We start from the raw sequence: 56,530 nt of genomic DNA on the forward strand, positions 1-56,530 counted from the left end.
CCGGATGGCCACCTCGATCTCGGGAAGATAGGCGTCCCAATCCCGATGGTCGTTCTCCAGGAACCCTCGGATAGCCGCCAGTACGCTCCGGTTCACCCGTTCCGCTGCGTTGCTCTGTGGAGAGTATATCGGAGTCTTCACGTGTCGGATCCCGAAGCTCTCCATGGACTCCTCGAAAATCCTCGACGTAAACTGTCGTCCATTGTCCGAGTGTACGATTTCTGGCACCCCGAACTTGTAGAAGACCTCATTGATGAGGAAATCCACGACGTTCGAGGCTGTCGCTTCCCTCATGGCCTTCAGGAATGTGTACTTTGAAAAATGGTCCACCACGATAAAGACCCAGGCGTGTCCTTTCCTCGACCTCGGGTACTTGCCCAGGAAGTCGATGTACAACTTCTGGAATGGCCGCTCTGTCTGCACTCGCTCGCCGATCCCGACCATCATCCGGTGATTCGGTGCCTTCGATTCCTTACAGACCTGGCATCTTCGGACAAATTCCCGCACCTGCAGTACCATCCCAGGCCAGTAGAACTGCCGCCGAAGGATCTCCAGGGTCTTCCCCATTCCGCCGTGAGCAGCCTTTGGGTCTGAATGGGCTCGCTCAACCAGGCTGTGGGTCAGACTCTGCGGTATCCAGAGCTTCCATGTCGAGCCGTCCACCTCGTCGTCCACAGTTGCTAGGGAGGTTCGCTTGAATATGAGTCCGTCTTCAATCCTAAGATCCGGTAAGTTGTCCTTGTTTTCCAGAATCTCTCGGACTAACTCCTTATATTCGTCTCCAGCAAACTCGGTGGTCTCAAAACCCAGCAACTTGGTCGGGTCCACTGCGATCTCGTCCACGCATCGCGAAAGCGTGTCTGCCACCACGTTCTCGCTGCCTTTCCGGTGTTCGATCTTAAAGTTGAAGCCCTGGAGCTGCAGAGACCACCTGGCCAGGCGTCCCGACAGATCCTTCATGGACATCAACCATTTCAGGCTGGCGTGATCGGTGATGCAGGTAAACGGCATGCCTTCTACATAGGGCCGGAACTTGCGGATCGCCAGGAGAGCAGCAAGACACTCTTTCTCGGTGACGGTGTAATTCACCTGGTGCCTGTTCATTTTCGCCGAGAAGAAGGCAATCGGCTGCTCTTGGTCCTCCTCGTTCTTTTGGAACAGAACGGCCCCAACTCCGACGTGCGATGCGTCACACTGGATGTAGAAGTGCCGCTGGAAGTCCGCGTGCACCAGCACTGGTGCCGTGGTTAATGCCACCTTTAACGCTTCTACAGCCTGCCGCGCTTCCGGACTCAAAGAAAACTTGTTCCCAGTCTTCTTGAGGGATTCGGTTAGCGGCGCTGCCAGCGTCGCGAAGTTCCTGACGAAACGTCGATACCAGCCCGCGGTACCCAGGAACGCGCGCACCTCCTTCATCGACCTCGGCTCCGGCATCCTCCTGATTGCTGCCACTCGACCGGGATCCATGCTCAGACGACCTCCACCTACGACAAAACCTAAGTACGTCAAGGACTTGAAGCAGAATTTTGATTTTTTTAGGCCGATGGTTAATCCTGCTTCTTTTAGGCATTCAGCGACCCGTCGTAGGTACCGGAAGTGCGTCTTTATGTCCGGGGCCAGTACGAGCAGATCGTCCAGGTATACGAACACATTGGATCGGATCTCGGCTGGGATTACTCTGTCCATGAGTCTCACCAACCTCTGTGCCGCATTACAGAGACCGAACGGCATCACCCTGAACTGGTAGAGGGGCCGACCAGGCACCGTGAACGCCGTCAACTCCTTGCTTTTCTCGTCCAGTTCGATCTGCCAGAACGCGAATTTCAAATCCACACTGGAGATGAAGTGGGTTTGATCGATTCTGGACAGGATTCCATCGATACTAGGCAAGGGGTAAGCGTCCTTGACGGTCACGTCGTTCAGTTTCCTGGCGTCTAGGCAGAACCTATCCTTTCCAGGCTTCGACACGACTGTCGTCCGGTTGCTCCAAGGCTTCAGATAGTGTCCAGGATTCCGGGTCCGCCTTCTCCTCGTCGTCTTCCTCCTGGTCGGCGTAATGTTCCATTTCCCTAGCGTGAATTTCCTCGGCCTTCACGCCCCGCACCGAGCAATTTCCCACTACAGCCGGGGCCAGTTCAAATGTTCGCCAAAAATCGACGCCGAGGTATGCTGCCTGCTCCAGGTACGGGCACAAATAGAAGAGGATATACTCTACCCTTCCTTTGTATTTTACAGGTACCTTGATCCGACCGATGATCGACCGATCTTCGCCAGCAGCTGTTCGTACCACCGAGAAATACCTCTGCACGGGGACACCCAACGCGTCCACCAGCTGCCTGCTGCCTTTTCCGAGCAGACTGACACTCGCTCCGGTGTCTAACAGCCCAGTCAGCTGCTGGCCTAAAATCGTTATTTGGGCGAAAGGCCTGGGATCGTGGGTGTCACCCCGCTTGACGGCCGCAACGACTTCTCTCCGCTTCTCCTGGCGTTTCTTAAAGCGATTTCGGGCCTTCAAGACAGTTCTGGATACCTTGCGCATACCGCTTATCTGGTGCTGCTCGAAAATCCGGTTTCTTACTTCTAAATACCGTCGCATGCGCTCTTCAGGGGGTAAATATCTTAACCTATCCATATTATGACTCTTATTTAATATTTGTTTTATTTCGGGCTCTTTTATTTGGCGGTGTTCCTCGCTGGGCGTGATCCTCCCGCCTTTGGATCGCGCAGCCATCCGTTTCCCGCACAATTCGGGCATTTCGGCGCAACAACGTCCGCTTTTCCACAGCGGAAACAAAAAACCTTGGTCAGCTCCTTCTCGCAATCCCGGAAACCATGGTCCATGGCTCCACAATTCCAGCAGCCAGCCCGGAAAGGATTTCGAGGCCGCTCCCGGACTTCCTGCACTTGCAATGGTTGCTCGTCTTCATCCTCCTCCTCCGGCTCTGGAGCAAACGCCTCACTGACTCGGTTCCGTTCCGCTCCTTGGTAGCGCGTTGGTGGCAGGAATTGGGTCCGGCTTTTGCGTCCGAAACTACGCTCCACCTCAAGGCTCTCTTGCCGCAGCTCATTGACGGTGAGTAGCTCCATGGCATATACAAAGCGAGCAATTCCCTCTCTTAAACCCCTTTTCATCACCTTTACCAGGTGGCGCTCCGGCATTGGCTTCCACAGGCGGGAAGCAAGGGTTTGCATCGCGTGCAGATAATCATCGACACTCTCCCCGGACTGCTGCTCCCGCTGCAAAAGTTGATGCATCCGTTGATGCTCCGTCTCATGGCTCTGGAACCTATCGATCAGCGCTCGGCGCAGCTGATGCCAACTGTCCAGTCGGTGCTGCTGCACGTGGATCCAAAACCACTCCAACGCCCTGCCCGTCAGCAACGTGTGGAAGTTACGCATCACTTCGGCCCACGAGCAACGAGATTGCCTCTGGAGATACTCCAAGCGGAACAGGAAGCCTTCGATGTGGTTCCGCTCATCCTCACCGCTAAATAAGATGTTCCACCTATCGACCCTGGTGCCATGGGAACTGTCTCCCGCGTTCCAGTTGACATACATCCGTTCGTCACGGAAATCGCCCGCTCGGCGGTCCTCGACACGCCAGTTCCGACCAACGCAGTCATCTCTACGCATTTCCTCAGTCTCGGTGGAACCGTCTGGACTGTTGAAAAAGCTCTCGGCTGGATCGGGTGCTCTCCGGGGTGGCTTCGGTGGGACTCGTGGAGTCGGCCGCGTCTCTTGCCAGGCAGCCGTCTGCCCTTGCTTGGGTATAGCTCCGCGAGCGTCGTATACAGCTTCCCTCGATCGTCCAAATGCCGGTGGCTGCTGCTGTTTACGGTGCTGTGGTCCTGCCGTCATCGGCTGCTGCTGTTGACGGTGTTGTGGTCCTGCCGTCATCGGTTGCTGCTCCGCGCTCCCTCCTGGAACGTGTTGCGGCTTTGTGGAGGGTCTCAGCACCTCGTTCATTAATTGCATCATTTCCAGGAAACCGGCCCGCATCTCGTCCCGCAAGCTCTGGCTAATCCCAGCTTCTTGGGACTTGCGATACGTTTCTGCAGCCTGAGCCAGGGCAAGGTTCACCGCCGACTTGGCTGTGGAATCTACGGGCGGCTCCTGGGAATGTACCGAACGCTGAGCGGGATCCATCTCTACCAGGTGTTTAGCTGCTGCCCCGATCGCATCGAAGTCTAGCTGTTTTGGATGGACATGCTCCTCCGGTGGCCGCTCCTGTCGCCGAGATGGGGGTGTCCTCTGCAATCCCATTGAGGCCCGCGGCGGCGCGAACCCAACAGCACCCTCCCCATCCGTGGACCACAACTCCTCTTCCTGGGCTGAAGGACCCTTCGACCTGAGCTGATAATTGTTTCCCTTGTTCCCTTCCATAATCCAATTTCATTAATTCCTAACAGCTAACGGTTTGATTCTTACTAAATAAATATCTCAACGTAAATAAATCCACAGGCAACAAATAAATAATTCAGTAGGAAATTAATTTAATAAATAAATAGGCAATTAAATAAATAAATAAATAGACAATTAAATAAATAAATAAATAGACAATTAAATAAATAAATAAATAGACAATTAAATAAATAAATAAATAATAGAAATAAATAACCAGTCGGTCAGAAAATTATTTCTACAATATCCACAATTAATTATTAATATTTTCTTTAATTTCAGGGGAGATGGCCGATCAACCGCCGGTGGACTCCGCACCAGATACTTGCGTCTTCAATTGTCCCGTGTCGTCCCTAATCCGGCCATTCGTCAACTGGGCTAACTTTCAGCTGGGCTGAAAGTCGCCAGTTAAGGACGTGGTCCTTCAGCAGTATCCCGTAGGATTTTCCTTGATGGCTGGGACTCCGAAGCTCTGATTGTGGTGGTCGTGCAGCGCGCAGTGAGACCTGCGGGTCACGACTTCACCAACAGGATGATACCAGGAAGCCCCTTCCACCAGGAAAACCCAAGGATCTGCACAAATTTACATTACATGGAAAACAAACATCTTTACGTTAAATTAAATAAACAACATTTATTACTTTCGCCTAAATTATCTCACAATTGTTCTAATCTCGTGCTTCATGCACGGATCTGTGGGCGAGGAATGCAAATCCGTCGTTTCCACGCCCGGATGTCATCCCCTTGCCACAGCAGAACCCTTGCGTCTACAGGAGCAATTGCCCGTCCTTCTGGCGGAGCAAGCCTCCCGTCTTTCGGTGAAAGAAAACAAAAAACAACACGTACGCCTGGGCCGCCAGTCCCCGGTCCTCGGTGCAATTGCAGGCCGTCAATATAGGCCATGCAAGCCACCGATTGCAGGGGCTGGATGCCCTGGGACGCGACCTTACGAGACATCGTCATTCCGCTAAACTCTTATTTGTTTTTTTGAAAATTTGGGCGCCATATTGGTACGGAACTGCTTTCTTGGGCAACGCCGGGCTAGCTCAGGAGGCCCAGGGCTGGGTTCGACCCAATGCCCGCAGTCCGCACAATAAAATATCGGACAATTCGGACTCTCATCACTGACAAAAACTACCATCCCTAAACACAAAACAAAGGTAAACAAACGACAAATATACACTGACGACACTGCCGGAACAAATTGGTGGCATTGGTGTTATTGCCACAACGCACCCACCCATCCTGTGATGCCTCCTGAGTGTCTCGGGGCATCACCCATCTCCGGCGGACCGGAGCCTATTCCAGGCGGTCTGGCGACCGGCCCATCTCCCCCCAGATATTTACTCTACTCCATTTTCATTCTTATTATTTATTTTATATAAACATTCCTGATAATATTACTATTTCCCTTTCTATTTGGTATACTCCACTCCCGGCGAGAGCGTGGCCCTAGCCAGGGATGCGCTTGCGCCAAGGCTGCGATGTTGGGGGACTTAAAAAGCTAGCGGAGGAGAAGCACCTTAAAACATTTGGCCTCAAACGGCCCCACGACAATTACTCCCTCTTTAGGGTCCCTAATCCCTGCTGGAGCTCCAAAAGAAATCTAGGGACAGGGGTTCACGACCAAAAGAAAACAAAACAAAAGGTCAAGGAAACACAATTACCGGGCTTCTTCCCCGTTCCCCCTTTGGTCACAGCTCCTGTGTTGCACCAATCCCGGACCCGGGATACGGCCAAGCGGAAAACAGAGACAACCTTACAAATACAGAGACACAAAATACGAACTAAACTATCCTAACCTAATTGAAATTTAAATTCAAATTTAACTCCGGTAGGGCCCTCCACCCGGAACGGACTCACCGGACTAGCCCTTGGCGGCTTCGGCGTCGGAGCGGGCGGCACGCTGTCCTGGCGACTCTGTCCTGGCGCCTCTGGGTTCTCAACTCGGACGGCGCTGAAGCGGCGGCACGGGCGGTGCTAAGGCGGGGCACTGGCGGCGGCACTGGGCAGCGCGGAGGCGGTGTCCACGGATCGGCACTGAAGCGGCGGCACTGGGCAGCGCGGAGGCGGTGTCCAAGGATCGGCACTGAAGCGGCGGCACTGGGCCGCGCGGAGGCGGTGTCCACGGAACGGCACTGAAGCGGCGGCACTGGGCAGCGCGGAGGCGGTGTCCACGGATCGGCACTGAAGCGGCGGCACTGGCGGTGCTAAGGTGGCGTGGGCGGCGGCGCTGCGGCTCCCAACTCGGACGGCGCTGAAGTGGCGGCACGGGCGGTACTAAGGCGGCACGCTGCGGCTCTGGGCTCTCAGCTCGGGCGGCGGCACTGGGCACCGCGGAGGCGGCGTCCACGGATCGGCACTGAAGCGGCGGCACTGGGCAGCGCGGAGGCGGTGTCCACGGATCGGCACGCGCGCACTCTCAGGCAGTCAACGGTTAAGATTTTTTTCCTTTTCGAAAAATAACCTCGCGCCACGTTTCTTTCCAAAAATTGACTCGCCGTTTTTTTTCTCCTGCACCTCCCTTTATTGCCTCCGTTCCCAAAGCTCCACGCCGTTACCTTTTTTTCTTTCCTCCTTGCCCTTCCGAGGGAAAGGGTAAAAAACCTTTCTCTTAAGCCTGCTTTGAAAGTTCCCGGTTCGCTCAGCTTCCTTCTCCCCCCTGGGACCACCGATCCTGCCTCTCTCTATCGATACATCGATAGCCTCTTCCCCTCCGAACTCCGAAATGCAACACCACCCAAGGATTTGAAGAGGCGCTACCAGGAGCCGGCTCGACAAGATCATTGGGGGCATTTGAATGGCATCTCCAGCGCAGTTCCGAACGGTGCCCAACGCGGGGCCCACGTCTTACGGGAAGTACCTCTACCTTTTTGGTCTTGCCCATGTGTACTTTTTGCTCCCTCTTCCAGGTCATACGCGGATATCCTTGGCGTGATACACTCCCAAACTCCTGCCGTCCAGGTCCTCCAGTTCGTACGCGTTTCCGCCTATTGCCTTCACCACCCTGGCCTTCAGGAACTTCTTGGCGAACTTGGCATTAAACTGTTTCCCAAAGTCGCTGAGGACGAAGTTTCGGCGATATACCTCCTGACCTGGCCTTGCTGCAAACACTCTGACTCTCTGATCGTAACGTCGACGACTGCGATCGTATGCGGATTCCAGACACTTTCGCACCTTCTCCTGTACCACTCGGAGGTTGTCGGCAGCCGGCATGCCTGCCAACTCGTGGTCACACAGCGACTGCAGCTTCCTGGCCAGTCGGTAGCTGGAACCATGCAGGAACATGTGGTGTCCGAAAAGTGTGAAAAACGGCGCTTCGCCCGTAGCCGAATGGACTGCGTTCCGGATGGCCACCTCGATCTCGGGAAGATAGGCGTCCCAATCCCGATGGTCGTTCTCCAGGAACCCTCGGATAGCCGCCAGTACGCTCCGGTTCACCCGTTCCGCTGCGTTGCTCTGTGGAGAGTATATCGGAGTCTTCACGTGTCGGATCCCGAAGCTCTCCATGGACTCCTCGAAAATCCTCGACGTAAACTGTCGTCCATTGTCCGAGTGTACGATTTCTGGCACCCCGAACTTGTAGAAGACCTCATTGATGAGGAAATCCACGACGTTCGAGGCTGTCGCTTCCCTCATGGCCTTCAGGAATGTGTACTTTGAAAAATGGTCCACCACGATAAAGACCCAGGCGTGTCCTTTCCTCGACCTCGGGTACTTGCCCAGGAAGTCGATGTACAACTTCTGGAATGGCCGCTCTGTCTGCACTCGCTCGCCGATCCCGACCATCATCCGGTGATTCGGTGCCTTCGATTCCTTACAGACCTGGCATCTTCGGACAAATTCCCGCACCTGCAGTACCATCCCAGGCCAGTAGAACTGCCGCCGAAGGATCTCCAGGGTCTTCCCCATTCCGCCGTGAGCAGCCTTTGGGTCTGAATGGGCTCGCTCAACCAGGCTGTGGGTCAGACTCTGCGGTATCCAGAGCTTCCATGTCGAGCCGTCCACCTCGTCGTCCACAGTTGCTAGGGAGGTTCGCTTGAATATGAGTCCGTCTTCAATCCTAAGATCCGGTAAGTTGTCCTTGTTTTCCAGAATCTCTCGGACTAACTCCTTATATTCGTCTCCAGCAAACTCGGTGGTCTCAAAACCCAGCAACTTGGTCGGGTCCACTGCGATCTCGTCCACGCATCGCGAAAGCGTGTCTGCCACCACGTTCTCGCTGCCTTTCCGGTGTTCGATCTTAAAGTTGAAGCCCTGGAGCTGCAGAGACCACCTGGCCAGGCGTCCCGACAGATCCTTCATGGACATCAACCATTTCAGGCTGGCGTGATCGGTGATGCAGGTAAACGGCATGCCTTCTACATAGGGCCGGAACTTGCGGATCGCCAGGAGAGCAGCAAGACACTCTTTCTCGGTGACGGTGTAATTCACCTGGTGCCTGTTCATTTTCGCCGAGAAGAAGGCAATCGGCTGCTCTTGGTCCTCCTCGTTCTTTTGGAACAGAACGGCCCCAACTCCGACGTGCGATGCGTCACACTGGATGTAGAAGTGCCGCTGGAAGTCCGCGTGCACCAGCACTGGTGCCGTGGTTAATGCCACCTTTAACGCTTCTACAGCCTGCCGCGCTTCCGGACTCAAAGAAAACTTGTTCCCAGTCTTCTTGAGGGATTCGGTTAGCGGCGCTGCCAGCGTCGCGAAGTTCCTGACGAAACGTCGATACCAGCCCGCGGTACCCAGGAACGCGCGCACCTCCTTCATCGACCTCGGCTCCGGCATCCTCCTGATTGCTGCCACTCGACCGGGATCCATGCTCAGACGACCTCCACCTACGACAAAACCTAAGTACGTCAAGGACTTGAAGCAGAATTTTGATTTTTTTAGGCCGATGGTTAATCCTGCTTCTTTTAGGCATTCAGCGACCCGTCGTAGGTACCGGAAGTGCGTCTTTATGTCCGGGGCCAGTACGAGCAGATCGTCCAGGTATACGAACACATTGGATCGGATCTCGGCTGGGATTACTCTGTCCATGAGTCTCACCAACCTCTGTGCCGCATTACAGAGACCGAACGGCATCACCCTGAACTGGTAGAGGGGCCGACCAGGCACCGTGAACGCCGTCAACTCCTTGCTTTTCTCGTCCAGTTCGATCTGCCAGAACGCGAATTTCAAATCCACACTGGAGATGAAGTGGGTTTGATCGATTCTGGACAGGATTCCATCGATACTAGGCAAGGGGTAAGCGTCCTTGACGGTCACGTCGTTCAGTTTCCTGGCGTCTAGGCAGAACCTATCCTTTCCAGGCTTCGACACGACTGTCGTCCGGTTGCTCCAAGGCTTCAGATAGTGTCCAGGATTCCGGGTCCGCCTTCTCCTCGTCGTCTTCCTCCTGGTCGGCGTAATGTTCCATTTCCCTAGCGTGAATTTCCTCGGCCTTCACGCCCCGCACCGAGCAATTTCCCACTACAGCCGGGGCCAGTTCAAATGTTCGCCAAAAATCGACGCCGAGGTATGCTGCCTGCTCCAGGTACGGGCACAAATAGAAGAGGATATACTCTACCCTTCCTTTGTATTTTACAGGTACCTTGATCCGACCGATGATCGACCGATCTTCGCCAGCAGCTGTTCGTACCACCGAGAAATACCTCTGCACGGGGACACCCAACGCGTCCACCAGCTGCCTGCTGCCTTTTCCGAGCAGACTGACACTCGCTCCGGTGTCTAACAGCCCAGTCAGCTGCTGGCCTAAAATCGTTATTTGGGCGAAAGGCCTGGGATCGTGGGTGTCACCCCGCTTGACGGCCGCAACGACTTCTCTCCGCTTCTCCTGGCGTTTCTTAAAGCGATTTCGGGCCTTCAAGACAGTTCTGGATACCTTGCGCATACCGCTTATCTGGTGCTGCTCGAAAATCCGGTTTCTTACTTCTAAATACCGTCGCATGCGCTCTTCAGGGGGTAAATATCTTAACCTATCCATATTATGACTCTTATTTAATATTTGTTTTATTTCGGGCTCTTTTATTTGGCGGTGTTCCTCGCTGGGCGTGATCCTCCCGCCTTTGGATCGCGCAGCCATCCGTTTCCCGCACAATTCGGGCATTTCGGCGCAACAACGTCCGCTTTTCCACAGCGGAAACAAAAAACCTTGGTCAGCTCCTTCTCGCAATCCCGGAAACCATGGTCCATGGCTCCACAATTCCAGCAGCCAGCCCGGAAAGGATTTCGAGGCCGCTCCCGGACTTCCTGCACTTGCAATGGTTGCTCGTCTTCATCCTCCTCCTCCGGCTCTGGAGCAAACGCCTCACTGACTCGGTTCCGTTCCGCTCCTTGGTAGCGCGTTGGTGGCAGGAATTGGGTCCGGCTTTTGCGTCCGAAACTACGCTCCACCTCAAGGCTCTCTTGCCGCAGCTCATCGACGGTGAGTAGCTCCATGGCATATACAAAGCGAGCAATTCCCTCTCTTAAACCCCTTTTCATCACCTTTACCAGGTGGCGCTCCGGCATTGGCTTCCACAGGCGGGAAGCAAGGGTTTGCATCGCGTGCAGATAATCATCGACACTCTCCCCGGACTGCTGCTCCCGCTGCAAAAGTTGATGCATCCGTTGATGCTCCGTCTCATGGCTCTGGAACCTATCGATCAGCGCTCGGCGCAGCTGATGCCAACTGTCCAGTCGGTGCTGCTGCACGTGGATCCAAAACCACTCCAACGCCCTGCCCGTCAGCAACGTGTGGAAGTTACGCATCACTTCGGCCCACGAGCAACGAGATTGCCTCTGGAGATACTCCAAGCGGAACAGGAAGCCTTCGATGTGGTTCCGCTCATCCTCACCGCTAAATGAGATGTTCCACCTATCGACCCTGGTGCCATGGGAACTGTCTCCCGCGTTCCAGTTGACATACATCCGTTCGTCACGGAAATCGCCCGCTCGGCGGTCCTCGACACGCCAGTTCCGACCAACGCAGTCATCTCTACGCATTTCCTCAGTCTCGGTGGAACCGTCTGGACTGTTGAAAAAGCTCTCGGCTGGATCGGGTGCTCTCCGGGGTGGCTTCGGTGGGACTCGTGGAGTCGGCCGCGTCTCTTGCCAGGCAGCCGTCTGCCCTTGCTTGGGTATAGCTCCGCGAGCGTCGTATACAGCTTCCCTCGATCGTCCAAATGCCGGTGGCTGCTGCTGTTTACGGTGCTGTGGTCCTGCCGTCATCGGCTGCTGCTGTTGACGGTGTTGTGGTCCTGCCGTCATCGGTTGCTGCTCCGCGCTCCCTCCTGGAACGTGTTGCGGCTTTGTGGAGGGTCTCAGCACCTCGTTCATTAATTGCATCATTTCCAGGAAACCGGCCCGCATCTCGTCCCGCAAGCTCTGGCTAATCCCAGCTTCTTGGGACTTGCGATACGTTTCTGCAGCCTGAGCCAGGGCAAGGTTCACCGCCGACTTGGCTGTGGAATCTACGGGCGGCTCCTGGGAATGTACCGAACGCTGAGCGGGATCCATCTCTACCAGGTGTTTAGCTGCTGCCCCGATCGCATCGAAGTCTAGCTGTTTTGGATGGACATGCTCCTCCGGTGGCCGCTCCTGTCGCCGAGATGGGGGTGTCCTCTGCAATCCCATTGAGGCCCGCGGCGGCGCGAACCCAACAGCACCCTCCCCATCCGTGGACCACAACTCCTCTTCCTGGGCTGAAGGACCCTTCGACCTGAGCTGATAATTGTTTCCCTTGTTCCCTTCCATAATCCAATTTCATTAATTCCTAACAGCTAACGGTTTGATTCTTACTAAATAAATATCTCAACGTAAATAAATCCACAGGCAACAAATAAATAATTCAGTAGGAAATTAATTTAATAAATAAATAGGCAATTAAATAAATAAATAAATAGACAATTAAATAAATAAATAAATAGACAATTAAATAAATAAATAAATAGACAATTAAATAAATAAATAAATAATAGAAATAAATAACCAGTCGGTCAGAAAATTATTTCTACAATATCCACAATTAATTATTAATATTTTCTTTAATTTCAGGGGAGATGGCCGATCAACCGCCGGTGGACTCCGCACCAGATACTTGCGTCTTCAATTGTCCCGTGTCGTCCCTAATCCGGCCATTCGTCAACTGGGCTAACTTTCAGCTGGGCTGAAAGTCGCCAGTTAAGGACGTGGTCCTTCAGCAGTATCCCGTAGGATTTTCCTTGATGGCTGGGACTCCGAAGCTCTGATTGTGGTGGTCGTGCAGCGCGCAGTGAGACCTGCGGGTCACGACTTCACCAACAGGATGATACCAGGAAGCCCCTTCCACCAGGAAAACCCAAGGATCTGCACAAATTTACATTACATGGAAAACAAACATCTTTACGTTAAATTAAATAAACAACATTTATTACTTTCGCCTAAATTATCTCACAATTGTTCTAATCTCGTGCTTCATGCACGGATCTGTGGGCGAGGAATGCAAATCCGTCGTTTCCACGCCCGGATGTCATCCCCTTGCCACAGCAGAACCCTTGCGTCTACAGGAGCAATTGCCCGTCCTTCTGGCGGAGCAAGCCTCCCGTCTTTCGGTGAAAGAAAACAAAAAACAACACGTACGCCTGGGCCGCCAGTCCCCGGTCCTCGGTGCAATTGCAGGCCGTCAATATAGGCCATGCAAGCCACCGATTGCAGGGGCTGGATGCCCTGGGACGCGACCTTACGAGACATCGTCATTCCGCTAAACTCTTATTTGTTTTTTTGAAAATTTGGGCGCCATATTGGTACGGAACTGCTTTCTTGGGCAACGCCGGGCTAGCTCAGGAGGCCCAGGGCTGGGTTCGACCCAATGCCCGCAGTCCGCACAATAAAATATCGGACAATTCGGACTCTCATCACTGACAAAAACTACCATCCCTAAACACAAAACAAAGGTAAACAAACGACAAATATACACTGACGACACTGCCGGAACAAATTGGTGGCATTGGTGTTATTGCCACAACGCACCCACCCATCCTGTGATGCCTCCTGAGTGTCTCGGGGCATCACCCATCTCCGGCGGACCGGAGCCTATTCCAGGCGGTCTGGCGACCGGCCCATCTCCCCCCAGATATTTACTCTACTCCATTTTCATTCTTATTATTTATTTTATATAAACATTCCTGATAATATTACTATTTCCCTTTCTATTTGGTATACTCCACTCCCGGCGAGAGCGTGGCCCTAGCCAGGGATGCGCTTGCGCCAAGGCTGCGATGTTGGGGGACTTAAAAAGCTAGCGGAGGAGAAGCACCTTAAAACATTTGGCCTCAAACGGCCCCACGACAATTACTCCCTCTTTAGGGTCCCTAATCCCTGCTGGAGCTCCAAAAGAAATCTAGGGACAGGGGTTCACGACCAAAAGAAAACAAAACAAAAGGTCAAGGAAACACAATTACCGGGCTTCTTCCCCGTTCCCCCTTTGGTCACAGCTCCTGTGTTGCACCAATCCCGGACCCGGGATACGGCCAAGCGGAAAACAGAGACAACCTTACAAATACAGAGACACAAAATACGAACTAAACTATCCTAACCTAATTGAAATTTAAATTCAAATTTAACTCCGGTAGGGCCCTCCACCCGGAACGGACTCACCGGACTAGCCCTTGGCGGCTTCGGCGTCGGAGCGGGCGGCACGCTGTCCTGGCGACTCTGTCCTGGCGCCTCTGGGTTCTCAACTCGGACGGCGCTGAAGCGGCGGCACGGGCGGTGCTAAGGCGGGGCACTGGCGGCGGCACTGGGCAGCGCGGAGGCGGTGTCCACGGATCGGCACTGAAGCGGCGGCACTGGGCAGCGCGGAGGCGGTGTCCACGGATCGGCACTGAAGCGGCGGCACTGGGCCGCGCGGAGGCGGTGTCCACGGAACGGCACTGAAGCGGCGGCACTGGGCAGCGCGGAGGCGGTGTCCACGGATCGGCACTGAAGCGGCGGCACTGGCGGTGCTAAGGTGGCGTGGGCGGCGGCGCTGCGGCTCCCAACTCGGACGGCGCTGAAGTGGCGGCACGGGCGGTACTAAGGCGGCACGCTGCGGCTCTGGGCTCTCAGCTCGGGCGGCGGCACTGGGCACCGCGGAGGCGGCGTCCACGGATCGGCACTGAAGCGGCGGCACTGGGCAGCGCGGAGGCGGTGTCCACGGATCGGCACGCGCGCACTCTCAGGCAGTCAACGGTTAAGATTTTTTTCCTTTTCGAAAAATAACCTCGCGCCACGTTTCTTTCCAAAAATTGACTCGCCGTTTCTTTTCTCCTGCACCTCCCTTTATTGCCTCCGTTCCCAAAGCTCCACGCCGTTACCTTTTTTTCTTTCCTCCTTGCCCTTCCGAGGGAAAGGGTAAAAAACCTTTCTCTTAAGCCTGCTTTGAAAGTTCCCGGTTCGCTCAGCTTCCTCCTCCCCCCCTGGGACCACCGATCCTGCCTCTCTCTATCGATACATCGATAGCCTCTTCCCCTCCGAACTCCGAAATGCAACACAGCACGAAAAAAATTGTGGTCAAAAAAGTCGTATATGAAAATCGGACGACTGTCATAAAGCTGTCATACTATCATGAGATATAACCTATTAACAACAAGAAAGGAAGCTAACTTCGTCACGCCGAAGTTTATATACCCTTGCAGAAAGAACTTCGATGACTTGGAATCCATACAATATACATTTTATATATTTAACTTAAAAAACAATAAGGTAAAACCTCCTTTCATTTCATTCACCTATATATATTATGTTTACAGTTTTACATTCACAGATTTGCATTTTCCTCTACATCTACCGGTTGTTTGTATGGCACCTATATGATATAGTCGTCTGATTTTCATAAACTTTGACACGAAATTGTAGAGTAATATAAATTGGCTAAATCTCAATTTAATCAAATTCTGTTGAAAACTGAAAGAGTTATAATTTTTAATTGTATTAATTTCTCGATCGTTCCTATGGGAGCTGCAGGATATAGTAGTCCGATTTTTATAAAATTGAACACAAAATTGTAGAGTAGTATAAAATGGCTATATCTCAATTTAATCAAATTCTGTTGAAAAAGTTATAATTTTTAAATGTATTAATTTCTCGAGCGTTCCTATTGGAGCTACAGGATATACTACTTCGATTTTCATTAATTTACATTTACAATTTAATTTCATTCATTTACACATAATTGTAAAGTAACATATAATTGCAATACCTCAAATTTGATTAAATTCTGTTGAAAACTGAAAATTTTATAATTTTTTTTTTATTCTCCGATCATTCCTAGGGCAGCTATATGATATAGTCGTCCGATTCGGCCCGTTCCGACTTATATACGAGTAAGAGTATATAGAAGACTAACTACAATACAAAGTTTCATTCAGATAGTTTCAAAACTGACAGACTAGTTTGCGTAGAAACGGATAGACGGACAGAAGGACAGACGGACAAGACTAAATCGACACGGCTCCTGATCCTGATCAAGAATATACCTGCCTCCCTTAAAATTATGATACCCTGCAAGGATATAAAAATCAGGTCTTATGTATATATATAAAAATGCTTTGTTCGTGTCTACTTCCTTCATAGACTTGAAAAGTTCTGAACCGTTTAAGCCCAAATTTTTACACAGCATGCGTTGAGGTTCCAGCTCGGTTATTGTCTACTTTTGATGTTGATAGCTTATCTGCGGTTGCGAATATATCAAATTTTTTAGCGTTTCCCCGGTCCGAGGAATATATCCATTTGCGGGATGCTGTGATGAATGACCGTAATACAACCAACGTTGGAAAGCTCACGATTTTGCCATCCTCATACATAGGTAGTCCACGCCACATGCATGAATATGCTCAAGATGCCCAGGCATATGTTCGTTGCTACGGCCGTCCAGACTTATTTATCACCTTCACATGCAATCCAGCTTGGGACGAGATAGTGCAGCTGTTATTTCCTGGACAATCGTATATTGATAGGCATGACATCACAGCCCGTGTTTTCAGACAAAAGCTCAAGTCACTGATGGATTTCATTGTGAAACATGGAGTTTTTGGATCTGTGCAGTGCTGGATGTATTCAGTAGAATGGCAGAAGAGAGGATTGCCGCATGCGCACATACTGATTTGGCTGTATGATAATATTACTCCAGACGCTGAGATTCCACGGGCCGAGGTTGAAACGAATTTGCATGAAGTTGTCATCAAGAACATGATCCATGGCCCATGTGGTACCCTCAACCCATGTTCACCATGCATGGTAGACGGGAAGTGTTCCCAGCGATATCCTCGAGCATTTTCAGCCAACACCGTAACAGGGGACGATGGATATCCTCTGTATAGGAGACGGTCAACTGAAGATGGAGGGACTTCGGCAACTTTAAACATGAGAATTGGTGATATTGAGGTAGACAATCGTTGGGTGGTTCCATACTCACCACTATTGTCAAAATCATACAAAGCGCACATCAACGTAGAATATTGCAATTCCGTGAAATCGATTAAATATATCTGCAAGTACGTGAATAAAGGCAGCGATATGGCAGTTTTTGGTGTTCAGGCAGAAAATGGTGACAGCAATGCAGTACGAGTTGTCGATGAAATATCTCAATACCAGGCTGGAAGATACATAAGCAGCAACGAGGCTGCATGGCGAATTTTTTCGTTCCCAATTCATGAAAGCTATCCAGCTGTAGTTCACTTGGCATTCAATTTGGAGAATGGTCAACGTGTCTATTTCACAGAACTAAATGTGCAAGAAAGAGTCCTGAATCCGCCTACTACAACTCTGACTGCCTTCTTCACCTTATGCCAGGAAGATGCTTTTGCCATAACCTTGATGTATTCAGAAGTGTCCTCTTAACCACAATATGCCACAGAGGAACGTGGCAGGGTACAGCTTAAAGCTGAATTAATTTCAAAGCTTGTCCACTTGTGTATGTTTTGATATGCACTTGCACTTGTACCCTCAGCGTTTGAGTATAATTTGGTTATTTTTTAATTGGTTTCTAGTTGAAGTTGAGGCGGAAAAATACACTTCAGATCTCTATGCGAGTGAGACCGTGACTGTACATGAATTTTTATTTTCGTAAATAACTAATAACAATGTCGAATAACAAAAAATAACATTTCATTTATTTTGAACTCTTATTTGACTAACTTAGGTGTTGGAATACTATAATTTTAAATACCAGTCAAACTGTTATAACAAAAGCAAGCGAAGAAAAATTATGAGAAACAATATTTATACACGGTTTAATAATATTTAACCGGATCTCGATCTGACTTCAAACTGATCCCTTATATGTTAAAATAAATTAGTTTGAAGACAGGCCGAAATTCGTCAAATTTACAAACAAATTTTTATTTGTTTCGATTCAAGTGTAAGCGACTGTCAGACACCCGGTACTTAAAGCGTTGTAGAAAAATTAAAACGAGCATATTGCGAAATACAAAATAAAAATAAATGTTGCTAGGAATATGTTAAGCAATACCAATAGGTAATGCTAATAAAAAATTAGATGGTCCATGATGTTTATTACACACAGGAACATTATTGTCAAATAGCTGCAATGCTTAATCAATTTTAAAAAAGTAAGACCCATTAAAATTATTCTATAACAACTTTTTAACTTTTATAGCTAACCGTTTTTTTTTTATTTAATAATTTTAGAGCAGAAATGGCTCGGTCAAACTATACATTTCTGTGTCTCTTAAAACGTTTGTGTCACACGTACGGAGAAAAAAACATGGCTAAATTGGGATAAGCCTATTACAAACAATCTCGTTTGGCACTAAGATTTAATAATTAATTAAATAAAGCACAAACGCATTTATAAGTCAATTTCTAAAGTTTCTTGTGTAAGAAGCATTTGGTCGCTATGACTATCATCAACTAAAGATGAAAGATCATCGTTCATTAAACCTCCAGACAAGTCGGTGGAACTCTGCTGATCTTCACAAAGCGAATGTTGGGAAGATGAAGACAATAATAGGGAATCCTGATTATGTACATCTCTAAATTCAGAATTATGTACACAATCCGATAATCTGTGATGACAACTATCTTGTTTATGATTATGCAGGTTATTAAGATGGATATAGCACGATGTACAGTCAACCATACTTGTTTTGCTGCTGTTGCTTTTAAATACAACATTCTCCTCCGAAACACCGCTTTTTGGTTTAAAATTAGACGAATGTAACATCGATGACAGCATGTGACTTTGTGATGACAACATTGGGTCCCCACCTTGTACCGGATGCTTGCAATCCTCCATTAGTTCGTCAATCTGATTCATCCCCATATTTCCGTCGTTACTATTAATCTCCATGCGCTTTTAAATAAATAAAACATTTTATAAATACACTAAAATTAAACTGTAAAAAATAATAATTTCAGGACCCACTTTGTTTTCAGCAAGTGAACGACGACTTTGGGAAACATTTGGCGACAAACCTGAGCTTTTAAGATATGCATTGGCTTGGGTGGGCGCTGATACTGATACGGATGTTAATTGGTAATCGGAAATAGACTTGGCCTGCATTTCCAGATCCTTTAATAAAAACGATAATGATGTAATTTAAATTTGGTTTAAAATATATATTATATAAATATATATATATATACTAGGAAACCTGGCGAACTTCGTTTCGCCACCAGATGGCTTCGTTTTATGAAACATTTCGTTTGATGATAAAAAATTAAGAAATTTTTTTTTTTATATTTGAAAAGTAATGAAGTCACTTTAACTTTTTTACTTGCGCAGCACAATCCCGCCGTTTCTCTTTTGAACTTTAACGCATTGCAATATCGGTATATAGTCGTCATTGGTTCAATATCTAAATTTTCATTATCACTGTAGTTCTCCGTTGATGCCAATGATCTTCGTGTCCTCACGCGTTTTCTCAATAGGGCACTTTCTCTTATTATATTTTGTCTTTCTTCGTTTAAGTTCTGTGAATACACGTCGTCCTTTTATAACCTTAAATGCACGATCCACATAAATTATACATTTCAACTTACCACCTTAAAGACAAATGCCTACACTTTGTTTATTTTATTGTTTTTAATTGAAATGTTAGGAATCGACTACATGATATATTGGTTTGTAGTAAATGCTAAATATCAGCTTTTCTGTCCAACGGGATAAAAAGTATCCTTTGCCCGTCTCCTGGCTCTAAGCTACCTCCCTACCAATTTTCACCCAAATCGGTCAAGCCGCGGTGGATGTGTTGTCACAGATTACCACAGATTTTTTTGTTATCGATATGGTGTTACAGATTACAGATGACGTTGACATTCGTTACGCACGTTTTTTTTAAATATGCAAAATTAAATGTATATTTTTCAATCTTTCTGAGAGATTTTTCTTAATATTCGTTTCCGTAAGAACCTTGTACAGAGTATTTAAAAACTAAAAAAAAAAAAAAAATCAGCCAAATCGGTCAAGCCGTTTTTATGTTATGTGGCGACAACGAAAAACGGGTTTCATTTATATATATATATAGATTAATAGATTAATGTATTCAAACATTTTACCTTTATTCGGGTCATAAGTTTACGATTTTGGAGCTCCACTTGCCGCTGCCGGCACTCGTTTTGCCTTAGACGTGCTACCTCATGTTTTAAACATTTAATGTAGTCAACGGAAGACTTCAAAATGGTCCCCTTATTTGGACGAATATCGCGAACCACTTCATAAAAGGCCTCACTACCCTTTGGCAAAAGGGTGCCGAGCTCCTTGATTCGGTCATTAATATTAAAACGTCGTCTCCGCTCAACTGAGAAGGGTTTGAAATTTGAATTATAATAATTTAAATTAATAATTTATATATATATATATTTGAATACATATACTTACTCATGTTATGATTATCCTTCTTTTGTCGATCCTTCTGCATTGCATTTATTTCGGCGTCCGTTAAACTTTGTGGCTCCTGCTTAATTGAGAGCTCCGAATTAAAGTTTTGATCAAAGTTAAATGAGTCGTTTTGTAATATATCGTCAAAAAGATCATCTGGCTAAAACGAAAACCATTTTTAATATATTTAATATATACTTAATGTTGCATTAAAAACACAAAACACCCTACTTCAAAAATGCATCTAAATTTAAGGGCGACTTGGTTTGATAACTTTCTTTAATCATTAATAATAATACTTACATCGCTGTCAAACGAGGGCAGCTGTAAAAGTACAAACCAAATAATTATTATTAAATATTGAAAAGAAAACGATTAAATTATAATACTCTTGACAATGGTATAATTAAATCTGTAACTTACTTCTGATGCACTAGTAGCTACCGAGCTTAAGCTGGGTGATATGGGTGCCGATGTGGATTGCAGCGAGCTTCCGGCACTTCTTATAGAATTCATATTCCCGGATGAAAGACGTGGCGCCTTAGCAAAACCAAACTGATTAGTTTTATTAACAATTGGTGGGATTGATTCTCCGTTGGCGTTATTATTAATACTTCCGAATAAATTATTTGCTTCATTGGGATTACATTTATCACTTCGTAAATAATTAGAACCAAATGGTGAAATTTGCATTGCATCGTCGGCAGAAAGTTCATTTGTACTGTGTTTAACATTCATAGCTATATCACATTCTAAGGAAGAAGTCTGCTGCAGATTGTCAGCAGATGCAGAGTTATTTGTCATTTTCATCTATTTATATTATTGAAATATACATATATTATAATATAACTAGCTAAATAATATTTATAATACCTCACTAACATCGCCGTTGTTGCAGCCCCAAATAGAAGGTTTAAAAGATTCACTCAAATATTGCCGCACTTGATTCTTCTGCTTTTGTATGACATGATATCTTGTTGGATTTTCTAGCACTGTACTAACCTACGTTCCAGGACAAAAGGTTATGTAGAAAATACCTTGCATTTATTATCATTAATCTCACCTGCAGCACTTGCGGCGGTACATCTACTCCAATGCTTTGAAGAGGCACTTTTACTTTAACAGGACTTAAGCGATCCTTTTGCACTAATTGTAACATCTGTTCCAAACTCGATGATCCGCTTCCACAAGCGCTTGTGCTACAACTATCTATATATTCCGTGTCAGTTGATCCCAACATCAATTGCATTTTTGAATCTGAGTCCAGAATTTGTTGTTGCATTATCATCTGTTGCTGTTGTTGTTGCTGATGTTGCTCTCGTTGTAATTGAAGCTTCAGCTGCGTTCGGGAGGTGGGTGTGGCAGTTTTAAATGTGGGTCTGTAAATGAGTTATTATAGATAAGTAATAGGTTAATATAAACTATTTTTATCTTGGAACATATGCATATGCAGACTGCAATGATGTAAACTATTGTACCTACCCACCCGAAAGTGGAGGCAGACCCACTATACGCGGTTCTATAGCTTCAATGTCATCAAAATCAACAATACTTGGATCCATTTCTAGAATCATTTCCAAGTCTTTATCGATGCCAACTGTGATACGGATATTTTTGGTAGATTCTCTGTAAATCTGTGATGACAGCGGCATCGATAAAGGGTGTAAGGATCTCATGTTCATATTATCGTTTTCAGAACGAATTGTGGTTAAAGGTTCCTCGCCAACTTCGATTGCCATCGAGCTTTGATTACTTTCTTCGTCATGTTTTTCGTTTTGTGACATCTGTAATGTCTGCACACGCTGTAAAAAGTCTTGGAACTCTAGGATACGTTCTGAATCTGTATCTGTAGTCATATTTTGTCTATTAATTTTTTCTGCTGGTGATGGTGTCATTTCTGGATATAATTCATTTTGTTTTTCCATACTTTTTTTACTCCAGTATGAGAACATGGCTTCTTTTTAAATTATCGCTAGACAAAATTCCAAATATGTAATACAAAAGACCTTGATCTTAGCAAACGAATGTCAGAGAAACTGTTCGCTTAAACTAAACATGCTTTCCCCGCAAATATACAGAGCATATTATGCATCGAATTTTTAAGGTTTCATCATTTTTAATTCTCTCCCAAATATTTATATTATGTATAATGTGTAATGCTATATAAATGTTTAGTAACTACCGAAATTCAGTTATATTAAAAGCAATTTATTTCTTTAAAATACATCAAATTGTTTATCGACTTCAGCTTTTTAAACATACATAATTAGTTTTTTGCGAGAGAAATGCTGCACTTATAAAAACCACCTTACACAGTTTTACCCATTAATTTATTATTTACATATGGACATACATACATAAGTACGAACTTTCGATGTATTAGAGTAAACACAAGCGCATCAGAATTTTTATTTTGTTGTGTGAAAGAACACTCCATGTACATATGCATATACATATGTATATATATGTAGGTACTTATATTTATATACATATGCATAATATTCAAATAAAACAGGATGTGCCTAAATGTTATTATGACATACAAATGTTTAATTTATTTACGCCTGTATTTTTAATTACAATTTCATTTTAAGTTTAATTAAAAAAGGAAATTTCGTATCAAATACTTAAAAACTCCAACATTCTTTAAATTAGTAATTAACAAGAAAGGAAGCTAAATTCGGCACGCCAATGTTTGTATACCCTTGCAGATTGCAATTGGATCATTAATAATTACAATAAAATACAATACAATACAATACAATATAAATTATATATATACATATGTATGTATATAGAAATTCCTACTTTCATTTCAGTAACCTATACGTATTACGTTTACAGTTTTATCTTTTTACGACTATTTCTCAAATTTGATGAAAAAATATGGAAAACTAAAAAAATTTTAAATGTCTAATTGTATTAATTTCGTGACCGGTCCTATGGCAGCTTTATGATGTAGTCTTCCGTTTTTCATTCAATTAAAAAAAAAAAACTTTTTAGAATAATATAAAATGACTATCTCAAATGTAATAAAAAATTTGTTGAAAACTGAAAAAGTTAAAATTTTTTCTAAAAAAAATACATACATACATATATGAGAGATAGTGTATAGAAGACTAAGTGTAAAAATTCGTTCAGATAGCTTTAGAAGTAGAAACGTAGAAACGGATAGACAGATGGACGACGGTCATGGCTAGATCGACTCGGTTGTTAATGTTGATCAAGAATATATACACTTTATATGGTCGGAGATGATTCCTTCACAGCGTTTCAAACTTCTGACTGAAATTCGAATACCCTGCAAGGGTATATACATATATATACATATATATATGTATATGTAGTATATATGTATATCCATATACACAAACATACATATATGTATATGTACATATCTACGTTTTCTTGATAAGATTATAAAATTGCGCTAATCAAACATCAAATAACGATGCTTGCACGCACATTAATATAAATATCTACTCATTTATTATCTATAGCTCTATGTGAACTTTTTGTAATTTATATTCTAAAGGTCTACATATTTTACAGATACATATATTATATGAACATATATTTACTTACATTTCATTGGATCGTAAAGACCGTGTGGATGATTTTAGTTCATAAAATTCCATATCTGAACTGCCCGCTACAGTAACATTTGGTAGAAAATCCAAGGTTTCGTTTTCATTCAGCAAACTTATATTTAAATCGAACTCGATATCAAAACCCAGATCGACTCCAGATTCCGTCATTGTATTTGCTATTGGAAAGCCACTTAACAAACACACATTTACTTATTTTTTAATTAAACTTGGATTTATTCTGCAATTTTTTTTTTAATTTTCAATACATACATAAACCAATCGAGATAAAAGATATATTTTTCGGAATGACTACCCAAAAAATTTCATAACACGAACCGATGAGCTTTTAATAGCGGTGAGAAAAGAAAAAACAGTAAGTGATCGTGATAGCACGAATAGAGGAGGGTAAAATGATAGTAACGAGGATTAAATATATCGTCTTACTTCAATTGATTAAATCATAATTAATAAATAATTTTGATTTGAAGTATATTTAATTTAATATGTGCTAAAAAATACCTAAACCCTTATTTATTATTATAAAATTTTGAACTGTACATATATGTAGTTATAGAAGTAGTTTATTCTTGATAGCGTTTGAAAAACAGAAGACAATCAAATGATCGAATTTGAACAGATCAGCAAATTTAATCAATAGTTATAAACGATAATATAATTTAAAAATATTACATATTGAAATACATTTAAGTATTAAGTAACTTAGTAATAATAAACAAATTTAACATTAAAGAAAAAGAAAACAAACATTAATTAATGTATGTTAATAATTATAACTAGTTCGATTTCCATATTTAATACTCAAACAAACGGTTTGTATATTTTGACCGTCTGAGCATATATACTGTTAATGGTGCGAATAAGCTCTTTTGAACTTCGGGTAAACTGTTATCGATATTTTAAAAATGTTGAACATATCGATTGTGTTTGATGAAAAAATTTATGTAAACCAGAATTGTTTTCCTTTGAGAGCAAGTGGTACTGTTATAGGTAAAAAACATATATTTCTATCTTATCCTCATCATACATTATTGCCAATATAATTGTGTATTTACTTCCTTTTTTATTATTATTTTTACGATAGTAAGTTCATAGACAGCAGATCCTTCACGAAAAATGTATGAATATACGAAAAAAGCAAAGTGCACTTCTGTATAGATATATGTATATGTATTATCTACTGAGTTGTATATACTTGTTGTATATACTTTTTACATACATATGTTTATGGGTGTTGTCTTGTTTTAATTCTTTTGCTCTCGTTAATAATTAAATATGCATTTCTTATTTTGCAAGAAAACATGGATAAAAAGATCTCATCGATATCGCAGCCACGCATTTTAAAAAAAAAACATTTTCGAGTGAAGCATCAAAAAGTAAAACTTTTTCGTGCCAATGAACCGATTTTGAGCGTATTTATGTGGGGAATTAATCACACTGTACGTTAATACATACTTCAAATACCTAAAGGTTTTTAAACTGTATAACATGAACAGCATTTAACTACAACATTTAACAGATCAATGAACTAAGTCATGTAAACATTCCTGTAATGCTGCTGCCCGATGACTTTCGAGCTTATTCCAAAATTAAGGTGGATAATCATCTATTTAACAAGTAAGCAAATAAATTCGTTCTTAATTTATTTTTTTTTAACTTTGAATTATATTTTTATTTTAGGGAAAATATGCCGTCACATTTTAAAGTGAAAGAATATTGCCCCCTTGTATTTCGAAATTTGCGCGAAAGATTTGGCGTGGATGATGTTGACTATCGTGAGTCCTTAACACGTTCGCAGCCAATACAAATTGATTCCTCTGGAAAGTCAGGTGCACAATTCTATCAGAGTTATGATAAGTTTTTCATAATCAAAAGTTTAACATCAGAAGAAATAGAGCGTATGCACGCATTTTTGAAGCAGTATCATCCTGTGAGTTTTGCATTCTTAATAATGATACAAAATTGATTTTATTTCCAATTATCAGTTCGTTGTTGAACGGCATGGCAAAACCCTATTACCGCAATATTTAGGCATGTACCGGATAACTGTGGAAAGCGTGCAATATTATTTTGTGGTCATGAGGAATGTTTTCAGCTCTCACTTAACAATTCACAAGTATGGAAAATATATTTAGAAAAGTTGACGTTGCGATATTATTCTATATATGTTGTAAAGCAAATAAAACATTTATTTTATAGAAAGTTTGATTTGAAAGGTAGTACCGTGGATCGGGAGGCATCGGAGAAGGAGCTTGAGAAACATTTGCCAACCTTAAAGGATAATGATTTTATCAAACAAAAAGTTAAATTGGATATCGGAAAGGAAGCAAAACGGAAGTTAATGGATACGTTGAATAATGATGTGGACGTGAGTATTTTTTTATATCCTTTTTTCAACCCCAGTAAAATAAATAGTTTTTTTTTTTTTATATAGTTACTGATCAAGTTGCACATTATGGACTATTCGTTATTAGTCGGCGTACATGATTGTGTGCGGGCCGAGGAAGAAGCTCTCCAAGGCGACAATGTAGCAGCAGCTGGTCGGAGTGAAAATAGCGAGAGTGAGGAGTGCGATAGTGGTGAACGGTTAGTAATCTTATTATTATTTTCTTTGTAATTATCGGAGTGTAATATTCTTCAAGCTGGACGTACAATACTCCGCCTGATTCACCAAGGGGTGCACAGTATAAAGAAGTCATTTATGAAGTTGATATCTATGACATTCCGAGTATTGAAGGTGAGAGGAAAATTTTAAATTAGTTTTATTTCTTAACAATTTATTTTTTACTTTGCAGAAAAACGAGAAATATACTTTATAGCTATTATAGATGTTTTAACACAATATGGCGTTAAGAAGCAGGTATATATCATATAAAATATATTTTATTAATTCGTTAATTTTTAACTTTTATTTTCAGGCAGCGAAAGCAGCTAAAACTGTTAAGTATGGGAGCAATGTTGACGGTATATCAACATGCGACCCTGAACAATATGCCAAACGATTCTTGGAATTCATGGATAAAGCTATAGAATAAAATACTTATCATTGTAACCATTATATTGTATTTGCCACATTCAAAATGTCAGAAAATGTTATTATGTACTAAAATATAAGTTATTTTAACACTATTATTTTGTAATCTCCTTGAAAGGAATATATGTTAATTATTATTTTTAAATAGCCATCCGTTAAAAAATTACTACTAAAATTGATAAAATTTCTTTATTAATAAATAATGTTTTTTTTTTCAGATCAAATATTTTACATATGTGATATGTGATTGCTAAAATTTTGAAAGCTGGGAGGATCGGATCATTTCCAGGATTTGTGGTCATATAAAGCCCTTCTCAGTTCTTAAGACATTGAGATTACTGTAAATTATACATGTTATTAAATAATAAACCGAATATTTTATAACGAACATACAACAAAACGATTGATTTGAGCTCTGTGTGCATTGTTTTCCATTTGTGTTTCTTCGTTTATCTTCATATTTTCAAAGCGTTCCCGAATTCTAAAAATAAAGAAGTCATCAAACTTTTTTTTTCAATAATTTGTATAAGATCTTACATTTTGGCACTTTCTATAGAATCACTAGAAATGAGTTGTGAGTAAACAAGTTCACGATCTTCTCTTAGTTCACGTTGTATTTCATCGGCTTGCCATTTTTCAAATTTGGCACACAATTGTTTAGCACGAGCTGTGCTCTTTGCCTGTTCATTGGAGTGAGTTAATTTATATTGAATTATATTTTTCTCAAATAAATAAATAAATAATTTTTAAAAACTGTTTTCTTATTGAATCTTACCTCTTTAAGTGACTGATCCATGTTACGTGATTTGCTTGAATTTTCACTATCAATTTCTTTGTCGTCCTCACTATCTTCATTAGTATTTGTATCATCTTCGGTAAAGCTTTCCTCATCTTCGGAATCTGATTTATTATTACTTACATGTTTATTATTCTCTGTTTCTGGTGGAGGAGTAAAGCACTTCAAAGGTTTGGGTTGTTTCATTATGTCATTTTTATCAACATTTTTATTTTCTTCCATTTCACGGAACTTGTTTAAGATTGTTGATGTCGTTTTGGTTTTTAGCAAAATATCCTCGGGAATAAAACTTTGTTTTGTAGATGATAAAATATCCGTATCAGTGTCTGAATCCATTTTAACAACACCTTCTCGTGGTGGTGTTATGCGAAAAATATGCCTTTCCTTTTCAACTGGACAAAATTTTTCAAAAAATTTAAACCTCTCTGTCAACTCTTCGGTGGCAACTCTAATATATTCGGGTTTGGCGCCAGATTTTATGATATCCATGTCGTTATCGACATCCTTTTTTTATTTTTAAGAAACAAATTAATCAAATGCTTTTTGAAACTGAAAATATTTTCTTACCTTTTTATTAAGTTGAATTAATTTTTCTGTTGGATTACTTGAAACGGTGCTTCTTAAGCTGACTAGATTCGAAGCATTGTTTGCGTCCATTTGCATAAAAATATTACGCGAAGCTTTGCTTATAGCTAAAATATTAAAAAATATATTAATAAGGTAAAATACTCTATTATTATACATTTTAATTCTTACCAGATTCAAAGACTTCTGCGTCTTCAATAGCTTCTTTAGATTGTACTTTTATATTTTCCTTAAAAGCTTCACCATTTTCAAAACGATCTTTGATAGATTGTGTGGGTGTAGTCAATTCAATATCTGCGGTTTTCCCAGCTGAGGTAAGGCCCTGTTCAGATTCTGCAACTGCTTGTTGATACATTTCTTTGATTTTCGCCTGTTTGCCCATAAATAATCGAGAGCGTATTCCTTGTATCTCATGTTTTCGCTCTTCTCGTCTCTCTTCTTTTGTAATCATTTCACCGTTCTCAAACTTAGTTCTTATATCGTTTATTGCTTCTCCTAACCCCAAAGGCTTTTCTTTTTCTGTTAATATCATTCGAGAATAATCATCGTCATCTGAGTTATCGTCTAAATTTATATCATTATTTTTTTCCAATTCTTCAGATTTGAAGTTGTTAATCCCAAGTTTATGAAGTTTGGTTAGCGTTGATCTTATCGACTTTCCATGGGTTATGGCGGTTCCTTGAGAATTATCTTGTGAGTTATTATTATTTCGAGACCAAGCGCCATTTTCAAAAACCTCAAATCTGGATCGGACATTCAGTTGTTGGAGTTCGTCAAGTCCCAGATTTGGTTTATCAGATGCTGTAATATGTTAATATTAATTTAAAATAGTAATTCAATTAACTTCGGCCACTCGCTTTGTATTGTATGGAAGATAAAAATCTAAATTTACAGTATAAACGGTTTGCCGACGATTTTCGTCCATTTCAAAGTATTTTACCTCTGGCAACGTCCGGTGGCAATTCCATTGGTTGATTCTCACGTATTATAAGTTCTGGTTTTCGTGGCTTAATCTCTTCATACACTACCTTTGGTGCAAATAGTAATTTGAAATGCCTATGGCAGTAGAGATATCCATCGTGAGCATGATAAGTGTCTAGTCTGCTCAAAATATTATATTTATAAAAATTAAAAAATAAAAATATTTTGTCTACTTACTTTAATTGTTTTGAGCAGTCCTTGCAACGTAAACATGTTTTATGGAATATCTTTGTACCCGTTTTCAAATGCAGAATAACTTCCTCCATTTTGTATACCGATTGTTGACATTGATGGCAGTTGTCCAGCTGCTGCTGAGTCATGGGAGTCTAATAAACATTACAGTTTTATAAACACAACAAAATAAGAATTAAATATATTCTTTAGTAATTTCTTTTTTTAATTGCTTTGATGCTTGAATCTCTTGAACGTACGTGGATATGGCTTCGCTTCTGCAGATCATCGAATTTACTGAAGCTCATTTTCTGAAAATAAAGCCATGACGTTTATAATTTTTCAAAAATAAAATGATAAAGTTTAACTTACCATGTTTATATTTTGCTTGTCATGGCTGTCAGTTGCTTTGTTTTTTTTACTCTTGCTTTTCTTCACTTTGGTTGATTTTATAGGTTCCATGGCCTTCTTTGAGTTGTTTATAATATTTGATTACTAAAATAACCAAGCCATATTTATTATACTTGCCAAGAAAATTATTTTTAAGGGGGACAATGCTTTATTAACATATTAAATGAACTACATACATATATAATCGGTTTATACTGTTTAAGCATGTACAAATATACATATGTACGTATGTATGCGTGTGTGAATATACATACATACATATGTATGTATATGGTGAAAAGTGAAACAAGAAAGTTTACATATATACATAAAATGTAATTATATCACAGCGTTGAATAAATAAACATCTATTTATGATACTTTATTGAATTCGGAATAATTTAAAAGCAATTTATCTAAATCCGTACTTTGGCATACAATTTTTACTTTATACGTTTGTACAATGTGTATATACATATGTATGTATGTAGGTACATGTATCTACATAAATATCTATGCATACACACTGATCTGAATTCCTGAAGCAATAGGAATTTATACATATTTTTGGCACCCGTACAAAATCTAGGCATAACTTTTCATTCATTCAGATCTCAACCATAAAAAAACTATCTATTATAGTCCATTTATTATTTATACCCGGCCTTTTTATAAAAATAACTTTTTTGTAACCTAAATATTTTGTTAAGCAATTAACTTGTTATTACGCACACAAAAAATTTTTTTTTGAAATATCAATCTGTGTTCGAAGAGGTAACAACAGAGACTGATTTTAGGTATTTTATGTATACGGATAGCGTTTTTCAGTGTTGCCAAATTTAAAAACAACGCAATGTTCTTTTTTTAAGTGCGTAATTGCGCTTTACTATTTAAAATACGAATTGTAGGTATAATAAAGTTTAGGAAAAATTTAGTTGTTGAGGTAAAAAATAATATTATTATTATAAAAAATAATATAATTTTCAGTCCACAAAATAGAAAATATTTCAATTATTGGACCGAATTCATCTTTTACATTGTGTTTATGTACATAATTGAAGTCAATGCATACATAAATTGGATGCATTCTTTTAGTTTGCGTTGAAACAAACAGTGATGGTGCTCCCCTTCCCAAAGTATATAAAAAATTATTACCCCAAAAAAATTATAAAATACACATTTCTAAGAACATTTAAGAAAATGGTCCAACAAAAACTCGAAGGTCTTTCCAACTTTCTTTAAAGGTGTAAATTTTATTACAAAGTAATTATTATTACATATATTTTTTTTTGTCATTTTTAAAAATTATTGAACTAAGCACATCGCATTTTTCATTTTTTTTTTTTTTTTCAACTTTGACCATTATTTAAAAAATAGATCCTCATTTATCGATGTTCTCCTTCTTTTTTGCTTAAAATATTAATTATAACCTGAAATAATTAATATTTCATCGTTAGTTAAAATTTTTATATATATAATTGATCGAATTGAAATCCTGAAAAATAGATCGGCTTACAATACAAATTTCAGTCTGCATAAACTACGAATGGTACATTATTTTCAGATAATGATACACTATCTAGTACTTCTGCCTTAATGTAATTTGTAGGTTTTTCTTCACTTGGGCTGCTTTTACGCGTAATGCTGGAAGTATTCCTCTTAGCTTTAGCATGAGTTAATATGTGAGATTTTAAATTTGTGGATTGAGCAAACTTTTTATTGCAGGCATCAAAGGGACAAACAAAAGGTCTGTCGCCTGTATGAATTCTCACATGGGTTCTGCAAAAAGTTTGACAATATTTGATTATTTTCAACTTCAGTTTAACAAAAAAAATTTATTGACGGTTGTGGTAGGGTACACGGGTTACATTTACCTTAAGTTAAAATCAAGGGAAAATCGTTTACCACATCCTTCGAAAGTACACTGAAATGGCTTTTCTCCTGTGTGAACCAATTGATGTCGTTTTAGTTTTGAGCTCTCCACAAAGGCTTTTCCGCACTCCGCACATACATGTACACGGGGTCCGTGTGTGTGCAGATGCTTGCGCATTGCCGATGAATCTCTGAAGTTTTTATGGCAGCCTTTATGAGGACAGGCAATCTTTTTCTCGTTTTGATACGTTAGGATGTTACCATCGGAATGCTTAAAGTTAAGATCAGATCCAGACGGTGTTCCTTTTTGTATTTCATTATTATATGTTTTTAATTAAGGTAAAAGAATTCAAAAGTAGTAAAACGAGACTTACCAAAGTTGTTGTTGTATGCAGATAAGTCATTATGTACCCTTTTCTGTAAGCCAACACCAAAAAACGGCACCGAAGTACTAGTCGAAGTCGAACTTGAAATTGGCTGACAAGTATTATTATCACTTTTTAATATTCTTTGATTATTATCAATGGATAGTGCTGTTTCATTAATTAACTGAAGATTGCTTGAAGAATTTGTAACCTGTAAGACTGTATTTTCGACCAAGTTCGTAGACTTATTAAGGATATTTTTAGTGGTTAGATTTTTAACATCTTCAATAATCTGTGTATGAATTTCTTGCGGTTCATGTATGGACATCCTTTGGTTTAAAAAGGACTCATCATCTTCGTTGTCCTCTCCTTTTGTTAACAATTCTGATTCAGTAATATTTTGGTCTGACCCGGAGTAATCATCATCGTCGGATATACCCGAAGCCCACATTGTAACACTAAATTCTCCCTCCATGGTTTTAATTTGAACGAGCTTCTGTTCCCACCTTCTTGATTTTCCCGATGTATTCAGTATGCTTGTAGAATCTATGCAAGTGATTTTGTTACTGCTTGCCAAGCTACAACTATTAGGCATATTGTTTGATATTTCATCATATTCTTCGGCATAAGCCGTATTTTTAATACTATTATTGATATCCATTTGAATGCCCATCTGCAGGTGTTTGTTTCTAAAAAAAAATAATTGTAAGGAATTAAAATGTATTTATATTTTTGAAATAAATAAGAACGTACATTTTGGTCATGAATTCATTTTCCGCTGACGACTTCAAATTCATTTTTTCATGTTGATTAGTGGTAATTACTTCATTCTGAATAACTAGAATAATTACTTAATTAAAAAATTTGTTTTTATATACTGTAATAATTGGTTGTTATGTACATATATATGTATGTACATATGTAAGTAACTGTACACTTAAAGTTACCCTGCAGTACACATGTCATCAAAAGTCATCAACGCGCCGACTGCGTCTTCTACCGGGCCGACGCAATGCCCACGATACATATAGGATAGGACATGCCCATGATAAATTTATAAACAATTTGTATGGCCATTAATCGATGAATCATCAACTACACCGCCTTGACTGTTGATGAATCGTTGATTAATTACTGATGAATGGTACTGCAGGGTAGCTTATAAATACATATATTTGTATATATATTTATACATATATGTATACGTATACGTATGTATTTATGCTCTTACAATATAATATTTACAATATACATACATACAAACACATTAGGAAAAATACTTGCCATGACTTATGTTTCCAATATTTACACTTTGTATGCCTCCTGGTTGGATTTGTACATCATCCCCATATTGCTCATTTTGAAAAAGTATGCCAAACCGTTCGTGTGCCATGCTTTTTAGATGATTTTATTATTTCGAAGTTGTTCTTTACATTTCAAGCGCACATTTATTTGAAGACACGTACAAATGTGTTGGGGCAATATTTTTATATAAATTTATTTTTTGAGTGTTTTTATGATCTGTAGAAGTTTGTATATATGTATGTAATTTTTACATTGTTTAAATCTAAGAGGGTATACATTAAAAAACTTACATATTTATTGTTATATATTAAAATTTTGTGTAAATACAAAACCAGATTAAATGCGTTTCGTTTTAGAAAGTAAATGTTTCATATAAAAAAAGTTTTGAACACAAATTAAACAATCTACATTACTTCATACATATATATATATATATATATATATATATATACGTATATTGCTTGCTTTGTCTTCTATTAACAACTTATGTCCATTTGAATTTTCACAAACAATTCAATATTCACATATGAATTGTGTTGTTAAAAAGCGAAACAAAACAAAAATGCGCAAGAGTGGCATAGAAAACTAATAACAGTTAAAATAGTGATGTACATATTTTCTACAAGCAAACAAATGTTGTTATAAAATACCATTTATAGTATTTTTTTAAAATTTAAATAGATGTATTCCACTGCTGTTGCGTTTCTACGTTAGGTACAGTACGGGGTGGTAAAACAGTTTATTCTTTTAAAGTGTGACCGCTTTTTCTAAATGGAGGTCAAAGAAAGGTTGCGGTTAACGCAACGAGCCTTATCAATCAATCAAAATCAATTCGAGAATCCCGCTGTTGCTCCTGTTAAAGAGCTTACCTAGTATTTATTCTTGACTCCTAACTCCTAACTGTATCTTTTTTACATCTTTTACAAATGATGTGCAATGCGGCTAAGCTTAATTAAGTCACAATTTTCTCTAAATTCAATCACAAGCATCAAAATTAATCAATTCGGGTATGGCAAATAACAAATAAATAAAATTCGAACAGTAACACTAGCACGTTTACTTATAATGAAATAAAAATTAATCCTCCGGATCCATCGGTAAAGCATTTTTTTAATATTTGATTTTATTATTGTTTTAATAAATTATCTTTAGAATTCCATATCATGTAGAATCGTTTCTTGATCTCGATCATCATACGAATTGTGATTAAAAAACGGGGCTTTTCCAAATGTCAAATTACTCGTTCCATAATAATGCTACATATGTATATATTTTGTTGGTGGCATTCAATCAGTGCAAACAATAGTGGATTGTCTCGGAGTAGCTCTATACGTTAAATTCGGAAGCAGATTAAAAAAAAAAAAACGGAAGCGGATTTTGAAGCATATCATTATGCTACACACGATATTTTGAGTAACATTTTGGAGAAATTAAGACGTGATCTAACACCTCAAAACAATATTAAGGCGGCCGTTCAAGCAGCAGATACGTCCGAGAAAAATCTGAGCCTGACTGAATGCCAAAGATTTCATTATTTGAAATCATATTTCACATTAGCTAAGCATATTTCGGATACGAATGAAAAATATTGTGAGGCATGGGATCGCTTGGAACAGCAATAATATAAATATTCGATTTTTACCCAGATATCCATAAACGATTTATGATGCTTCCGAGTGCAAAAACCCCTAGCATCAGCACTGCGTAAACTTGCCGATGATGCTGATGAAGTTATAGGTTGTTTACGTGCTCATAACTGCCAAGCGCGGAATCCCAGGCTTATTTTCATATTATTTTCGAAATTGGATACCAATTGTTGCATCATTGTTGCACCAACGATCCCGAAGATCCCACATTTTGTTGCCACCCACACTCGTAGTGCGGGGTATCTACTCAAACAGAGAGCACATCCTATTGGCTAAACCTTACCGCAGACCATAAAGAGCTTCTTCTCGGAAGAACGCTAAATTTGTCGGTCTCCGTAATTTAAAAAGGAACACGATGAAGCGTTTCTGGACGACTACTTGCAACGTGGACATATGGACCAACTGACATCAGTTCAAGTTGACGAGTGCCCAGAAACTTGCTTCTACCTACCGCACTAAGCTGTCATCAATCTGTACAGTTTGACTCAGGGCGGCCGCCATTTTGGAGCGGTCCGCCTTTAGCGACATCGAACGAGGAGACCTCATGTAATGGGGTCGGGTCGGTGCCCTATCACGGTGTCGGTGGGTACAGCGCGTCGTGCACGCAGCCGCCACCTTGCAGTGGGCCGCCGTTCATAGTAAGCACTGCGCAGACAGCGCATGGATTCACACTACCGGGTGTGAACATCTAACGACACGAGCGTACAACTGCACGGATTCGGAGAACAATCAGAGGTTGTTGAAGGCGCTAAAGAATGACGCTCGTGACGCAGTGAAGTCGCAATTGATTCATCCAGGGAATGTCAGCGCCGTGATGGAGCAGCACCGCTTTAGGTTTGGCCGACCGGAGCAGCTAATACGCAGTAAGCGCAGTGACGAGACGGTTACAGGGACCACGATGCGAACCAGCAGCCCGTGCAGAGGAATTTAAGCTGCGTTGACGCCGAGGGAGGCCGCCTTCTGTTCCGTATACTGCCAGTAACGCTGTACGGGATCCTCCGTTACGATGATAGACGACGAAATACGGAGAAATTTGGGAGTCCAAGGAGATCGACGAGGAAGGGCATCCAGAAAGACCACAAATGTGCTTGAGCCTACCGATGCAGACGTTAAGTCGGCAGGATGTCCAGGGTGTGCATAAGGATGCGCGTCTGCCAATGAAATCTTACAGCAACGTGGTGCCGAAGTTGCTCATCGGCCTGGATCATGGACATCTTAGATTGCCACTGAGAACAAGGCGATTTGCCAGAGAGGGACCGTATGCGGCCGCAACCGAGCTAGGTTGGGTTGTGTTCGGGCTCGTAAAGGGGCAGTTCACTTCGCCATCACCGAGGTCCTGCCTACTTGCCGTGTCTATGGATGATACGGTGGAAATCTGGAAGGACAACCACGTTAAGCTGCCACAGAGCTATGAGATGGTATACAAACGGCTGGTCAACCTCGAGAAGAAGATGAAGCGATGAACAGTTGGCGGTGGAATACTGTCGGATCAACAATGATTATCAAAAGGGCACGGAGCAGTTAGAGCCATAGAAGTGCACGTGTTCGTGGTTGCAAGTCAATCTGCATTCGCGGCGGTGGCCTACTGGAGGGCCACGTATAAGGACGACAACGTGCTGGTGAGCTTCGTATGCGCCCCGATGAGAATGAGCAGTTCTTGGAACCAGACACTGTCAAGGAGGTGCACAGTGTGGTCATGGATGACGTGGAGTTATGGACAGACTCGAAGACGCTGCTGAGATGGATTGGCAGCACACAGCGCCGGTTCAGTGATCCTGCCTTGCCCCGACGAGAGTTGCGCAAGGGCATCGAGGAGCTGATGGAGATGGAGCGGAGCTGATAGAGTCCACAGACGCGCTACAGTGCGCATAAACGACAACGGCCTATCTCGGACAATGATGCGATCCGTCTCTAAACTTGCAGTTTTGAATTGAGTGAAGCGGTTCTGCACGGGGTCGGCGATGTCGACGATCGAACATTGTAATCGATAGGCGCAGTTAGTATATTAAGAGTGACGAGAAAATACTGAAGGATTTTGATCTCAAGTGTGTACGGGTATATTTTTAACCCTAAGTTAACCGCCAAAATTGGGCGTTCTTATAGTCCTGTGAAAAGTAGGAGGACATACTGCGGAAAGCGTGTGTGAGAGTTTACTGAACTGTAAAATTAAGGTTAAGTTCATTTTCCCGTAGAAGAAAACATACGTAGTGCTTCGCATCTGCTTGTCAGCCTCGGGCCAGGGATGTTTCCTTTGTTTGGCGGGAACTAGAGATGTGGAGCCGTTAAAGGCATATCCAAGGGTCCCACGACAAATATGTTTAATGTTCCGAGAGATTTAAGTATTTAAGCCTATATCAATGTTCAGCCCTTTGTTTAGAGAAAGAATGAGAATGAACCGCTGCTTCATTTTCGTCTGTACACAGTTACCTATGAATTGGCACAGCCCCATTTTTGGTTGCTCGAGCTGTATAAGTTATCCCTAAAAACAAGAAGTTCTTTCCTACCGCTCCCTGAAAATTATTTAAATTTAATACAAACTTACTAAGTATATTCACTATTAAAAAAAATCGTTGAATAACATTATTAAAATAGTTAAAAGCCGACAATTACAAGAATCACAAGCACGAACTCTTAACACTATTTGCTCTACCAACTTCTGGGCGGAGTACGTTGTTGTCAAGGAGTTCGAAGCAAAGAAAAAGAAAAAGCGGCCTGTAGGAATAACTCCTCCCAGGCATGATCATAACACTGCGCCTTCTGCTTCTCAGGTTATTGAGCTAGCAGAAACCTGGTTATAGCAGGAGATTCTGAATTCCGAATTTTTTTCCAGCTGTGTTCACAGAATATTGGCTAGATCGCCCTTTCAGGCGCGGGGGTGGCGTTCTTATAGCGGTGGACTCTTCACTCCTCAGAATTATTAACCTTCGAGGAATGCAACGATGTTGAATGGTAGCTTCATTTTTCTTACCTGTTCTTACATACCTGTATTGTTGGAACTTCTTATTTATTGGAACAACCTTTCCGCTATTTAGATGGTTTCCAATAGACTTTGGATGGAGACCAGTTGGTAGTCCTAGGTGATTTTAATATCCCGGGTGCTATTTGGTGCTAAAATAATTCCGTTGGCTTGTTCGACATTTCGCTGTTTTAAGTCAACAATGTGCGAAATTCCGTACAGTGCACAGTGGGTCCAATAGCTCTGCTAGCAGAACTAAATTAATAACTTTAGTAAATTAATAGATATTTTAATGAAACTTTCTACTTACAGTTTTTAATTCATTTTACGTATATTCTCCAAATTTTAATGTCCTACGTTAGGTATTTCTCATACCTCCCATACAAATGTTAAAAAACCATTTTCAACCATATAAATGTTCACATTTTTTTTTTTTTAAATTTTGAAGTGCTTTATTTTTGATTTTACATTTTTACTAATGAGTTTTTTCTATTTATTATTCGCTACTATTATTCGGAATCTGAAGATTCAGAATCATTATTTAAATGTGGGAAATTTATTAGAAAACCAGCAACAACTTTATCAAATTTATAGATTTAACCGAATTTGTTGACATTTTAGACAATGATGTTATTAGTGGATCAGAAGACACGAGTAATGCGTGCATTACATCTTCCATTGTATTAGATCTATTATTCTTTCTAGAATGATTCTCCCGTATATTCCGGAAATCCTTATTCCTGGCTTCCTGGGCTTCTTCAGACATCATGCCAATAGGAAGACCCACATGCTTTATGATGTCTGCACCATGAATTAAAATCTTATGGACAGATGATGGCATATAAAACCATGGATACAATTTGATAAACATTTCAGCTGATTTCATGGCATATCAACAAATGCATCGATATTGATTTCATAGCCACAAGTTAATGCACGTAAAATGACACTAAAATTATAAATGAGTGCCTCGCTAACTCCTGTGATGCGTGATACCAAATCAGGTTGACTGAAAAATCGTCTAGCTGTATTACCATTGGTGGTGTTGCCACTACCAGCCATTGGTATGTCCACTAAAATGCCCATTTCTTTCCTTAGTTCGGACTGTATTTTTAATTTTTTGCTTCCACCTCTGGCTTATCTGTTCCGCGAACTTGCCATTTTTTTAATGGAAAATCTGTATGATAAATGTAAAACACATTCAAAGAATCTAATCCACTCATGAAGACTAGATAATCCATATTTTAATAGATCTGAGTCAACCGGGTAACGCATCACCAAATCCAAATTGTTCATGTCTTTTGGTACTGCTCTACAAATACCACTCTACAAATACCACCACCCAGCTTCTGCCAGAACATCAAATGTTTTACCATCCACCATCGTCAGATGAAATTCATGGAGTATGGTATATGAGCTTGTCAGTGTTGGCTTGATCAACGTTATTTGGCTTTTAACATTGTCAGTCTCCAAAGTTATTAATTCACTTGTCTCTTTCTGACAAATGAGTTTTATGGGACGACAATAGCGGGTTGATGAAGGTCGCGTGTTCTTCCACAATATTGTCGAACCAAGCTGAACTTGTAATGGTACAAGGCAAACAGTAAATAAGTGCTGAACGACCATACTTGTTTCACCATCTTGAAACTTTTGGCGATAGGTCGCGTGGCCACTGCTTCCATCGCAGCCCCATTTGTAAATTGCAGTCAAACTTCAGTTATTATTTTCCCCTGCAACATGATTTTCAACAACCTGCGAGTGCGCATTTATGATACGGCTTACCGTATGGTCTACTAAATTCTGTAGAGTTATTTCAGTAGAATAATCGGTTACTTTTAGTCCGTCTGGGTAACACATAATCTTTGCTTTTTGCAGCCTATGGTAGTTGGGGTATATATCTGCATTCCTCTCCTTGGCACTTATTCGCGTTAGCTGGTACGTGACCAGAGCCGCCGCAGAAGCCCAAAGCGCTGCCAGCTAATCCGGTGAGTCCGTTCCGGAAAGGGCCATGACAAGGGGGTTGGCCATATAGTTTAGTTAGTTAGTACAGTTTGCTGTTTAATTTATGATAATACTAGCTGTACCCTGCCACGTTTCTCTGTGGCATATTGTAGTTAAGAGGTCACTTCTGAATACATCAAGGTTCCGGCAAAATCATCTTCCTGGCATAAGGTGAAGAAGGCAGTCAGAGTTGTAGCTGGCGGATTCAGGACTCTTTCTTGCACATTTCTTTCTGTGAAATAGACACGTTGACCATTCTCCAAACGGACTGCCAAGTGAACTAAAGCTGGATAGCGTTTATGAATGGGGAACGAACAAATTCTCCATGCAGCCTCGTTGCTGCTTTTGTATCTTCCAGCCTGGTATTGAGATATTTCATCGACAACTCGTACTGCATTGTTGTCACCATTTTCTGCCTGAACACCAAAATCTGCCATATCGCTGCCTTTATTCACGTACTTGCAGATATATTTAATCGATTTCACGGAATTGCAATATTCTACGTTGATGTGCGCTTTGTATGATTTTGATAATAGTGGTGAGTATGGAACCACCCAACGATTGTCTACCTCAATATCACCAATTCTCATGTTTAAATTTGCCGAAGTCCCTCCATCTTCAGTTGACCGTCTCCTATACAGAGGATATCCATCGTCCCCTGTTACGGTATTGGCTGTAAATGCTCGAGGATATCGCTTGGAACACTTTCCATCTACCATGCATGGTGAACATGGGTTGAGGGTACCACATGGGCCATGGATCATGTTCTTGATGACAACTTCATGCAAATCCGTATCAACCTCGGCCCGTGGAATCTCAGCGCATATAACATCGTCGATTTCGTCTGGAGTAATTTTATCATACAGCCAAATCAGAATGTGCGCATGCGGCAATCCTCTCTTCTGCCATTCTACTGAATACATCCAGCACCACATAGATCCAAAAACTCCATGTTTCACAATAAAATCCATCAGTGACTTGAGCTTTTGTCTGAAAACACGGGCTGTGATGTCATGCCTATCCCTATACGATTGTCCAGGAAATAACAGCTGTACTATCTCGTCCCAAGCTGGATTGCATGTGAAGGTGATAAATATGTCTGGACGGCCGTAGCAACGAACATATGCCTTGGCATCTTGAGCATATTCATGCATTTGGCGTGGACTACCTATGTATAAGGATGGCAAAATCGTGAGCTTTCCAACGTTGGTTGTATTACGGTCATTCATCACAGCATCCCGCAAATGGATATATTCCTCGGACCGAAGTTTCTTCTGATTCAATCGGAGGAACAGCAAACGTTGTTTCAATTTTTGCATACATATCGACAATGTACTGATGAAACAACTGACGACATTTCAATATATGATTGCAATCGGTCCTCCGAACCATTAACCTGTATGAGTAAAAGTTCATCGCGCAGCCGCGTCTCTCGGATGGAGGCCCGTTCTTCGTCAGTCATATTCGTAATCTTACGTCTTTTTACTTCTGTATTGCGAATACGGCGTCCCAATCTCGACTTCTTTGGTGGCATGATTTCGTTTCTTACTGAACCTGAACAAAAAAATACAATTTTAATCTCCAATTTCTTCTTTCAATATGTTTTGAATGTTTGACAGGAAATGCTTTGATTCAGCTGGCTGCCTGTAGAGGGCGCAGCAGTAGGGGCACGGGGAAACGCTAAAAAAATTTATATATTCGCAACCGCATATAAGCTATCAACATCAAAAGTAGACAATAACCGAGCTGGAACCTCAACGCATGTTGTGTAAAAATTTGGGCTTAAACGGTTCAGAACTTTTCAAGTCTATGAAGGATGTAGACACGAACAGAGCATTTTTATATATATAGATTAAGTGTTTTGTGTTATACTCGTTCCTTACCCGTGTCCTCCGCTCGACCGTATCCTGGGTCCAGGGTTGGTGCAACACGAGCGCTGTGATCCAAGGGGAACGGAGTAGAAGCCGGTCGTTTTCTCTTTCTTGTTTTTTTTGTTGCGAATACCCATACTCCTATATTTCTCTTGGAGCTCCAGCAGGAATTAGGGAACAAAGAGGGAAACATAATTTTGTGGCCGAATCATTGAAGGCTTCTCCTCCGGGAGTTTTGAGTCCCCAAAAGAGGCAAGCGCATCCCTGGCTAAGGCCACGCTCTTGCCGGGAATGGGTTGATGACCAATAGCCAAAAAGAAGTATACGTTTGTGAATATAAATTAAAATAAAATCTATATATATATAAATGCTCTGTTCGTGTCTACATCCTTCATAGACTTGAAAAGTTCTGAACCGTTTAAGCCCAAATTTTTACACAACATGCGTTGAGGTTCCAGCTCGGTTATTGTCTACTTTTGATGTTGATGTTGTTGCCCCTACTGCTGCGCCCTCTACAGGTAGCCAGCTGAATCAAAGCATTTCCTGTCAAACATTCAAAACATATTGAAAGAAGAAATTGGAGATACAAATTTTTTTTTTTGTTCAGGTTCAGTAAGAAACGAAGTCATGCCACCAAAGAAGTCGAGATTGGGTCGTCATATTCGCAATACAGAAGCAAAAAGACGTAAGATTACGAATATGACTGACGAAGAATGGGCCTCCATCTGAGAGACTCGGCTGCGCGATGAACTTTTACTCATACAGGTTAATGGTTCGGAGGACCGATTGCAATCATATATTGAAATGTCGTCAGTTGTTTCATCAGTACATTGTCGATATGTATGCAAAAATTGAAACAACGTTTGCTGTTCCTCCGATTGAATCAGAAGAAACTTCGGTCCGAGGAATATATCCATTTGCGGGATGCTGTGATGAATGACCGTAATACAACCAACGTTGGAAAGCTCACGATTTTGCCATCCTTATACATAGGTAGTCTACGCCAAATGCATGAATATGCTCAAGATGCCAAGGCATATGTTCGTTGCTACGGCCGTCCAGACATATTTATCACCTTCACATGCAATCCAGCTTGGGACGAGATAGTGAAGCTGTTATTTCCTGGACAATCGTATATTGATAGGCATGACATCACATCCCGTGTTTTCAGACAAAAGCTCAAGTCACTGATGGATTTCATTGTGAAACATGGAGTTTTTGGATCTGTGCGGTGCTGGATGTATTCAGTAGAATGGCAGAAGAGAGGATTGCCGCATGCGCACATACTGATTTGGCTGTATGATAAAATTACTCCAGACGAAATCGACGATGTTATATGCGCTGAGATTCCACGGGCCGAGGTTGATACGGATTTGCATGAAGTTGTCATCAAGAACATGATCCATGGCCCTTGTGGTACCCTCAACCCATGTTCACCATGAATGGTAGATGGGAAGTTTTCCAAGCGATATCCTCGAGCATTTACAGCCAACACCGTAACAGGGGGCGATGGATATCCTCTGTATAGGAGACGGTCAACTGAAGATGGAGGGACTGCGCCAACTTTAAACATGAGAATTGGTGATATTGAGGTAGACAATCGTTGGGTGGTTCCATACTCACCACTATTGTCAAAATCATACAAAGCGCACATCAACGTAGAATATTGCAATTCCGTGAAATCGATTAAATATATCTGCAAGTACGTGAATAAAGGCAGCGATATGGCAGTTTTTGGTGTTCAGGCAGAAAATGGTGACAACAATGCAGTACGAGTTGTCGATGAAATATCTCAATACCAGGCTGGAAGATACATAAGCAGCAACGAGGCTAAATGGAGAATTTTTTCGTTCCCCATTCATGAACGCTATCCAGCTTTAGTTCACTTGGCAGTCCATTTGGAGAATGGTCAACGTGTCTATTTCACAGAAAGAAATGTGCAAGAAAGAGTCCTGAATCCGCCAGCGACAACTCTGACTGTCTTCTTCACCTTATGCCAGGAAGATGATTTTGCCGGAACCTTGATGTATTCAGCAGTGCCCTCTTAACCACAATATGCCACAGAGAAACGTGACAGGGTACAGCTAGTATTATTATGAAAATGGAGTAGACCAATTTACCTGGGGGAGATGAGCCGGTCGCCAGACCGCCTGGAATAGGCTCCGGTCCGCCGGAGATGGGTTATGCCCCTAGATAACCAGTAGGCATCACAGGATGGGTGGGGCAACGTGGCAGAAACACCAATGCCGCCAATTTGTCTCAGCCGTGTCCGTCTGTCTAGATTTAATTGTTTATTTATCTTTTTTTTTTTCTTTATTGTAATTAGTGATGAGAGTTGTGTTTCGTGAGGAGTGTTGTCCGAGACATCCGATTTATTCCGATAAAATGGTGCGGACTGCGGGCATTGGGTCGGACCCAGCCCTGGGCTCACTGAGCTAGCCTGGCGTTGCCCGAGGAAGGATGCAGTTCCGTTACAGATTTATACAAACTGAAGCTTGTAGCCACCATCAATTGTCCACAAGTTGCTTGTTTCATAAGAGTAGACACTTGTTTGATCTGTGCCTTAGGGCACAAATCACCAAAATCCTTTTTAGGGCTACCAATATCTGATGATGACGTGAAATGATATAAAATGAGCGGCATATCAAGCCATTTCTGATTTTTTTTTTCTCAAAAAACTTAGTGTTGTAATGGCAATCCTTCCATTCCACTGCTTACAAAATTAGCCAATTTTTTATTCATTTCTTTAATATCGTTGTCAGATATGTATATGTTCTTCAAAATTGTGCCAAATACATATTCATTTAGCCCCAACAATTTCCTTGATGCGACATTTTCGCTAAGCCACCTGCAAAACAGAACGCGCTTCGGGACTGACATTTCACCTAAAAAGTGCAATAAGCTTAAGAGTTGGACGTAGTTGGTTATCATTTTGGACATTTGCACATCACAAGAACTCACACTTTACATAAATACTAAAATTAGCTTGAATACGATTGAATAACGTTAATTACAGTCCAATGAAGACAGTAAACGTTTAAAAACAATTCTTGCTAAGTCAACTTACAAGTAACACATTTTTAAGCTACACAAGAAAAGACCGGCCACGAACATACAATTTGTGTTTAGTACATACCTTATTTTAAAGGAAACAAAAGATATTTATATCAATATTTTCAAATATATCACTTGTATTAATAATTTAAAACGAATCACAAATAACCTCAAATCTTTGTGTAGACACCAATTAAATAAAATCAAAACTAAACGCAGTATTTATATTTAAAAAATATACTATTATTCTGCTAGATTTTTGATTGGATCCACTGTGCAGCGCTTGCTTGATTTTTGTTTCGTCTCTGATCCAATGAGAGTCAGTTTAGCCAGAGAGTCGCCAGAGTCGCCTCAGACGCAGCCCGAAGATCCGAAGTTCATCCTATTTGTTGATATTGGGTCTGACTTACAGAATATATCTGACCGTCCAGCCAAAAAAGTCCGCTGTTTTCGCAAGACGGACTTTGAACGGCTGAATAATTTTATATATGAGTTCAATTGGTCCGATCTATACGTGTGCACTAATATGGTAGTTGCCGTGAATATTTTTAACAATTCCATGAATTCATTTTTTACTGAACGTTTTCCGTAATACTATCCGCCAATCTCGAATAAACCGCCGTTGTTTACTAAAAAGTTGAGCCGAACTAAAAGTAAAAAATCTAGGCTGTATGATTTAAATTAACCGGTTTTCAATCTGCCCTCGGTCAAACTTTACCGTGCTGAACGCGCAGTGTTATTAAAACTATTTAACTCGTTATAGGCCCCAGTTCTCACAGGACCCAAAACAGTTTTATAATTTTTTTATAAACACTAAACCTAAACCTAAAACCAATCTTTCCTCGCTTTCATTTGAAAATATTACCGCAAATAAATTATTCTAATTATTCGAATTTATATCAGACTTATTCCTACGACCTACCTAAATCGAACTTAATTTTCTGCCCTACCCTAAACGAAATCACTCTTCTTTTAGATCTTCATCGTGTCAAGCCAGTTTATTCACTCGGTCCCGACGGAATTCCTGCCTGTGTGCTCAGGTATTGTGCCGACGTCCGGATAGCACAGGACATCTTCTGAACTTCCTTCTGAAATTGTTTACTTTATTCTTTGAAACCTCCCACTTTCCCATGGAAGGAATCGTTTATTATTCCTCTCAATCAAAAAGGTAGCTAATTGGATGCAAATTGGTCCCTCACACTGCAGAGTTTCAACTTTCAGATGTTGCACCGGAAAGGGGCCGACATGGTGGTGGCCGATACATTGTCCAGCTGCGTAGAGGAGCTGGAGCTGGATGGCGGCGACGCCCTTGAATTCGCCACAATGGAATTACAATCTGCGGAGTACAAGGAAATTCGAGATGAGATACGTGAAAACCAGGATCGCCTAACGGATATTCGGGTGGAAGGCGACCTCATCTTCAAACGCATCGGATTCGGCAGGTTGGAAGACGAAGTCGAGGAGAATCCATGGAAACTATGGATTCCGGCATCATTGACAGCCGGGATGATCGCGACGGCTCATGAAGATCCGACGTCGGATCGCTGAGGAACGAGGAAGTCGCTGCAATGCCTCCAGTGCACTATGGTCCAGAAGTTGATTATTTGGCATAAATTCGAAATTTTTATGTTAATGTTTTGCATTTTTGATTTAAAATTATTAAAGTTAAAACGTCAAACATAAACAAAACTAAGAAAATAAGCTTTACATGCTTCACTGAAGATTTTTATGACCTTTCAAAACCACACAATCCAGCTTTTAAAAAGAGCTTGGCGGAAAATTTCTCTTTTTACTTTTTTGCGTGAAAATAAATATTCTTTGTCCAATCAAACTGTTGATAGTAATGGAAATTGTAAATCAAGGTATGTATTTCTTACTGAATATCAACTGTTTATGTGTAGTCTTAGTGTTTGTGTTTTGTTTAATGTTAAATTTATGTATTTTTTATAGAAAATAAACATGCGTCCCTTGTGTTTCGTGAAATAAAACTAACGACCTGACGGCTGCTGACAAAACCTGGTTACGTCAGCTTATACTAATATATGTCGTTCTTTATCACTAATAAACAACTTTTCCCCGCTCGTTCGCGATATCGATCTCCTCGATATTTGGCTCAGCAATAATCGCAAAATATCATATGTGTTAGATTGCATTAATCAAAAAATTTGCCATTACCACGTCAAAGATGATAAAAAATTAAAAATCAATAAAAAAAAGTAATTTTGAATCATTCATAAAAAAAGGCTACCAATATGCAACTATATGGTCTAACGCTTTAACTCAAAGCATACTAAATGGATGTCGTCTACAATATCAGATACAATAAATCAAAACTTTAAGACACAACAAAAACCGGGACGCCGAACTTTGTCTTATGGAAATGTAGGACCACGATTGAAAAGAAAATTGGCGTTTGAGCTGGCGAATGAAAAAGAGCACAACACAACTCATCTTATGCATGCTGCAGCCGTTTCTGCTAAGAAGTAATGCAAACGTGGCCATGCCCCTTAAAGAAATTATTACAACACCTGCTCAATACCCAACAGAATTAAAAAAGCAACTTCAAATCTAAAATCCGACTCCACTAACTTCTGTTCATATACATACGTCAACCGAGAACAACATCCCATTTGAAAAGGAATTGCAATCTGATTGTGCTTCGGATGAGGACTTGAACGAAGGCAGCTCAATAATACTAGAAGAAGAAGAAGAATATAATGTTTAAGTCAGAACCCAGACATACCAAATACATATGTATATATGGATATTTAAATTGATCCTGAAATAAATGTAAATAAATTGTCTGAATTCAGCGTAGTGCTCGATTTTTAATGATAATACTTCGAATTGGTTTGTATGGGAGGCAATAGAGGGTGTGGTCCCACAGACTCAACATTTTTTTTTTCATTGTTGTCTTTCTAAATAACATAATGTGCAAAGTGTTAGGTCTCTAACTCTATTTTTAGAATTTATGCCAAAAAGATTGAATTCTGGAACACAGTGCACTGACACATCTGAAACTGACACTTCTGACACTGACACTTCTGACACTGACACATACATCTGAAACTGACACTTCTGACACTGACACTTCTGACACTGACACATCTGAAACTGACACTTCTGACACTGACACTTCTGACACTGACACATCTGAAACTGACACTTCTGACACTGACACTTCTGAAACTGACACTTCTGACACTGACACTTCTGACAAATCTGAAACTGACACTTCTGACACTGACACTTCTGAAACTGACACTTCTGACACTGACACATCTGAAACTGACACTTCTGAAACTGACACATCTGAAACTGACACTTCTGACACTGACACTTCTGACACTGACACATCTGAAACTGACACTTCTGACACTGACACTTCTGACACTGACACATCTGAAACTGACACTTCTGACACTGACACTTCTGACACTGACACATCTGAAACTGACACTTCTGAAACTGACACATTCTGACACTGACACTTCTGACACTGACACATCTGAAACTGACACTTCTGACACTGACACTTCTGACACTGACACATCTGAAACTGACACTTCTGACACTGACACTTCTGACACTGACACATCTGAAACTGACACTTCTGACACTGACACATCTGAAACTGACACATCTGAAACTGACACTTCTGACACTGACACATCTGAAACTGACACTTCTGACACTGACACTGACACATCTGAAACTGACACTTCTGACACTGACACTTCTGACACTGACACATCTGAAACTGACACTTCTGACACTGACACTTCTGACACTGACACATCTGAAACTGACACTTCTGACACTGACACTTCTGACACTGACACATCTGAAACTGACACTTCTGACACTGACACATCTGAAACTGACACTTCTGAAACTGACACTTCTGACACTGACACTTCTGACACTGACACATCTGAAACTGACACTTCTGACACTGACACTTCTGACACTGACACTTCTGACACTGACACATCTGAAACTGACACTTCTGACACTGACACTTCTGACACTGACACATCTGAAACTGACACTTCTGACACTGACACTTCTGACACTGACACATCTGAAACTGACACTTCTGACACTGACACATCTGAAACTGACACATCTGAAACTGACACTTCTGACACTGACACTTCTGACACTGACACATCTGAAACTGACACTTCTGACACTGACACTTCTGACACTGACACATCTGAAACTGACACTTCTGACACTGACACTTCTGACACTGACACTTCAGACTCTGACACATCTGAAACTGACACTTCTGACACTGACACTTCTGAAACTGACACATCTGAAACTGACACTTCTGACACTGACACATCTGAAACTGACACTTCTGAAACTGACACTTCTGACACTGACACTTCTGACACTGACACATCTGAAACTGACACTTCTGACACTGACACTTCTGACACTGACACATCTGAAACTGACACTTCTGACACTGACACTTCTGACACTGACACATCTGAAACTGACACTTCTGACACTGACACTTCTGACACTGACACATCTGAAACTGACACTTCTGACACTGACACTTCTGACACTGACACATCTGAAACTGACACTTCTGACACTGACACTTCTGACACTGACACATCTGAAACTGACACTTCTGACACTGACACTTCTGACTCTGACACATCTGAAACTGACACTTCTGACACTGACACTTCTGACACTGACACATCTGAAACTGACACTTCTGACACTGACACATCTGAAACTGACACTTCTGAAACTGACACTTCTGACACTGACACTTCTGACACTGACACTTCTGAAACTGACACTTCTGACACTGACACTTCTGACACTGACACATCTGAAACTGACACTTCTGAAACTGACACTTCTGACACTGACACATCTGAAACTGACACATCTGAAACTGACACTTCTGACACTGACACTTCTGACACTGACACATCTGAAACTGACACTTCTGACACTGACACTTCTGACACTGACACATCTGAAACTGACACTTCTGACACTGACACATCTGAAACTGACACTTCTGACACTGACACTTCTGACACTGACACATCTGAAACTGACACTTCTGACACTGACACTTCTGACACTGACACATCTGAAACTGACACTTCTGACACTGACACTTCTGACACTGACACATCTGAAACTGACACTTCTGACACTGACACTTCTGACACTGACACATCTGAAACTGACACACTTCTGACACTGACACTTCTGACACTGACACATCTGAAACTGACACTTCTGACACTGACACTTCTGACACTGACACATCTGAAACTGACACTTCTGACACTGACACTTCTGACACTGACACATCTGAAACTGACACTTCTGACACTGACACTTCTGACACTGACACATCTGAAACTGACACTTCTGACACTGACACTTCTGACACTGACACATCTGAAACTGACACTTCTGACACTGACACTTCTGACACTGACACATCTGAAACTGACACTTCTGACACTGACACTTCTGACACTGACACATCTGAAACTGACACTTCTGACACTGACACTTCTGACACTGACACATCTGAAACTGACACTTCTGACACTGACACTTCTGACACTGACACATCTGAAACTGACACTTCTGACACTGACACTTCTGACACTGACACATCTGAAACTGACACTTCTGACACTGACACTTCTGACACTGACACATCTGAAACTGACACTTCTGACACTGACACTTCTGACACTGACACATCTGAAACTGACACTTCTGACACTGACACTTCTGACACTGACACATCTGAAACTGACACTTCTGACACTGACACTTCTGACACTGACACATCTGAAACTGACACTTCTGACACTGACACTTCTGACACTGACACATCTGAAACTGACACTTCTGACACTGACACTTCTGACACTGACACATCTGAAACTGACACTTCTGACACTGACACTTCTGACACTGACACATCTGAAACTGACACTTCTGACACTGACACTTCTGACACTGACACATCTGAAACTGACACTTCTGACACTGACACTTCTGACACTGACACATCTGAAACTGACACTTCTGACACTGACACTTCTGACACTGACACATCTGAAACTGACACTTCTGACACTGACACTTCTGACACTGACACATCTGAAACTGACACTTCTGACACTGACACTTCTGACACTGACACTTCTGACACTGACACATCTGAAACTGACACTTCTGACACTGACACTTCTGACACTGACACATCTGAAACTGACACTTCTGACACTGACACTTCTGACACTGACACATCTGAAACTGACACTTCTGACACTGACACATCTGAAACTGACACTTCTGACACTGACACATCTGAAACTGACACATCTGAAACTGACACTTCTGACACTGACACATCTGAAACTGACACTTCTGACACTGACACATCTGAAACTGACACTTCTGACACTGACACTTCTGACACTGACACATCTGAAACTGACACTTCTGACACTGACACTTCTGACACTGACACTTCTGACACTGACACATCTGAAACTGACACTTCTGACACTGACACTTCTGACACTGACACATCTGAAACTGACACTTCTGACACTGACACTTCTGACACTGACACATCTGAAACTGACACTTCTGACACTGACACTTCTGACACTGACACATCTGAAACTGACACTTCTGACACTGACACTTCTGACACTGACACATCTGAAACTGACACTTCTGACACTGACACTTCTGACACTGACACATCTGAAACTGACACTTCTGACACTGACACTTCTGACACTGACACATCTGAAACTGACACTTCTGACACTGACACTTCTGACACTGACACATCTGAAACTGACACTTCTGACACTGACACATCTGAAACTGACACTTCTGAAACTGACACTTCTGACACTGACACTTCTGACACTGACACATCTGAAACTGACACTTCTGACACTGACACTTCTGACACTGACACATCTGAAACTGACACTTCTGACACTGACACTTCTGACACTGACACATCTGAAACTGACACTTCTGACACTGACACTTCTGACACTGACACATCTGAAACTGACACTTCTGACACTGACACTTCTGACACTGACACATCTGAAACTGACACTTCTGACACTGACACTTCTGACACTGACACATCTGAAACTGACACTTCTGACACTGACACTTCTGACACTGACACATCTGAAACTGACACTTCTGACACTGACACATCTGAAACTGACACTTCTGACACTGACACTTCTGACACTGACACATCTGAAACTGACACTTCTGACACTGACACATCTGAAACTGACACTTCTGACACTGACACTTCTGACACTGACACATCTGAAACTGACACTTCTGACACTGACACTTCTGACACTGACACATCTGAAACTGACACTTCTGACACTGACACTTCTGACACTGACACATCTGAAACTGACACTTCTGACACTGACACTTCTGACACTGACACTTCTGACACTGACACATCTGAAACTGACACTTCTGACACTGACACTTCTGACACTGACACTTCTGACACTGACACATCTGAAACTGACACTTCTGACACTGACACTTCTGACACTGACACATCTGAAACTGACACTTCTGACACTGACACATCTGAAACTGACACATCTAAAACTGACACTTCTGACTCTGACACATCTGAAACTGACACTTCTGACACTGACACTGACACATCTGAAACTGACACTTCTGACACTGACACTTCTGACACTGACACATCTGAAACTGACACTTCTGACACTGACACTTCTGACACTGACACATCTGAAACTGACACTTCTGACACTGACACTTCTGACACTGACACATCTGAAACTGACACTTCTGACACTGACACATCTGAAACTGACACTTCTGACACTGACACTTCTGACACTGACACATCTGAAACTGACACTTCTGACACTGACACTTCTGACACTGACACATCTGAAACTGACACTTCTGACACTGACACTTCTGACACTGACACATCTGAAACTGACACTTCTGACACTGACACATCTGAAACTGACACTTCTGACACTGACACTTCTGACACTGACACATCTGAAACTGACACTTCTGACACTGACACTTCTGACACTGACACATCTGAAACTGACACTTCTGACACTGACACATCTGAAACTGACACTTCTGACACTGACACTTCTGACACTGACACATCTGAAACTGACACTTCTGACACTGACACTTCTGACACTGACACATCTGAAACTGACACTTCTGACACTGACACTTCTGACACTGACACATCTGAAACTGACACTTCTGACACTGACACTTCTGACACTGACACATCTGAAACTGACACTTCTGACACTGACACTTCTGACACTGACACTTCTGACACTGACACATCTGAAACTGACACTTCTGACACTGACACTTCTGACACTGACACATCTGAAACTGACACTTCTGACACTGACACTTCTGACACTGACACATCTGAAACTGACACTTCTGACACTGACACTTCTGACACTGACACATCTGAAACTGACACTTCTGACACTGACACTTCTGACACTGACACATCTGAAACTGACACTTCTGACACTGACACTTCTGACACTGACACTTCTGACACTGACACATCTGAAACTGACACTTCTGACACTGACACTTCTGACACTGACACATCTGAAACTGACACTTCTGACACTGACACATCTGAAACTGACACTTCTGACACTGACACTTCTGACACTGACACATCTGAAACTGACACTTCTGACACTGACACTTCTGACACTGACACATCTGAAACTGACACTTCTGACACTGACACTTCTGACACTGACACATCTGAAACTGACACTTCTGACACTGACACTTCTGACACTGACACATCTGAAACTGACACTTCTGACACTGACACTTCTGACACTGACACATCTGAAACTGACACTTCTGACACTGACACATCTGAAACTGACACTTCTGACACTGACACTTCTGACACTGACACATCTGAAACTGACACTTCTGACACTGACACATCTGAAACTGACACTTCTGACACTGACACTTCTGACACTGACACATCTGAAACTGACACTTCTGACACTGACACATCTGAAACTGACACTTCTGACACTGACACTTCTGACACTGACACATCTGAAACTGACACTTCTGACACTGACACTTCTGACACTGACACATCTGAAACTGACACTTCTGACACTGACACTTCTGACACTGACACATCTGAAACTGACACTTCTGACACTGACACTTCTGACACTGACACATCTGAAACTGACACTTCTGACACTGACACTTCTGACACTGACACATCTGAAACTGACACTTCTGACACTGACACTTCTGACACTGACACATCTGAAACTGACACTTCTGACACTGACACTTCTGACACTGACACATCTGAAACTGACACTTCTGACACTGACACTTCTGACACTGACACATCTGAAACTGACACTTCTGACACTGACACTTCTGACACTGACACATCTGAAACTGACACTTCTGACACTGACACTTCTGACACTGACACATCTGAAACTGACACTTCTGACACTGACACATCTGAAACTGACACTTCTGACACTGACACTTCTGACACTGACACATCTGAAACTGACACTTCTGACACTGACACATCTGAAACTGACACTTCTGACACTGACACTTCTGACACTGACACATCTGAAACTGACACTTCTGACACTGACACTTCTGACACATCTGAAACTGACACTTCTGACACTGACACTTCTGACACTGACACATCTGAAACTGACACTTCTGACACTGACACTTCTGACACTGACACATCTGAAACTGACACTTCTGACACTGACACTTCTGACACTGACACATCTGAAACTGACACTTCTGACACTGACACTTCTGACACTGACACATCTGAAACTGACACTTCTGACACTGACACATCTGAAACTGACACTTCTGACACTGACACATCTGAAACTGACACTTCTGACACTGACACTTCTGACACTGACACATCTGAAACTGACACTTCTGACACTGACACATCTGAAACTGACACTTCTGACACTGACACTTCTGACACTGACACATCTGAAACTGACACTTCTGACACTGACACTTCTGACACTGACACATCTGAAACTGACACTTCTGACACTGACACTTCTGACACTGACACATCTGAAACTGACACTTCTGACACTGACACTTCTGACACTGACACATCTGAAACTGACACTTCTGACACTGACACTTCTGACACTGACACATCTGAAACTGACACTTCTGACACTGACACTTCTGACACTGACACATCTGAAACTGACACTTCTGACACTGACACTTCTGACACTGACACATCTGAAACTGACACTTCTGACACTGACACATCTGAAACTGACACTTCTGACACTGACACTTCTGAACTGACACATCTGAAACTGACACTTCTGACACTGACACATCTGAAACTGACACTTCTGACACTGACACTTCTGACACTGACACATCTGAAACTGACACTTCTGACACTGACACTTCTGACACTGACACATCTGAAACTGACACTTCTGACACTGACACTTCTGACACTGACACATCTGAAACTGACACTTCTGACACTGACACTTCTGACACTGACACATCTGAAACTGACACTTCTGACACTGACACTTCTGACACTGACACATCTGAAACTGACACTTCTGACACTGACACTTCTGACACTGACACATCTGAAACTGACACTTCTGACACTGACACTTCTGACACTGACACATCTGAAACTGACACTTCTGACACTGACACTTCTGACACTGACACATCTGAAACTGACACTTCTGACACTGACACTTCTGACACTGACACATCTGAAACTGACACTTCTGACACTGACACTTCTGACACTGACACATCTGAAACTGACACTTCTGACACTGACACATCTGAAACTGACACTTCTGACACTGACACTTCTGACACTGACACATCTGACACTGACACTTCTGACAACTGACACTTCTGACACTGACACATCTGAAACTGACACTTCTGACACTGACACTTCTGACACTGACACATCTGAAACTGACACTTCTGACACTGACACTTCTGACACTGACACATCTGAAACTGACACTTCTGACACTGACACTTCTGACACTGACACATCTGAAACTGACACTTCTGACACTGACACTTCTGACACTGACACATCTGAAACTGACACTTCTGACACTGACACTTCTGACACTGACACATCTGAAACTGACACTTCTGACACTGACACTTCTGACACTGACACATCTGAAACTGACACTTCTGACACTGACACTTCTGACACTGACACATCTGAAACTGACACTTCTGACACTGACACTTCTGACACTGACACTTCTGACACTGACACATCTGAAACTGACACTTCTGACACTGACACTTCTGACACTGACACATCTGAAACTGACACTTCTGACACTGACACTTCTGACACTGACACATCTGAAACTGACACTTCTGACACTGACACTTCTGACACTGACACATCTGAAACTGACACTTCTGACACTGACACTTCTGACACTGACACATC

General features: G+C 41.9%; 5 protein-coding genes across 44 annotated transcripts; 2 read left to right on the forward strand and 3 right to left on the reverse strand.

Annotated features, from left to right (window-relative positions):
* Positions 1-17,387: 17,387 nt before the first annotated feature.
* On the reverse strand, positions 17,388-24,442 carry Mitf (transcription factor Mitf). Of its 12 annotated transcripts, XM_086839252.1 has the most exons (11): positions 24,094-24,230; positions 23,819-24,013; positions 21,297-21,612; positions 21,107-21,235; positions 20,657-21,043; positions 20,537-20,557; positions 20,234-20,393; positions 19,912-20,153; positions 18,779-18,925; positions 18,496-18,706; positions 17,388-18,435 (listed from the first exon to the last, which is right to left on the reverse strand). In XM_086839252.1, the coding sequence occupies exons 2-11, from the start codon at positions 23,989-23,991 to the stop codon at positions 18,203-18,205; spliced, it is 2,019 nt and encodes a 672-aa protein (XP_086695378.1). In that variant the 5' UTR covers positions 23,992-24,013; positions 24,094-24,230; the 3' UTR covers positions 17,388-18,202. The 12 variants fall into 12 exon arrangements, 9 of the variants coding, with proteins under 9 accessions (XP_086695378.1, XP_086695376.1, XP_086695377.1 ...); XR_015273123.1 differs by having other exon boundaries at positions 20,234-20,389; positions 23,819-24,442; XR_015273122.1 differs by lacking the exons at positions 23,819-24,013; positions 24,094-24,230 and adding an exon at positions 21,716-23,520 and having other exon boundaries at positions 20,234-20,389; positions 21,116-21,235.
* A 263-nt stretch (positions 24,443-24,705) lies between these two features.
* PIP4K (phosphatidylinositol 5-phosphate 4-kinase) lies at positions 24,706-26,970 on the forward strand. Of its 4 annotated transcripts, XM_086839277.1 has the most exons (11): positions 24,752-24,831; positions 24,926-24,959; positions 25,138-25,280; positions 25,361-25,458; positions 25,522-25,771; positions 25,827-25,957; positions 26,041-26,209; positions 26,276-26,427; positions 26,484-26,578; positions 26,637-26,701; positions 26,760-26,970. In XM_086839277.1, the coding sequence occupies exons 3-11, from the start codon at positions 25,143-25,145 to the stop codon at positions 26,874-26,876; spliced, it is 1,215 nt and encodes a 404-aa protein (XP_086695403.1). In that variant the 5' UTR covers positions 24,752-24,831; positions 24,926-24,959; positions 25,138-25,142; the 3' UTR covers positions 26,877-26,970. The 4 variants fall into 4 exon arrangements, with proteins under 4 accessions (XP_020808751.2, XP_086695404.1, XP_086695403.1 ...); XM_020953092.2 differs by lacking the exon at positions 24,926-24,959 and having other exon boundaries at positions 24,706-24,831; XM_020953094.2 differs by lacking the exon at positions 24,926-24,959 and having other exon boundaries at positions 24,784-24,924.
* Positions 26,971-27,045: 75 nt separating this feature from the next.
* Positions 27,046-30,697, reverse strand: LOC110184522 (uncharacterized). Of its 2 annotated transcripts, none has more exons than XM_020953091.2 (11): positions 30,531-30,697; positions 29,781-29,903; positions 29,669-29,719; positions 29,415-29,563; positions 29,197-29,357; positions 28,428-29,057; positions 28,239-28,363; positions 27,651-28,175; positions 27,413-27,555; positions 27,269-27,356; positions 27,046-27,213 (listed from the first exon to the last, which is right to left on the reverse strand). In XM_020953091.2, the coding sequence occupies exons 2-11, from the start codon at positions 29,868-29,870 to the stop codon at positions 27,211-27,213; spliced, it is 1,965 nt and encodes a 654-aa protein (XP_020808750.1). In that variant the 5' UTR covers positions 29,871-29,903; positions 30,531-30,697; the 3' UTR covers positions 27,046-27,210. The 2 variants fall into 2 exon arrangements, with proteins under 2 accessions (XP_020808750.1, XP_086695381.1); XM_086839255.1 differs by having other exon boundaries at positions 30,459-30,621.
* On the forward strand, positions 30,651-46,699 carry LOC147642707 (uncharacterized). Of its 2 annotated transcripts, XM_086839279.1 has the most exons (4): positions 30,678-30,702; positions 45,845-45,908; positions 46,006-46,036; positions 46,090-46,699. In XM_086839279.1, exon 4 carries the CDS (start codon positions 46,090-46,092, stop codon positions 46,414-46,416), a length of 327 nt encoding a protein of 108 aa, XP_086695405.1. In that variant the 5' UTR covers positions 30,678-30,702; positions 45,845-45,908; positions 46,006-46,036; the 3' UTR covers positions 46,417-46,699. The 2 variants fall into 2 exon arrangements, with proteins under 2 accessions (XP_086695406.1, XP_086695405.1); XM_086839280.1 differs by having other exon boundaries at positions 30,651-30,741; positions 45,845-46,036.
* On the reverse strand, positions 31,032-34,081 carry pho (pleiohomeotic). 24 transcript variants are annotated; one of them, XM_086839267.1, is made up of 6 exons: positions 33,991-34,081; positions 33,320-33,462; positions 32,789-32,873; positions 32,045-32,724; positions 31,673-31,973; positions 31,032-31,577 (listed from the first exon to the last, which is right to left on the reverse strand). In XM_086839267.1, exons 2-6 carry the CDS (start codon positions 33,426-33,428, stop codon positions 31,325-31,327), a joined length of 1,428 nt encoding a protein of 475 aa, XP_086695393.1. In that variant the 5' UTR covers positions 33,429-33,462; positions 33,991-34,081; the 3' UTR covers positions 31,032-31,324. The 24 variants fall into 24 exon arrangements, with proteins under 24 accessions (XP_086695393.1, XP_020808746.1, XP_086695392.1 ...); XM_020953087.2 differs by having other exon boundaries at positions 33,320-33,556; positions 33,631-33,995; XM_086839266.1 differs by lacking the exon at positions 33,991-34,081 and adding an exon at positions 33,934-33,983.
* Positions 46,700-56,530: the final 9,831 nt, after the last annotated feature.

Source organism: Drosophila serrata, unplaced genomic scaffold, assembly GCF_035046125.1.
Source record: "Drosophila serrata isolate PLE 108 unplaced genomic scaffold, ASM3504612v1 contig_363, whole genome shotgun sequence".
Taxonomy (NCBI): Eukaryota; Metazoa; Arthropoda; class Insecta; order Diptera; family Drosophilidae; genus Drosophila; species Drosophila serrata.

Excerpts from the sequence above, each read along its gene's own strand:
- Mitf (XM_020953095.2), bottom strand. The coding sequence starts at position 22,185 with ATGTTCTCATACTGGAGTAAAAAAAGTATGGAAAAACAAAATGAATTA. Across the intron at positions 21,613-21,715 it reads CTGCCTCCACTTTCGGGTGG|ACCCACATTTAAAACTGCCA; the intron begins GTAGGTACAATA and ends ACTCATTTACAG. Across the intron at positions 20,558-20,656 it reads TAGCTACTAGTGCATCAGAA|CTGCCCTCGTTTGACAGCGA; the intron begins GTAAGTTACAGA and ends GTACTTTTACAG.
- PIP4K (XM_020953092.2), top strand. The coding sequence starts at position 24,747 with ATGTTGAACATATCGATTGTGTTTGATGAAAAAATTTATGTAAACCAG. Across the intron at positions 24,832-25,137 it reads AGCAAGTGGTACTGTTATAG|AAAACATGGATAAAAAGATC; the intron begins GTAAAAAACATA and ends TTATTTTGCAAG. Across the intron at positions 26,579-26,636 it reads TGACATTCCGAGTATTGAAG|AAAAACGAGAAATATACTTT; the intron begins GTGAGAGGAAAA and ends TTTACTTTGCAG.
- LOC110184522 (XM_020953091.2), bottom strand. The coding sequence starts at position 29,870 with ATGGAACCTATAAAATCAACCAAAGTGAAGAAAAGCAAGAGTAAAAAA. Across the intron at positions 29,564-29,668 it reads AGAAGCGAAGCCATATCCAC|ACTCCCATGACTCAGCAGCA; the intron begins GTACGTTCAAGA and ends AATGTTTATTAG. Across the intron at positions 28,364-28,427 it reads CGCAGAAGTCTTTGAATCTG|CTATAAGCAAAGCTTCGCGT; the intron begins GTAAGAATTAAA and ends TTAATATTTTAG.
- pho (XM_020953086.2), bottom strand. The coding sequence starts at position 33,428 with ATGGCACACGAACGGTTTGGCATACTTTTTCAAAATGAGCAATATGGG. Across the intron at positions 31,974-32,044 it reads TGCATACAACAACAACTTTG|GAACACCGTCTGGATCTGAT; the intron begins GTAAGTCTCGTT and ends AAATACAAAAAG. Across the intron at positions 31,578-31,672 it reads TCCCTTGATTTTAACTTAAG|AACCCATGTGAGAATTCATA; the intron begins GTAAATGTAACC and ends AACTTTTTGCAG.
- LOC147642707 (XM_086839280.1), top strand. The coding sequence starts at position 46,090 with ATGTTGCACCGGAAAGGGGCCGACATGGTGGTGGCCGATACATTGTCC.